The following is a 72,089-nucleotide window of genomic DNA, read 5'->3' on the forward strand; positions in this document are numbered from 1 at the left end:
GCTGTTGTAACTTGATCTGAAGACTGAATAAACAAGTCTTGAATATACAACCTGGCTCCTGGTGTCTTTCCACTAAGGACACAACAGTACTCCTCTCTAAGTTAAACAGCACCACCATGTGGCAGACTGTCATAAGTGCCGAAGTGCCAGTTTTTTCAATTAAGTGCCGGCACCGTGCACCGGAAACCATGGCACCTTTCTTCCGCCACTTTGCCCCTGTGCTGAATGGGTAGGGTGACCAGACGTCCCGGATTTTCCCGGACTACCCGGGTTTCATTGGACGAGTTTGTTAATTTTAAATAAATGTCCCGGTGTTTGGGAGAAACGTCAGGTCATCATGCAAAGCTAAACGAAACGAATGCTCTCCTTTCCACAAGAGCCTCTAAAATCTGAATTAATGTAAGTAATGTATCTGTGTCTGCCAGGCAGCACAGGAGGGTCCTTCTCCCAGCTGAGAGACAGAGCGGGGAGGAGTGGCAGGGGGAGTGCATGGTGGAGGTCCTGGCATGTCTAATGTTATGGTAACGTAGTCTTGTAAGTGTGTGTGTATGTATACATGCACACATTTACAAGATTTACAAACCCTAGCAAATTAATACATATATTTATACACACATGCACAAACGCATATATAAATATTTATCTTATATATAAATATATATATTGAGGGCCCCATTTACAAAAAAGTGCCGCAGCGCATCACCGGAAGCGCCTTGGCTGCGCCCCGCTGTAGCACTTTCAAAGCACAAGGATGCATCATATCTACAAGGATATGACGGATCCCTTTGCTCTCCCCTGCGCCGGCCATTTCTAGAGATTCTTCTCTTCTGTGTCTCTCCTTATATTCAGCCCATACCTAATCTTACTACTACGATCTCCCAATAACTTCTTTCTAGACTCTGCCCTCTTCTATCCCCCATTATCCTTTTAATCCAATTAACAGACTCGCATGTCCACCACTCAAATTAACTTAAATTTCACTATACTAATCAACCACTAATCCTTTTTGGGTTCCGGGTTACATGCTTGTCACCAAAATGCGCTTCGGCGCTTTGTCAGGGGTAGGAAGCGCTAGATAAATACAATTTTAATAATGTGAAGTTGCATTTTACCTCTTGCTTTGTAGACTTGCTATTAAAACGTTCTAAACCATGAATGCGGTTTTCCATTCTTATTGGAATCAATGGTCTTATATTGCCACCTTGTGGCAGATCCAAAATTAACATTTAAGGCACTAATATCTTCATATAAAACGAGGATTCCCAATATTGTAGTTGCTGAAAAATCTGCAGGAGGGATCTTCAATCCAGTGTATCTGAATTAGAAAGCTGCAAAATGAGCATCTGGTAGAAGCTCGAAATGTCTCAGAAGGGACTACTGAAGTTTAGAAACCAGCTAAGTGGACTGTGATCCTGAGAAATACCACAGAGTGAACTGTAGAGCTGTTCAAAGAAGCAACCTTATGGAAAACCATAAACTACATGCCTCTCTCTCACACTTCTTCATCCATCACACTGATAAGCGCTACGTCCCCTCACTGGATGACCACACCTCCGTGGTCATCAATTACAACATGGGAATACTTCCTACATAGGATCAAAACAAAACCAACACACTGAACCATACACCGGACATGGTTTAGCATGCTACTCATAGGCGAGTACTTCAGCATCCCACATAGAGGTAATAGGCACTATATAAATGTTACAATACAATATAATCTTGTGTTTAAAAGTTTCTGCCCCAAATGTTATGGATGGTAAATAAATACATGAAATAAAAAAACAGCTAGGCCAACTCTGGTCTGTTCCTAACAAGGTACTAAGAGTGAGTTTTCAGGAAGAAATGAAAAATGAAGTATTTGGACCACCAACATATTTGCTGTCAGTTATAGCTAGTTTTGAATTTCCATAGGAAATCCATTTTTTGTTTTAACAGCTTTGGGGCTGTTCGACGAATCTGAACTTTCCAAAAAAACCTTTAATCCTGTTTGGGTCCTTCATGGTACATTTTGCACAGATCCGTTGATCAGAATTCAGGAAAATGGAGCGGTCCCATAAGTTCCATTTTCCATTTTAATTGCCATAAGGTTCTTTGCTCTTCAGTACAGCAAAAAAAGCTGAACGGAATTGCATCAAACTTGTCACAAAGTTAGAATTTTACTCAAGGATTGTGCTTTTGTTGGTTTGGTGTAAATCTGATAAGTAGCTTTTGAGAAATAAGCATTTAAACAGATGTTTGAGTTGGTCTTGAAGAGGTTAGAGATAGAAATACGTTTGTCAATTGGAAAGTAGAATTTTCATTTTCCTATAACCTTTACGTTGTTTGACATATTTACACAAAATTTGCCATCCTTAGCTTGCTGTTTATATTTTTATGTTTGTGCAGATTTCTCAAGGAGGCAATTTTGAAAGTGGTTGGGGTCAAAAACAGATTAATTTGCTAATAACTAAGACTTACAAGGGTTGGTTGGCACGGCGCACTGCTTGATGGTGGGAGTTGAAGGTATCTGGAGTTTCTAGAGTTTTGTGGAAATATCTAGGTGCACCAGCAGGTAGAGTTACTGTCCTGGAACGCTGGTGATAGAATATGGGGTCATGTGCATTACCTCTCGTGTAAATGCATCCCTGCTATCTGGGCACATTAATGGTGGTTCAAGGTTGAATTAACAACCGACTCCGAATGTTGTATAACAGTTAATTCATTGTTTAATAAACAAAAAGTTTCATATTTGATAATGTCTCAAAGTTTTTTTGGATTTCCAAAGGAATACATTCAATCAGATGAAGTTTCTATAGATCAATAAGAGCTCCGATGCATTTCGGGCTGGGATCGCCCTTTCTCAAGGAGCGCTGTGGAAAGAATGCAAAATACGGGCACATCAATGTTTTAAGCGAAAAACGCATATATGAATTCAATTACGAGGTGTTAGGCAGGTGTGGGGCTGTTGGTGAACTCGGTGAGGGTGTCTAACAAGCAAGCATACATGCCGGTTTGTGGGTCTCAAACAGGGGTTGTGAGGGGTCAGGGTGGGAAAAGGCTACGGAGAGTGAAGGATTAACAATATCATGCTGTGTGTGAGTCCGCTTAGCGGAACGCGGAATGACCCGTTTATGTGACTGGGGTGCGTTAGTTAGCGCGATTAAGTCAATCTTGCGTGATTCAATGTGAGATAAAAGTGAAGTCGGAATCGGAAAAAATTGTACCCCGTGTGGAAACGGGACTTACGTATTAAGTTGAAGTCCCAGTATGCAGGAACCTAAATACAGAATGGCGACCGTTAGCGGTATAGCCTTAAAGGTGTGATGGGGATATGTGAGGAAGTGGTGGCAAACTTACGTTTGTGGAGATTAGTCTCTCATAAACACGGGCGTGTTCATATTGAAGGCTAGGGAGCAGCGGAGTCTGCGACCTTCGTGCAGGATCAACCGGAGTGCTGCAGTGAAGCTGACTTACACAAACAAAGTGTAGGTTAAAAGAAGGACTATGGGATCATGCATTAGCGTGGCGGCCATATTGGAGTGGGGTGTAGTGAATATTAAACCATAGGGGAGTGGTGCTAATAAAAGGGTTACAGCGGGGAAACATACGTTGGTCCGAACTACTTATTGGCAATGCGTATAATAAGTACCACACAGGGTACTATAAATAACAATTAAATTCGAGGCGGTCATTAAGACCGTACGGCTTCATGGCCTGAAGTCTGTAAATCCATGATGTTTCTTTTTGTAGGAGTGTCTTATTCGGATCTTTACCTTCCAGTTTGGGTACCATCTCTAGGACTAAAAACTTCAGTTGCGCAATTTTGTGGGCCGCTTCGATGAAGTGGTTAGCAATGTTCGATTTGGTGTTCTTGGTTCTGATATTGGACTTGTGTTCCGTGATGCGGGTTTTAATTTTCCTGGATGTTTTGCCTACATAAATCATGCCACATGGGCATTTCAACAGGTAGATTAGGTTGCACGAGTCGCATGTGGCGTTCACTTTTAATTTTATGTCAAAGCCCTTCATTGGGTGATTGATGGTGTTCCCTTTTATAATGTTATTGCAGTTACTGCAATGATGACACGGGCGGGTGCCAGTGTATGTCGCGTCTTCCAAGATTTTTTTAGATAAAGTTTCTTTGATGTTTTGTGCTCGGGTGTAAGCAAAAATCGGGGTTTCTTTGAATAAATCTCCAAAATCAGGTTCTGAGGCTAAGATGCGCCAATGCTTCTTGATGATTTTTTTGTATGTTTGACTTGAAGTAGAGTATTTACTGACAATTACCGTTCTGGTATGTGTTGTCTTTGGGACGCTTTGAAGAGCTTGGGAACGTGAAATTGCAGATGCCTTTGTAAGTGCCTCATCAATAATTTCTTTGGGATAACCTCTTTCGGAGAATCTGGTGGACATAGTTTCCATTTGTGTTTTGCTTGTAGCTGGGTCTGACACGATGCGTTTTATTCTCAGCATTTGGCTGTAGGGCAGATGTTTTTTCAGGGAGTTTTGGTGGAAGCTCGTGAAGTGCAAAGTATTGTTGCGGTCGGTGTTTTTCCGATACAAGTCTGTTTGCAGGCCTCGGTTGGTGGATTTGATGAGTACATCTAGGAAAGTTATTTCATCACTGCTGATGTTCCATGTGAGTTCGATACGGTTATCTTTGGAATTCAATGATTTTAATGATGTTTCTAGGTTTTCTCGTGTGTCCTTCCATACAAAGAATAGGTCATCTATGTATCGGGCATAGAATTTGAGGTTGTCCGTCCAATTGCTGTCAGAGTAGATGTAGTTGGTTTCGAATTCACCCATATAGTTGTTCGCGTAGGTGGGTGCTGCGCAATTTCCCATAGCCATCCCTGACAATTGTAGGTACCAGCTTTGTTCGTGTGAGAAGTAGCTATGGTAAAGGGTAAAAACCATAAGTTCCATGAGGAGAGTTTGGAGTGGTTCCGCGATGTCGCTGTTGAGCAAAGCTTTCTCAATGGCTTCGATGCCGCCTCCATGGGGAATGGAGGTGTAGAGACTCTTGACGTCGGCTGTGCACATAATGATGTGTTCATCTTGGTCTATGGGTGTTTGAGACAATTTGATGAGGAAGTCAGTCGTGTCTTTAATATAACTTTTCATATTAGTGACACTAGGTTGAAGATACCGATCAATAAATTTGCCAATCGGTTCATGGATTGAACCTCTGGTGGAGATGATTGGGCGGAATGGTGGGTTTGTGAGATCCTTATGTATTTTTGGTAACATCGTTATGGTGGGACATTTGGGATGTTCCACTGTCAGAAATCTTTTGGTTCTTTCATCAATGGTTTCTTCGTTGAGTGCCTTGTTGATGATGGTCATAAGGTCTGTCTTGAATTGGTTAGTGGGGTTCCACTTAACGGCATGTAGGTGTCTGGGTCATTTATGTGTTCCATGACTCTTTGGTTGTATAGGTCCGTGTTTAAAATCACAAGGGCCCCGCCTTTGTCTGCTTTCAGGCATTTAATAGAGTTGTTGTTGGCGATTTTTTTCAGGGTGGCTTTGTCCTTGGTGCTTAGGTTTTGACGACTTCTTTTACGGAAATTTATTTTGGAGATGTCTTGTTTCACCAGAGTTTCGAACGTGTCAATACTTTTGTGGCTGCATGGGGGCATGTAGGTGCTAGATGGTCGTAAGCCCATTAATAAATCTGGTTTGACTTCAGTGGATGGTTCCCACAAACAACACCAATCTTCTAGAGCTGGAAGTTAGCACATTTAAGTTAACACGCAAATTGCGTCTGAGACATTTTTTTTAAAAGGTTGTGGAACCATCCACTGAAGTCAAACCAGATTTATTAATGGGCTTACGACCATCTAGCACCTACATGCCCCCATGCAGCCACAAAAGTATTGACACGTTCGAAACTCTGGTGAAACAAGACATCTCCAAAATAAATTTCCGTAAAAGAAGTCGTCAAAACCTAAGCACCAAGGACAAAGCCACCCTGAAAAAAATCGCCAACAACAACTCTATTAAATGCCTGAAAGCAGACAAAGGCGGGGCCCTTGTGATTTTAAACACGGACCTATACAACCAAAGAGTCATGGAACACATAAATGACCCAGACACCTACATGCCGTTAAGTGGAACCCCACTAACCAATTCAAGACAGACCTTATGACCATCATCAACAAGGCACTCAACGAAGAAACCATTGATGAAAGAACCAAAAGATTTCTGACAGTGGAACATCCCAAATGTCCCACCATAACGATGTTACCAAAAATACATAAGGATCTCACAAACCCACCATTCCGCCCAATCATCTCCACCAGAGGTTCAATCCATGAACCGATTGGCAAATTTATTGATCGGTATCTTCAACCTAGTGTCACTAATATGAAAAGTTATATTAAATACACGACTGACTTCCTCATCAAATTGTCTCAAACACCCATAGACCAAGATGAACACATCATTATGTGCACAGCCGACGTCAAGAGTCTCTACACCTCCATTCCCCATGGAGGCGGCATCGAAGCCATTGAGAAAGCTTTGCTCAACAGCGACATCGCGGAACCACTCCAAACTCTCCTCATGGAACTTATGGTTTTTACCCTTTACCATAGCTACTTCTCACACGAACAAAGCTGGTACCTACAATTGTCAGGGATGGCTATGGGAAATTGCGCAGCACCCACCTACGCGAACAACTATATGGGTGAATTCGAAACCAACTACATCTACTCTGACAGCAATTGGACGGACAACCTCAAATTCTATGCCCGATACATAGATGACCTATTCTTTGTATGGAAGGACACACGAGAAAACCTAGAAACATCATTAAAATCATTGAATTCCAAAGATAACCGTATCGAACTCACATGGAACATCAGCAGTGATGAAATAACTTTCCTAGATGTACTCATCAAATCCACCAACCGAGGCCTGCAAACAGACTTGTATCGGAAAAACACCGACCGCAACAATACTTTGCACTTCACGAGCTTCCACCAAAACTCCCTGAAAAAACATCTGCCCTACAGCCAAATGCTGAGAATAAAACGCATCGTGTCAGACCCAGCTACAAGCAAAACACAAATGGAAACTATGTCCACCAGATTCTCCGAAAGAGGTTATCCCAAAGAAATTATTGATGAGGCACTTACAAAGGCATCTGCAATTTCACGTTCCCAAGCTCTTCAAAGCGTCCCAAAGACAACACATACCAGAACGGTAATTGTCAGTAAATACTCTACTTCAAGTCAAACATACAAAAAAATCATCAAGAAGCATTGGCGCATCTTAGCCTCAGAACCTGATTTTGGAGATTTATTCAAAGAAACCCCGATTTTTGCTTACACCCGAGCACAAAACATCAAAGAAACTTTATCTAAAAAAATCTTGGAAGACGCGACATACACTGGCACCCGCCCGTGTCATCATTGCAGTAACTGCAATAACATTATAAAAGGGAACACCATCAATCACCCAATGAAGGGCTTTGACATAAAATTAAAAGTGAACGCCACATGCGACTCGTGCAACCTAATCTACCTGTTGAAATGCCCATGTGGCATGATTTATGTAGGCAAAACATCCAGGAAAATTAAAACCCGCATCACGGAACACAAGTCCAATATCAGAACCAAGAACACCAAATCGAACATTGCTAACCACTTCATCGAAGCGGCCCACAAAATTGCGCAACTGAAGTTTTTAGTCCTAGAGATGGTACCCAAACTGGAAGGTAAAGATCCGAATAAGACACTCCTACAAAAAGAAACATCATGGATTTACAGACTTCAGGCCATGAAGCCGTACGGTCTTAATGACCGCCTCGAATTTAATTGTTATTTATAGTACCCTGTGTGGTACTTATTATACGCATTGCCAATAAGTAGTTCGGACCAACGTATGTTTCCCCGCTGTAACCCTTTTATTAGCACCACTCCCCTATGGTTTAATATTCACTACACCCCACTCCAATATGGCCGCCACGCTAATGCATGATCCCATAGTCCTTCTTTTAACCTACACTTTGTTTGTGTAAGTCAGCTTCACTGCAGCACTCCGGTTGATCCTGCACGAAGGTCGCAGACTCCGCTGCTCCCTAGCCTTCAATATGAACACGCCCGTGTTTATGAGAGACTAATCTCCACAAACGTAAGTTTGCCACCACTTCCTCACATATCCCCATCACACCTTTAAGGCTATACCGCTAACGGTCGCCATTCTGTATTTAGGTTCCTGCATACTGGGACTTCAACTTAATACGTAAGTCCCGTTTCCACACGGGGTACAATTTTTTCCGATTCCGACTTCACTTTTATCTCACATTGAATCACGCAAGATTGACTTAATCGCGCTAACTAACGCACCCCAGTCACATAAACGGGTCATTCCGCGTTCCGCTAAGCGGACTCACACACAGCATGATATTGTTAATCCTTCACTCTCCGTAGCCTTTTCCCACCCTGACCCCTCACAACCCCTGTTTGAGACCCACAAACCGGCATGTATGCTTGCTTGTTAGACACCCTCACCGAGTTCACCACCAGCCCCACACCTGCCTAACACCTCGTAATTGAATTCATATATGTGTTTTTCGCTTAAAACATTGATGTGCCCGTATTTTGCATTCTTTCCACAGCGCTCCTTGAGAAAGGGCGATCCCAGCCCGAAATGCATCGGAGCTCTTATTGATCTATAGAAACTTCATCTGATTGAATGTATTCCTTTGGAAATCCAAAAAAACTTTGAGACATTATCAAATATGAAACTTTTTGTTTATTAAACAATGAATTAACTGTTATACAACATTCGGAGTCGGTTGTTCATTCAACCTTGAACCACCATTAGTGTGCCCAGATAGCAGGGATGCATTTACACGAGAGGTAATGCACATGACCCCATATTCTATCACCAGCGTTCCAGGACAGTAACGCTACCTGCTGGTGCACCTAGATATTTCCACAAAACTCTAGAAACTCCAGATACCTTCAACTCCCACCATCAAGCAGTGCGCCGTGCCAACCAACCCTTGTAAGCCTACTTTCACTGCCCAATTGGCAGGCAGCACGCACCTCGAACATGCAGTACGAGGAAATATCCAAGTCCACTGAAGCACACGCCAGTGTACTAGCATTCGATAAAGATGAGACAGAACGCATCTACGCGCTCATCAATGAAGACTTAACCCAAGCCACGTCAAGCCGAACGAAAGAACAATGCGTTAAACAGCTACTTTACCTTTCTAAAAGACGTATAAACCAAAAACTTCATGCCAACACACTCATTAAATATCACAAGGTCCTGCGCATTCCCAGAGGACTAAGGATTGCATTAAAACCTTCTTTATGTAAGAATTCTTCAGCTTTTCAAGAAAGATGGAATGCCATCTTAAATAAATGCAGCTTGGACCTCATTCTTCTTATTGTGGAAGAACTGTCTGGAATTCTCTCGGAACTGTCTAAAGAAATCACAGATATTGAACACGAAATGGAAGAAGCTATTGATCCCGAAGAACTGAAACAGATTCTCGAAGACGTTAACAAGCAATTAGATAAACATGCGAAAGACATCAACGACCGGAAGATCCGCAAGTTCCGCCGGGACACCCTGGATTACAAGTTAAGAGAAGTCTATACTTGGGCGGACATCTACGCCCAACGCAGACGTAATAGACCCTTTAACCAGAACACTGACACCTCATCTTCAGGGAGTGACACCACCAATCGTCCACCAAGACGCACCACAGCGGAGAAACCTACGTCTTCGGATTTACATGATCAACCATCCAATCGCTCTACAAGCGACCCTTCCACCTCGGTGCCTTTTTTAGAATCAGGCCAAAACTCAACAAACGACCCAGGCGGGGTAAGAGAGCAGGCAAAAGATACAGAAGAGGCCCAATCATCCACAAAGACGAGACAAAAGACGAAGAAACATCGCTAGTCATCAACATCTCAGACACCCAACTAAACGACCAAGAAACAAAGGTACTTCAAAGAGGAATGTCATTTGTTCCCACAAACAACACCAATCTTCTAGAGCTGGAAGTTAGCACATTTAAGTTAACACGCAAATTGCGTCTGAGACATTTTTTTGAAAAGGTTGTGGAACCATCCACTGAAGTCAAACCAGATTTATTAATGGGCTTACGACCATCTAGCACCTACATGCCCCCATGCAGCCACAAAAGTATTGACACGTTCGAAACTCTGGTGAAACAAGACATCTCCAAAATAAATTTCCGTAAAAGAAGTCGTCAAAACCTAAGCACCAAGGACAAAGCCACCCTGAAAAAAATCGCCAACAACAACTCTATTAAATGCCTGAAAGCAGACAAAGGCGGGGCCCTTGTGATTTTAAACACGGACCTATACAACCAAAGAGTCATGGAACACATAAATGACCCAGACACCTACATGCCGTTAAGTGGAACCCCACTAACCAATTCAAGACAGACCTTATGACCATCATCAACAAGGCACTCAACGAAGAAACCATTGATGAAAGAACCAAAAGATTTCTGACAGTGGAACATCCCAAATGTCCCACCATAACGATGTTACCAAAAATACATAAGGATCTCACAAACCCACCATTCCGCCCAATCATCTCCACCAGAGGTTCAATCCATGAACCGATTGGCAAATTTATTGATCGGTATCTTCAACCTAGTGTCACTAATATGAAAAGTTATATTAAAGACACGACTGACTTCCTCATCAAATTGTCTCAAACACCCATAGACCAAGATGAACACATCATTATGTGCACAGCGGACGTCAAGAGTCTCTACACCTCCATTCCCCATGGAGGCGGCATCGAAGCCATTGAGAAAGCTTTGCTCAACAGCGACATCGCGGAACCACTCCAAACTCTCCTCATGGAACTTATGGTTTTTACCCTTTACCATAGCTACTTCTCACACGAACAAAGCTGGTACCTACAATTGTCAGGGATGGCTATGGGAAATTGCGCAGCACCCACCTACGCGAACAACTATATGGGTGAATTCGAAACCAACTACATCTACTCTGACAGCAATTGGACGGACAACCTCAAATTCTATGCCCGATACATAGATGACCTATTCTTTGTATGGAAGGACACACGAGAAAACCTAGAAACATCATTAAAATCATTGAATTCCAAAGATAACCGTATCGAACTCACATGGAACATCAGCAGTGATGAAATAACTTTCCTAGATGTACTCATCAAATCCACCAACCGAGGCCTGCAAACAGACTTGTATCGGAAAAACACCGACCGCAACAATACTTTGCACTTCACGAGCTTCCACCAAAACTCCCTGAAAAAACATCTGCCCTACAGCCAAATGCTGAGAATAAAACGCATCGTGTCAGACCCAGCTACAAGCAAAACACAAATGGAAACTATGTCCACCAGATTCTCCGAAAGAGGTTATCCCAAAGAAATTATTGATGAGGCACTTACAAAGGCATCTGCAATTTCACGTTCCCAAGCTCTTCAAAGCGTCCCAAAGACAACACATACCAGAACGGTAATTGTCAGTAAATACTCTACTTCAAGTCAAACATACAAAAAAATCATCAAGAAGCATTGGCGCATCTTAGCCTCAGAACCTGATTTTGGAGATTTATTCAAAGAAACCCCGATTTTTGCTTACACCCGAGCACAAAACATCAAAGAAACTTTATCTAAAAAAATCTTGGAAGACGCGACATACACTGGCACCCGCCCGTGTCATCATTGCAGTAACTGCAATAACATTATAAAAGGGAACACCATCAATCACCCAATGAAGGGCTTTGACATAAAATTAAAAGTGAACGCCACATGCGACTCGTGCAACCTAATCTACCTGTTGAAATGCCCATGTGGCATGATTTATGTAGGCAAAACATCCAGGAAAATTAAAACCCGCATCACGGAACACAAGTCCAATATCAGAACCAAGAACACCAAATCGAACATTGCTAACCACTTCATCGAAGCGGCCCACAAAATTGCGCAACTGAAGTTTTTAGTCCTAGAGATGGTACCCAAACTGGAAGGTAAAGATCCGAATAAGACACTCCTACAAAAAGAAACATCATGGATTTACAGACTTCAGGCCATGAAGCCGTACGGTCTTAATGACCGCCTCGAATTTAATTGTTATTTATAGTACCCTGTGTGGTACTTATTATACGCATTGCCAATAAGTAGTTCGGACCAACGTATGTTTCCCCGCTGTAACCCTTTTATTAGCACCACTCCCCTATGGTTTAATATTCACTACACCCCACTCCAATATGGCCGCCACGCTAATGCATGATCCCATAGTCCTTCTTTTAACCTACACTTTGTTTGTGTAAGTCAGCTTCACTGCAGCACTCCGGTTGATCCTGCACGAAGGTCGCAGACTCCGCTGCTCCCTAGCCTTCAATATGAACACGCCCGTGTTTATGAGAGACTAATCTCCACAAACGTAAGTTTGCCACCACTTCCTCACATATCCCCATCACACCTTTAAGGCTATACCGCTAACGGTCGCCATTCTGTATTTAGGTTCCTGCATACTGGGACTTCAACTTAATACGTAAGTCCCGTTTCCACACGGGGTACAATTTTTTCCGATTCCGACTTCACTTTTATCTCACATTGAATCACGCAAGATTGACTTAATCGCGCTAACTAACGCACCCCAGTCACATAAACGGGTCATTCCGCGTTCCGCTAAGCGGACTCACACACAGCATGATATTGTTAATCCTTCACTCTCCGTAGCCTTTTCCCACCCTGACCCCTCACAACCCCTGTTTGAGACCCACAAACCGGCATGTATGCTTGCTTGTTAGACACCCTCACCGAGTTCACCACCAGCCCCACACCTGCCTAACACCTCGTAATTGAATTCATATATGTGTTTTTCGCTTAAAACATTGATGTGCCCGTATTTTGCATTCTTTCCACAGCGCTCCTTGAGAAAGGGCGATCCCAGCCCGAAATGCATCGGAGCTCTTATTGATCTATAGAAACTTCATCTGATTGAATGTATTCCTTTGGAAATCCAAAAAAACTTTGAGACATTATCAAATATGAAACTTTTTGTTTATTAAACAATGAATTAACTGTTATACAACATTCGGAGTCGGTTGTTCATTCAACCTTGAACCACCATTAGTGTGCCCAGATAGCAGGGATGCATTTACACGAGAGGTAATGCACATGACCCCATATTCTATCACCAGCGTTCCAGGACAGTAACGCTACCTGCTGGTGCACCTAGATATTTCCACAAAACTCTAGAAACTCCAGATACCTTCAACTCCCACCATCAAGCAGTGCGCCGTGCCAACCAACCCTTGTAAGCCTACTTTCACTGCCCAATTGGCAGGCAGCACGCACCTCGAACATGCAGTACGAGGAAATATCCAAGTCCACTGAAGCACACGCCAGTGTACTAGCATTCGATAAAGATGAGACAGAACGCATCTACGCGCTCATCAATGAAGACTTAACCCAAGCCACGTCAAGCCGAACGAAAGAACAATGCGTTAAACAGCTACTTTACCTTTCTAAAAGACGTATAAACCAAAAACTTCATGCCAACACACTCATTAAATATCACAAGGTCCTGCGCATTCCCAGAGGACTAAGGATTGCATTAAAACCTTCTTTATGTAAGAATTCTTCAGCTTTTCAAGAAAGATGGAATGCCATCTTAAATAAATGCAGCTTGGACCTCATTCTTCTTATTGTGGAAGAACTGTCTGGAATTCTCTCGGAACTGTCTAAAGAAATCACAGATATTGAACACGAAATGGAAGAAGCTATTGATCCCGAAGAACTGAAACAGATTCTCGAAGACGTTAACAAGCAATTAGATAAACATGCGAAAGACATCAACGACCGGAAGATCCGCAAGTTCCGCCGGGACACCCTGGATTACAAGTTAGGAGAAGTCTATACTTGGGCGGACATCTACGCCCAACGCAGACGTAATAGACCCTTTAACCAGAACACTGACACCTCATCTTCAGGGAGTGACACCACCAATCGTCCACCAAGACGCACCACAGCGGAGAAACCTACGTCTTCGGATTTACATGATCAACCATCCAATCGCTCTACAAGCGACCCTTCCACCTCGGTGCCTTTTTTAGAATCAGGCCAAAACTCAACAAACGACCCAGGCGGGGTAAGAGAGCAGGCAAAAGATACAGAAGAGGCCCAATCATCCACAAAGACGAGACAAAAGACGAAGAAACATCGCTAGTCATCAACATCTCAGACACCCAACTAAACGACCAAGAAACAAAGGTACTTCAAAGAGGAATGTCATTTGTTCCCACAAACAACACCAATCTTCTAGAGCTGGAAGTTAGCACATTTAAGTTAACACGCAAATTGCGTCTGAGACATTTTTTTGAAAAGGTTGTGGAACCATCCACTGAAGTCAAACCAGATTTATTAATGGGCTTACGACCATCTAGCACCTACATGCCCCCATGCAGCCACAAAAGTATTGACACGTTCGAAACTCTGGTGAAACAAGACATCTCCAAAATAAATTTCCGTAAAAGAAGTCGTCAAAACCTAAGCACCAAGGACAAAGCCACCCTGAAAAAAATCGCCAACAACAACTCTATTAAATGCCTGAAAGCAGACAAAGGCGGGGCCCTTGTGATTTTAAACACGGACCTATACAACCAAAGAGTCATGGAACACATAAATGACCCAGACACCTACATGCCGTTAAGTGGGAACCCCACTAACCAATTCAAGACAGACCTTATGACCATCATCAACAAGGCACTCAACGAAGAAACCATTGATGAAAGAACCAAAAGATTTCTGACAGTGGAACATCCCAAATGTCCCACCATAACGATGTTACCAAAAATACATAAGGATCTCACAAACCCACCATTCCGCCCAATCATCTCCACCAGAGGTTCAATCCATGAACCGATTGGCAAATTTATTGATCGGTATCTTCAACCTAGTGTCACTAATATGAAAAGTTATATTAAAGACACGACTGACTTCCTCATCAAATTGTCTCAAACACCCATAGACCAAGATGAACACATCATTATGTGCACAGCCGACGTCAAGAGTCTCTACACCTCCATTCCCCATGGAGGCGGCATCGAAGCCATTGAGAAAGCTTTGCTCAACAGCGACATCGCGGAACCACTCCAAACTCTCCTCATGGAACTTATGGTTTTTACCCTTTACCATAGCTACTTCTCACACGAACAAAGCTGGTACCTACAATTGTCAGGGATGGCTATGGGAAATTGCGCAGCACCCACCTACGCGAACAACTATATGGGTGAATTCGAAACCAACTACATCTACTCTGACAGCAATTGGACGGACAACCTCAAATTCTATGCCCGATACATAGATGACCTATTCTTTGTATGGAAGGACACACGAGAAAACCTAGAAACATCATTAAAATCATTGAATTCCAAAGATAACCGTATCGAACTCACATGGAACATCAGCAGTGATGAAATAACTTTCCTAGATGTACTCATCAAATCCACCAACCGAGGCCTGCAAACAGACTTGTATCGGAAAAACACCGACCGCAACAATACTTTGCACTTCACGAGCTTCCACCAAAACTCCCTGAAAAAACATCTGCCCTACAGCCAAATGCTGAGAATAAAACGCATCGTGTCAGACCCAGCTACAAGCAAAACACAAATGGAAACTATGTCCACCAGATTCTCCGAAAGAGGTTATCCCAAAGAAATTATTGATGAGGCACTTACAAAGGCATCTGCAATTTCACGTTCCCAAGCTCTTCAAAGCGTCCCAAAGACAACACATACCAGAACGGTAATTGTCAGTAAATACTCTACTTCAAGTCAAACATACAAAAAAATCATCAAGAAGCATTGGCGCATCTTAGCCTCAGAACCTGATTTTGGAGATTTATTCAAAGAAACCACGATTTTTGCTTACACCCGAGCACAAAACATCAAAGAAACTTTATCTAAAAAAATCTTGGAAGACGCGACATACACTGGCACCCGCCCGTGTCATCATTGCAGTAACTGCAATAACATTATAAAAGGGAACACCATCAATCACCCAATGAAGGGCTTTGACATAAAATTAAAAGTGAACGCCACATGCGACTCGTGCAACCTAATCTACCTGTTGAAATGCCCATGTGGCATGATTTATGTAGGCAAAACATCCAGGAAAATTAAAACCCGCATCACGGAACACAAGTCCAATATCAGAACCAAGAACACCAAATCGAACATTGCTAACCACTTCATCGAAGCGGCCCACAAAATTGCGCAACTGAAGTTTTTAGTCCTAGAGATGGTACCCAAACTGGAAGGTAAAGATCCGAATAAGACACTCCTACAAAAAGAAACATCATGAATTTACAGACTTCAGGCCATGAAGCCGTACGGTCTTAATGACCGCCTCGAATTTAATTGTTATTTATAGTACCCTGTGTGGTACTTATTATACGCATTGCCAATAAGTAGTTCGGACCAACGTATGTTTCCCCACTGTAACCCTTTTATTAGCACCACTCCCCTATGGTTTAATATCCACTACACCCCACTCCAATATGGCCGCCACGCTAATGCATGATCCCATAGTCCTTCTTTTAACCTACACTTTGTTTGTGTAAGTCAGCTTCACTGCAGCACTCCGGTTGATCCTGCACGAAGGTCGCAGACTCCGCTGCTCCCTAGCCTTCAATATGAACACGCCCGTGTTTATGAGAGACTAATCTCCACAAACGTAAGTTTGCCACCACTTCCTCACATATCCCCATCACACCTTTAAGGCTATACCGCTAACGGTCGCCATTCTGTATTTAGGTTCCTGCATACTGGGACTTCAACTTAATACGTAAGTCCCGTTTCCACACGGGGTACAATTTTTTCCGATTCCGACTTCACTTTTATCTCACATTGAATCACGCAAGATTGACTTAATCGCGCTAACTAACGCACCCCAGTCACATAAACGGGTCATTCCGCGTTCCGCTAAGCGGACTGACACACAGCATGATATTGTTAATCCTTCACTCTCCGTAGCCTTTTCCCACCCTGACCCCTCACAACCCCTGTTTGAGACCCACAAACCGGCATGTATGCTTGCTTGTTAGACACCCTCACCGAGTTCACCACCAGCCCCACACCTGCCTAACACCTCGTAATTGAATTCATATATGCGTTTTTCGCTTAAAACATTGATGTGCCCGTATTTTGCATTCTTTCCACAGCGCTCCTTGAGAAAGGGCGATCCCAGCCCGAAATGCATCGGAGCTCTTATTGATCTATAGAAACTTCATCTGATTGAATGTATTCCTTTGGAAATCCCAAAAAACTTTGAGACATTATCAAATATGAAACTTTTTGTTTATTAAACAATGAATTAACTGTTATACAACATTCGGAGTCGGTTGTTCATTCAACCTTGAACCACCATTAGTGTGCCCAGATAGCAGGGATGCATTTACACGAGAGGTAATGCACATGACCCCATATTCTAATAACTAAGACAACATTAGTTTTGCATGAAATTTGGCAGGCTCTTAGAATACTTAAACACAAGGCAGGAATCCCAGGTTTCATGCAGATCTGAGAAGGGGCATGGGTTAAAAAATAATTTGCTAATAACTTTGGCATGGTTTTACAGATATGCACAATATTTGGAAGACAGCATGTTTAGCTTACTTGTGGTATTTAGAGTTTAATGGAAAACCGTCGGGGTGGGCGGGTAACACTTAAAGAAGTGGTAAAAAAAACAGTATTTTCCATAGGAATCTTTACTCTCTGACACACCAAGAAACCTGGAAGAGAGTTATAATCAACTTACCATAAAACTAAAACTTAACTTGGGTCAGAGCTGTTGCTCGGTTTAGGGTAAAGTAGTCTTGAAAATATTAGCATTGCAACAATGTTTCAGTGGGCTTCAAAGGGTTAAAAGTTAGAAATATCTGAGCCATTAGTATGCAGCTTCTCCTCAAACCCAGGTTTACAGACGGTCCATGGACCTACGTTGGAAAATAAAAGTCCCCATTGAACAAGAAGCCTTTAGCTCCTAATGTCTGTTTAAAATCCGCAGGATTAAAGTTTGGTCTGGTGTTCACAAATAAAATACCGTGCCATGCTACAAGCCGGAACCTATGGAAAACCTGCGCTTCGTGTTTGAAGCCCATACACAGTGGGGGGTTGGCACTCTGCGATAGGTAAGCAAATTAGAAAATGAACACTTTTTTCCCTCTAAACCCTGGAATTCTGCCCGTCTTGGCAGATTTGCAAGAAATTCCATTTACCAAGGGTAAGCTACACGTGCCAAGGTTCTGCCGAATTGCATACTGCTCCATAACACAACACAAAAGATATTAGCAAATAAAGGAATTTTTTATCCCTGCTTTAACTTTTCACCCGTTGTTGGATTTGCCGAGAACTTGAGATTCCTGCATTGGGCTCAACTTGCTAACAGTCTATCAAATAACATGCTGATTAATTTAATACTGCTAATGCTGTTTGCAAATGAAACATATTTTGAACCCCTAGTTAACACAGCCCTTCCTTGATGAATTTACATGCAACTCAGTATATCAAGGCTAAGCTAAACATTGTTTTTATACCAATTTTTATTGACACGTGAACAACCCGACATGATACAATAATAATTAGAATGACGTATGTAGACCGCAAATAGCAGGGCAAGTCCACACTCCATTGAGGCAGGGGTGAGCCGTGTGCCTTGCATTCGCCTGGGTAGCTAGGTGTCCACTTTAGCGTGTCTTTTAGACTATTGAAAATTAACTGTACACTAAAAGAAATGAAAACAACACCCCTCTACCCTCCACTCCTAGGAAACTTTCTAGGGCAACAGTTGTAAGGATTATTGCCAAGTAGAAAGAGTGTACGCAAACAGCTTTGCGGTTGAACAAAAGAAGATGGTGACAGGGTATGGGAGTCATCTCTCAGCCAGAGCAGGATATCGCAGAGGGTTGGGCCCCAGTGATCTGCTGTGATCTGTGGACTTTTTGAATTTCTGCGCGCCAGTGTAGGAAGAATTGGGGAGTGGCCGACTTCCACCATACCACTAAGGCTCTATTGGTCAGGAAGAGCGCCAGGTCTGGGAAGTGTGCCGTGGCCCTCCTGGTCTTGGGTGCGGGTATAGTCCCATTAGGCAATGTTGGGCTGTAGTCAGACGCCCCCCACCCATGGGCCTCGCTATGTAGGCAAGAGCCGTGCCCCAAAGTTGTCATAAGGGTCCATAGCACAGAACATATGTACCACACATGCCGGTTCAATTTTATATCTGAGGCATTCAGCGGTGACTGGAGGGTAAATGGTATGGAGCCAGTGTGTGGGGGTGGGTGAGGTAGACCCTGTGAAGAAAAAAAAACTACATATATTTGAGCCGAGGGTTAGGGGGGATTTTGCTAAGGTATTCTAGCACTCTCAGCCAGTCTGAATCATGGAACGGCTGTCTCTGCGAGGCTTCCCACCCAGAGTGTAAGCGTGTGTGTACTGTCATGGTGGTCTGCCTCCGGGAGAGTGTGGGTTGTATAAGCTGTCCAGTCTAGTCTTCGGTGGTGCTATAGCAGGGCAGCATGTGACTTTCTCACCTAGGCCAGCAACCCCTCGGATCCTCCCCGCCTCCAATTTATGGGGGCCCAGACTGGCAGCTAAGTGCCCGACAGGCACCCAACCAGTCTTGATACACACCCCATGGAGCACGGCCTCAAACGCGTCCCACTCCACTAGCGGAGGGAGGTTGAACCTGCATTGTGTACTAAATAGGAGGCAATAGTATCTGAAAGAAACAGGTTAGTTTTAGATTCCTTACCTTAGAATATCCCCAGGCGTCAGACTGGATCCGGAAAGTTTTGCGTAGCAGTACCCCTGCGCGTCGGTAGGTGTTGTCTGCGGCTCCGCGTCCGTCGTCTGCGTCGTTGGCGCCGGGAAGACGTCGTCGGAGTACTTAGATGCCGCCCACGCGCACTGACGTCAGTTTTTCTTTTTTCCACGCCAGCAAGCGCAGGTCCGGAAAAAGCAGTACTTCTTAGTCAATTTTTGACTAACTTTTTCGATCCTTTTTGGCTCCTTTTTCGAGTCGGTAGACTCTCGGTGCCGATAGGGATGCCAGAGCTCAGACCCTGTGCCGATTGTAACCGCCTGATGTCGGTTACCGACCCCCACCGTCGGTGCCTTTATTGCCTTGGGGCCGACCACGATGACAAGTCGTGCTGCGACTGCCGGGCCTTGACGTAGAAGGCTAGGCGGGAGTGGTCCCGTAAGTGCCTCGAGCTCCGGCAGTCGGCCCCGCGCCGTTCACGGTCCCGGTCGAGGAGGAGGTTGAAGGACCGGTCGCAGGGCCACAGTCATCACAGCTCAGCGAGTCGACACCATTCGTCGGGCTCCAAGTCCTCAGGTAAGAGGCACAAGAAGTCGAAGAGACGACATTGCTCTTCCGACTCCCCCCAACGCTCGCGCGATGCGGCCGGGGGTTCGGGCAACACCGCCCATGCGGCTCCGCCGGAGGCGCAGGGGCCGCGGTCAGCTCCATACCCGCCGGTCCCTGGGCTGAACGCGACGCCGGAGGAGATCGATGCCTTCCTCATGGCCATTAGGTCGATCTCTCCTCCGTCGGGTCTCGCTGTGGTGCCTTCGGCCCCGTCAGATCCGGCGGCGGACCAGCATCGCTCGACGCCGCATTCGACGCTGAGAGAAGAGCAATTCTTCTACGATCCGGCCCCATCCTTTGCACCTGAATATGAGGAGATGGGAGGCGAGGAGGATTGGGAGGGGTCTGAGGACCCTCTGGCACAGCAGTGCCAGTCATATCAGGACTGGGCAGTTGAGCTAGGGGAGGCCAGTGGTCTGGAGACTTCGCCCGACACCTGATTTATCTCCCCTCCTACCGTGGCTATGGAGGAGGGGGCTGCTTACAGCGTGGTGTTGACGAGGGCAGCCAAGGCCTTGTCTCTTGAGCTCTCCGTCGCGGCCATGAGGACTAACCTCCTCACCGAGGCCCTCAAACCGCAGGCATGCTCTTCAGAGCCTCTACTGCCGTTTAATGATGCCCTTACTGATGTTCTGTTGGGCACCTGGTCCAAGCCCGCTACAGGCCCCCCTGTAGATCGGAACGTGGTCAGACGCCACTGCCCGGCCCCGGGCGACCCAGCTTCCTGTCCACCCACCCCACCCCGAGAGCCTGGTTATCCAGGCCTCTAACTCCCAGACCGCATTCCCGACTGCCCCTCCTGATCGGGAATCCAAAAGGTATGACCAATTTGGTAAGAAGCTGTTCTCACTTAGTTTGGGGTTGCGGTCGGTCAACACCGCTTGCCTTTTGGGCCGTTACACCCACTCTCTGTGGGACACGGTTGCAGACGTGCTGCCAGACTGCCCAGAGGAGGCCCGGGCAAAACTCGCTCAAGCCCTTGCGGAAAGGCGAGATGCAGCACGGTACTCTATTCGATGTGGGCTGGATACCACGGACTCGCTAGGCCGGGCGATTTCCACGACGGTGGCGGTTCGCCGCCACACCTGGCTAAGGTCCACCAACTTCTCGGCTGATGTCCAGAACACACTCATGGACTTGCCGTTTGATGGCCGTCGCCTTTTTGGCGACAAGGCAGACAGTGCGCTTGAGCATTTCAAGGACTCCAGGGCTACGGCCAAGTCCTTGGGCCTGTCGGGCTAGCACCAGCAAACTTCTGCCTTTCGCTCCTTTTGTGGCCAAGGAAGGTACGCCCCCTCACGTCCTACCATCCAGCCCGGCGGCATACGTGGTAACCGCCGTGGCGGTGCCAGGGGACAGAAGCGAGGCCAGTCCACATCCACCCCCGCAGCATCCGCCTCAAAGCCTTCCTAGTCCGAGCTTTCAGGCCCATTTGACGCCAGTGGGGGGCAGGGTTCGCCATCACCTCCTCCACTTGCGCACAATCACATCGGACAGGTGGGTGCTGCAAATTGTCTGAAGGGGCTACTCCCTCCCCTTCGAGGCGACCCCTCCAGCCATGCCACAGCAGTATCACCGTGTGTCGGGGGATCACTTGCATCTTCTGCAAGAGGAAGTTATGGCCCTCTTGGCCAAGGGGGCCATCAAGCAGGTTCCTGGGCCAGAAGTAGGGTGTGGTTGTTACTCCCACTACTTTCTGGCTCCCAAGAAGGGCAAAAGGGGGCCTGCGCCCTATCTTGGACCTGCGGAACTTCAACGGCTTCCTCCAGAAGGAGAAGTTCAAAATGCTGACTTTGGCTCAGGTCTTAGCTACCCTAGACCCCGGAGACTGGATGGTAGAGTTGGACTTGCAGGACGCATATTTTTACATCCCCGTCCTGCCGGCCCACCGGCGTTACCTGCGGTTCACGGTAGGCCAAGAGCACTTTCAGTTTACCGTGCTCCCCTTCGGCCTTGCCAGCGCCCCGTGGGTGTTCACAAAAGTGAGGGCGGTGGTCGCAGCTCATCTGCGCAGATTAGGGGTTTCAGTCTTCCCCTATCTCGACGACTGGTGGTTGAAGGCGGGCTCGCCACAGACAGTCGTCAGCCACCTCCAGACTATGGCCAACCTCCTGCACCTGCTGGGGTTCTCCATTAATGTGCCGAAGTCACACCTGTGTCCCTCTCAGAAGCTCCTCTTCATCGGAGCGGTTTTGAATTCAGCGCAGTTTCGGGTTTATCCTCCCGAACAGCGAGTTCTGGATATTCAGGCTCTGATTACGATCTTTCAGCCTTTATCCCAAGTCTCGGTCAGGTCGACCCTGCGGCTTCTGGGGCTGATGGCCTCCTGCATCCTTCTGGTGCATCACGCCATGCGGATGCGGGCTCTGCAGTGGGACCTGAAGTTTCAGTGGGCCCAGCATCAGGGCAACCTGTCCGACCACTTCCTGATCTCGGAGGGCACTGCGAGACAGTTGCAGAGGTGGCTCACGGACCGTGATTGGGTCAGCGGTAGATCTCTCTCCCTACCCCAACCAGAGCACGTAGTGGTCACGGATGCATCCCTCTTGGGATGGGGGGCCACATGGGAGAGAGGGAGATCAGAGGCCTCTGGTCTCCGGTGGAGTCTCTGCTCCATATCAACCTTCTGGTGCTGCGGGCGATCCGGCTTACACTGAAAGCCTTCCTTCCCTTTGTCAGGGGATGTATAGTGCAGGTGTTCACGGACAACACCACCACCATGTGGTACTGCAACAAACAGGGCGGGGTGGGGTAGTGGACCCTTTGTCAGGAGGCTCTGCACCTCTGGCAATGGCGGGATCACCAGGGCTTGTCCCTGGTGGTTCAACACCTGGCAGGTTCCCTGAACGCCAGGGCGGAGAAACTCAGCCATCGGTGCATGATGGCTTACAAATGGCGTATCAACTCGGTCGTGGGGCAAGGTCTCTTTCAGCAGTGGGGAGAGCCTTGGTTATATCTATTCGCCACAGAAAAGAGCGCACAATGTCCTCAGTTCTGCGCATTGGAATTTCCAAGGCGGCACTCGCTCGGAGACGCTTTTCGTCTCGAGTGAGGCTGCGGTCTGTTGTACGCCTTTCTGCCTATACCACTTTTGCCCAGAGTGCTGAAGAAGATCAGGCACGACCGGGCCCAAGTCATCCTTGTGGCTCTGGACTGGGCACGATGATACTGGTATCCTGAGCTACTCAGCATGTCAGTCGATCCCCCGATTCGTCTGCCCCTTCAGGAGGACCTTCTGTTGTAGCAGCAGGGGACAGTCCTCCACCCGAACCTGTCCAGTCGTCACCTCCATGCATGGAGATTGAGCGGCGACAGTTGAGGCCATTTGACTTGCCTCCTGAAGTCTGTGATGTCATTCTGGCAGCCAGGCGTCCCTCCACAAAATCGGTATACGCCTGCAGGTGGAACAAATTTGTGGCATGGTGAACAGCAAAGGCTGTGGATCCCCTTTCTGCCCTCCTTTCAGAGGTTCTCCTCTTTCTTCTTTCTCTTGCTCAGCAGGGCTCTGCTCTGGGCACTATCAAAGGCTACCTCTCTGCCATTTCAGCTTTCTTAAGGCTCCCTGATCAGCCTTCTCTTTTTAAGTCCCCTGTTGTAAATAGATTCTTGAAGGGCATCACTCACATGTTTCCTCCTGTTCCTTTCCTGATGCCTCAGGGGGACTTGAACCTTGTTCCGACTTATTTGATGTGTGCTCCCTTCGAGACACTTAACAATTTACCTCTTCGTCTTCTTACTCTTAAGACTGCATTCCTGGTTGCCATCACCTCTGCCAGGAGAGTGAGTGAGCTCCAGGCTCTATCTTCTAAGCCTCCTTTTCTTTCTGTCCATCTGGACAAAGTTGTTTTAAGAACGCGTTCTTCTTTCCTGCCCAAGGTGGTTACAGCCTTTCACATCGGGCAGTCCATCACCTTGCCCACCTTCTTTCCGCCTCCGCATCCCTCGAAAGAGGAAGAGAGGCTCCACCGTCTGTACCCAAAACATGCGCTCTCATTCTATCTGGACCACACACGCCAGTTTCGGGTGGACGACCAGCTCTTTGTTGGTTACGTGGGCGCTAAGAAGGGAAGGGCGTTGCACAAATGAACCATTTCTCGATGGGTAGTTTTGTGCATAAAGGCATGTTATTCACTGGCTAAAAAGGAGCCTCCTGTGGGGCTGCGTGCCCATTCCACTCGAGCCACAGCGGCTACTACTGTCCTGGGTTGGGGAGTCCCCTTGCAGGACATCTGTCAGGCAGCTACGTGGGCCTTGCTGCACACTTTCGCTAGACACTACTGCCAGGACAGCCAAGTCCAGAGAGATGGCTTTTTCGGCCGTTCTGTTCTCCAGGACTTTCTGGTGTGATCATTGGTTCGCAGACCCACCACTGGGGTTGGTATTGCTGGGGTATCTATTCTAAGGTGAGGAATCTAACACTAACCTGTTTCTTTCAGATGCACAACCGCCCCACCCATCCTCCCCGTTCTGCGAACCGATATCTAGGGTTAAGGTTCTCCCCTTTGAGGGCCCTAGTTTCATGGCACCAGTGTCAGTTTTCATGGCTCTGCATTTCTGGCGCGGAAAGGCTGTGTATAAGAACTGATGTCAGCGCTCGAGGGCAGCGTCTAAGTACTCCGACGTCATCCCGGCGCCAACGACGGACGCGGAACCGCAGACGATGCCTACCGACGCGCAGGGGTACTGCTACACAAAACTTTCCGGATCCAGTCTGATGCCTGGGGATATTCTAAGGTAAGGAATCTCACACTAACTACTGTTTCTTACAGGTATATTGTTACCAAAGGTAAGTAACTTGTGCTTCATGGATGGTGGATTTAAATATTGAGTCTTCTAACAAGTGAGGTTGCAGCCTCAATGTGGGGACGGGGCTAGGCACTTCTACATAACTGGATTTATGATCAGAGGAGGTCTTGCTGCGGTAAGTCATATTTGTGATGTTTGTAGCAATGTCCATGAGGCAGAGTATATTATCGAGGTGAGCATGCAGGCATTGGGGGGAGGGATGAATACTCTCTGTCGAGTCGGTGATGTGCCCACCAGACATCCGAGGGAGTACAATGGGTCAGCCATTTGGATAGCGCCACACCAATGCGAGTAACCGGGGCATCCAGGAGGGGGATGGGACTGGTCAAGGGCAGTATTCATCACACAGTTGAAGTCTCCAACCAGAGTCAACCCATGGCGCTAGGTATGAGGAGAGGAAAGCAAGGTACTGGGGTTTATATAAGTGAGTTTACTTGAGGAATACTATATGTCCTGCAGTGTGTCTAATTTGTGAATAGAGATTATATCTTTTGGCCGCAATGCCCAGGCCCCTGCCATTCATTACATGTCTGGAGCCTGTAGGTCTCAGTCTGTGTTCATGGCGTTGTCCCTCTGTCAGGCATGTTCACTCATTAGGGAAGGTGGCAGAACCACTTCGGTATCCTTGGCTGTGACAGCATGGATAGTAAACTCCAGGCGTTTCCAACAATGGAACCATAACTTCGAGTTAACTCCAAACCAAACGGGACAGAGGCCAAAACACACTAATGAGAGCACAGGGCCACCAATTGAAGATTGCCAGAGAGGTGAGGCAAGGCCGACGAGGGGCCCTCACTAAGAGTGACTGTTGGGGGGTAAAAAGAAGGAGAAAATGAGAGTCCACTTCCTAGGGTGGATATGCTTCTTATAATAAAAGGGACAAACATTTTCAGGCCTGGGCATCGCTAGGACGTCCGGCTCCAGGTGCATCTAGTCAAGTTCATCAGCTGTCTGCAGAGTAACCTGTTGACCCTCTGGATGTAAAGACTAGAGTCCAAAAGAAAGTCTGAGGAATCACCCCCATGTGCGGAGGCGGGGCTGAGTGATGTTATCCGCCATCACTTGCAGCCGTGAGGGAAAGAGGAGGGCATATTGGAGGTCGAGCTTGCGCAGTGCACTCTTGGCCTCCCTTTAGGATGTTCTGGAGTTTTGGACTGCTAAAGTAAAATCTGGGAAAAGCATCACTCTTGAGGAGCTTACCATAATGGGTTCCACTTTTCGAGACTGACGGAGGCTGCAGCCTCGATCCCTGTAGTTGAGAATCCTGGCAACCATCAGGCGGCGCCCCCCCCTTCATATGCCGGGGCCCGGGCCAGGAACCTGCTTATCCACTCTACTTCATACATAGTTGGGTCAATCAGCCCCCAAAGCCAAGATTCTACATAGATCATAGCATCTCAGCCCTCCACTCCTTCTGAAAGTCCCACAAGACGAATGTTGTTACGGCAGGATTAGCCTTCAGCGTCTTCAGCTGGTATTCCAGGAGCTGCACACATTCCATCAGGCGGGCGAGTTGGGTCGAATTGTCATCCGAATTTAGGGTAGTGTCTTGAAGGCGGAAATATGTTGGAGGAGCTTGTCCCATAGTTTACGTTGATCTTCTCAAAGAACCCCTGGATTAAGTGGTAAGGTGTTGATTTTGTGCTCCATTGTGGAATGGGAGTAATGGATCTCGGCAGTATCAGATCAAGCTTAATGGGCGTGGAGCTGGAGGAAGAGGCAGCAGATGTAGGGGTCAGTAAAGTCTTGGGGGAGTCCTCCATCGCCATGATCTCCATGGCCGTACGGTGCTGCGTCCCGTCATGTGACGGCTTGGTCCGACAGTTTGTGAATGGCACATCACAGGTGCAGACTCCTTTTTCGTGCAGCTCTCCTCACCTATGTTCATCTCAAGGGCAGCTAGGAGGCCCACCATGCACCCCCCAGCACGGTCAGCACAAGAAGCCCCTGATCCGGATCCTCCCCTTGTCTGGGGCTCTGTCTGGGTCGTCGGAAGCCACTGCCGGACAGGGCCAGATGGAAAGGTCTATTGTCCGCTCAAGGCTCCTGTTGGGTCACTGCATGTCTTGGGGCCAGAACTTTGTCTCCACTGAAGGCAGCGCTCCCCCACACTCATGCCGCCCAAGATGTAGATATGCTGCCTGCCAGGCGGGCCTCAGGCCGGGCCGGCATGAGCAGCCTCTGGTCCCAGCACCACACTCCATTATCTGGGGTCCCTGTATGAGTCAATCAGGGCTGCCGCTGGTTGGGATCAAAGAAGGGACTACAATCCACTCGGCCCCCCTATGCAGTCAACAAATGTCTCTGTGCTGATGTTCAGGCTTCTTCGGAAGCCCAAGGAAGGTCCCCCATGTGAGTGCCCCTCTGCAGTTCTCCCCGCCAGCTCTGATGGACCTTACGTGGCATGACCCAGCTGTGGAGGCCCTCCAGCATGCCACTGTGTAGGGCCCCAGCCACAGTAGCCAAGGAGGAAGGGAGGGACCTCCCTCCACCGCGCTGCAACTTCAGGGCCTCGTGCAAGGCCACTCACTGACATGTGGCTTGGGCCCCAGCCCCTGTTCCGCAGGCAGTCCTGCCACCCCTAACAGCCTTCAGCCCTTCAATCTGGTGCAGCGAGGGAGAGGAGCAGGCTCAGTATCACCCAGTTTCAACAGCGCCCAGAAGGCCGGGGGTCACGCCCGGCTGCCACAGCCATCCCAGTCTCCCGACCCAATGAGGGCAGATCTCCTTCTTTGGGTCTCTCTGTACACGGCATCTGCCCCGGGGTTCAAGGTGGCAGGCACTGGGAAAGGTTGATGATGCAGTCCCCCTGGGTGTGTCTGGTCTATCCTGGCCCCAGGTAGGGGCCGGTTCCAGACAGAAGTTTGTTTTTCCCTAGGCCGGCAGCAGAGCTCTCCTAAGGTGCTTCAACCATCCTGCACGGCTCGCAATGCCCTCCCCAAGACTAAGCCAAACACAAGGACTTGACAAATTTCATGCAGTTCTGTCATAAGGCGCCAAAGTTATTAGCATGATCTGCTTCAAACTTGGCATACCAAGGAGAAAATAAACATGCTAAAGGATTGCCAAGTTTTACTCTGAATCGTGAAACGGTTTCTCAGTTATTATTAAATTAACCTTTTTTGTTCCCCTCTCCCCCCTGGAAATGTCCCCGCTGATGAATCAGCACAAATTTGAAAACATATTAGTGAGCTGAGCCTGCTAAATGTCTGCCACATTTTGTACAGATTCGTCAAATGGTATAATCTTGTAAGCTAGAAAAGGGGGGATTCAAAAGTGGAATTTACCATTTTAATTCCCCCAGGACAGTTTGCTATCGATATAGAAAAACTGTTGAATGGAATTAAACCAAATTTAGCATGAAGTTAGAACTTTACTCAGAGAGGGGACTTTTTTATTTGGTGTAAACACGCCCTCTAGTTTGAGAAATTAGCATTTTAAAAGGTGCCATGTGAGATTAACCTTGAGAAAAAGTTAGACATCCGGACCGTTAATTTGTGGAGGATCCACTGTACCAGTACTGTGGATCCTCCACAAATCTAAAATTGAGAAAATACTCAGGAGCTTTTTCTTCTGTCTACCATTTTGGTACAACAAATCCAAAGAAGGATCCGTAGTACCGGAGAGATCTGATTGGCTGGCCACAACATCGGGAGAAAATGTTGCAGCCACCATTACAGAGCTCGGGAACTTGCTCTGAGTCCAGAAGAAAATTGAGAAACTGTCCACAAAGTGGCAGGGTAAGCATAACCTGGCATATGTGGGCGGTGGGGTATTATTTTGTTGCTAGATTTGTGGTACTACAGCGGAACCCATTGAGGCCCCTATGTGCTCCACAAAAACTACTGCAGTACTGCTGGAGCAAGCTTCACTGCCATGGTGTTGCGGTTCTATGCAAGCTTCCATACCATAGTACTGGATCCGTCGACCCAGTTCTTGTACCACGGATATAGCACCAATGAAGGAAGCTTGCTCTAAGATCTGTAGATCCAAAAAAATGCAAAAGCCGTATTTGTTTTATTCAGCCTTGAGCAGCGGGGTTTGGCTGCCTGCAGAGCATGGTCTGTGCAGAGGCCAGACCCTCAGGCCAACCTCCACTGCAGCCAAATGCCTTGCACAGCAGGGGTGGGCATAAGGCATAGCCAGAGGTTATCCCCTGTGGTCAACCATTGATGCGCATAGCCAAAGGCTGTATACAGCAGGTGTTAGCAGCATGTGGAGTTTTGGGAGCAAGGCATTACAGGAGGCCAGGCCCTGCCACCAATAACCACTGCATACAGCCAATAACCATATACAGCAAGAATTTACCACATTTGGAGGTTTGGGAAAAGGGCCTGGTTGGAGGCCAGGCCCTGCCGCCAATCTTCAGTGCCAACGACTGAAGGCCATCCACAGTGGAGGAGGCCCTGCTGCCAATCTTCAGTGTCAATGACTGAAGGCCATCCACAGTGGAGGCTGGGCGCACCACTAACAGACATGAGGTGTAAAATAAATTCACCTTAAAATATAATCAGAAAAATAGACCCCACGACCAATCCACACTGTGCATGTTATTTTGCTGTGTGCAGTGGCGTGGGGGTTCAGAGCCTGGCCTTTTGCCTGACCAGGCCCTACAGCCAAATGCCTGCAAGCTGCCAATCACTACTGCACCTAGCCTTTTGCTGTACACAATCAGGTTTAGCTGCACAGCCTGTCCTACAACCAGGTACTGTGCCCAACCCTCCATGGGCCGTCAACCCCTAAGACATGCTACCCTTTAGCCAAGCACCGCAAGGGTTGGCCAGAGGACCTGGCTTAGCCAAACCTTCAATGGTGACCAACCCCTACTGTCCTACTATGTACAGCCTTTGGCCATGTGCTGTAGTGTAGTTCCTATATTCCCAATAGGCTCTGCGCATTGGAATAATATACCCTGTAGATTTGACGTAGGACTTATATCTACTAGGTCTCTATCGAATATATTAGACTTAATTGTGAGTGCCAGCTAGCTCAGAGGTCACTAGAAACTTTCTCAAGTTCACAAGAAGGGATTTAGTTTCTGACAACCGCATAAACATGACAACTTTGTTTCCCCATGATAAAACTGATCTTCAGAGTCGTGGAAAGAATAGATAGATATTTCACTCAGTCAATTGTGCATGCTTCGTTTCATCAGAGGTGCAGCGAAATAGAGAGACGGGCGTTTTCAATAAAAGTATTTATTGAACAGTCTTCTTTCTCAAGCATAAGAAATGAACTGTTACAATCGTAAGACTGGTTGCAAAATATAATGCATACAGTAAAAAGAGTAGAATAAAATAATACTGTAAGAGCATTGTATGGTTCCTAAACCATAGATAAATACATACATAAATAACAATGGCTAAAAAGTACTCAACTGGTGCTTCTAACATATGCCTATCCCGATGTACCTAAACTAAGCTTAGTATGAGGGAAGAAGTAAGTGAGGTGTAGCATAAATTTAGTAATCTTTACCAATAATCTCTCCAAGATTTCTCTTAGGGTCTAATTAGCTCCGTACCTTGATTTGGAATGAAGGTCAGGCTCACGACTCGATTTCCCAACAACCCGCAAGGGTAGCTTGGAAACACTGGAGCTGGATTTCTCGGCAGGAGAAAAGACAGCGTCTCTCTCAGTGCGTCTACTGGAGGGTCGGCTTCCTTCGGCACTTGCAGTAGCAGGGCGTGTCGGGCAAGTAGATAGTCGAACTGCTCCAAACCACTGTGTGTTTGCTATGGCAAGTGTGGGCATATTTATACCTTGAAGCTACCGAGTTTGACGTAAAGGTGGACTGAATAACGTCATCAAGGAGTCTCAATTCTTTGAAAACTCCATGAGTTCTTGGACAAGTCAGTTTTCGAGCAAGGGAAATCCCTAGCTGCTGAAGCTGAGTTTTCCAAGAAATCGTTGTAGATTTTCAGAACTAGTGGAAATAGCCCTGCCGTATTTGGACTGCATGAGCTATGTCTAAATATGGTTATGATTCTTATGCCTATATAAGGATATGGTGATTTATACCTATATAAGGGCATGAATCGGGAAAATTACAATAGGGTCCTAAAATGTTATACAACAGTGCTAAGGGGTGGGCCGCAGGGTCTGACCTATGCAATACCCGCTGTGCACAACCTTCGGTTGTGTGCAGTTCTGGTTGGTCACAGGGCCTGCCCTTCTGCCAGGACCTGCATTGGAATGTTTGTGAGTGGCCAATCTGTGCTGCACATGTCCTTCAGCCCTGCACAGCAGGTAAGTTGAAGAGCTTCACCAATGGGCCAACCCTTAGCCAGCTAACCCCTGTTGTACATGGTCTTTTGATGTGTACAGCAGAGTTTGTCCACAGGTACTGGCCATAAGCCAAGTCTTGCAGAAGCCCGTTCTTAAGGGAGGAGAGGCTAAGCCCCCCACCACCACCTTTTGGCCGACATGAAGAGTGTCTGTCAGGCTGAGCAAAGATCAGCCTGACAGATATTCTTAATGTTCAAGTCAGGCAGCCAGGTGCTAGACATGCTCTAAATGCGCAGACGCCTGACTTCCTGAGCTGAACTTTGCCAGGCTGAAGATGTCACAGCGCTATGGGCGTGACCTCTTAAGCCTGGGAAGGTGCTTTGAAGACCTCCCGCTCATGACGAGGAGGAGCGTCAGTGATAGCCTCAGACACGGGCGCTTCAGTGTTAAGCCCTGCAGTGCTCAGGGCCAAGTATGTATAATTGACACCTCTCACAGAGGAGGGTGGAGTCACCAAGTCTGTGACAACATCCCACTTTGTGATGAGGTAGAGACTTCCGCCTGCTCGTTGGCTGATCGAAGGTCAGCCAATGAGAGGAGGTGGCAGTCTGTCCCAATCTTGCAGGAACCTCGAGGCCTAGATCTCTGATGGTGCTGGTAAGTTATTTTTAGGTCGCGCCTGGGCAGCGCATGCGCTGCTCTGCAAGGCATGTGGTATTCATGTATGGAGATGAAGCTCCGCTCCCTCTCCACTCATATTTTTCATTGGTTTGTGTCATTGTCTGTTGTAAACTGTGGCTTTTTTTAATTTTTATTTTTTAAAGTTTTTATTGAAAAGAAACAGACATACAGATAAACAAACCAAACCTCACAAGGCAGAGACATAATAATACATTGTCATGGGACCGTGCAGGCAAAGCTCAAAGGCTAGATGAATACAATGCAATCAGATAGAACGGGGGTAGGGGCGGACAAGGAAACAAGCGGAACCATTAACCATAGATGACGAGTGAATGCCAATTAGGGGGACGAAAACACATCAATGGTCACATCCTGTGGGGGGGTACATATATTACCACGATAAGCATTCCACTAGGACCAGATTCTACCCCATTTCCTGGGCCGTCCCCGGGAAAGGTACACAGTCTTCTCCCGGAACATGCACCAGTCCATGTTTTCTTTCCACTTGGATAGGGTAGGTGGTCCATGTGAACCCCAGAGCTGGTCAATGTCCCTCTTCGCGACCATATTTCCAAGGGTCGCCCATATAATCTGTGCTGAGCTGTAGTCATTAGGCTCCCAAACATTCAACAAACAACGCCTGGCCTCGGGCAGCAGGGACACACCCGTGACACTTTTCATGACATCATGCACTCGGGACCAGAACCTGACCATCTCCGGGCATTCCCACAATATGTGGAGAAAGGAACCAGACATCCCACAGCCACGCTTACATAACCCATCCAAGGAAAAACCCATTCGAACCAGACAAGGCCCAGTGACATACACTCGATGGAGAATCTGAAGTTGGATGAACCTCAAGCGAGCAGGAATGGTGACCTCCCTGGGCGAGGACAAAGCAGATTGCCAGTCCTCATCGTCCAATTCAAGTCCGTCTGCACACCACGCAGCCCGGAGGCGGACCAGGAAGTCAGCTCTGTTATTGATGAGTTTCTTATAAATCAAGGAGATCGTGCTGTCGGGCACATGGCCATCCAAAATGCGGTCTCCAGAGGGGAAGACTCAGGAATATCAGCACCCGCAGCAAACACAGACAACAGAGCGTGACGGATCTGGGCGTACCTAAAGAATTCATTGTCACTAAGCTCATACTCCACTCGCAGCACATCAAAGAACTTGACAGTACCCTTCGACCACAAATCGCCCACTCTGCTGATACCAATCATGCCCCATTTATCAAAGCCTTTCGTTTTCCACAGATGGCCCAAGCATTCCGAATCGATAATTGAAAAAGCTTTATTCGAATTATGCACTCATAAAAGCACACACATATAAAATTGCACATTTGAACAACACTACACATACATTAACACTAGATTTCTAATTAAAATACACAGTATAAACACATAAAATATTCACCAAAAAGTTAATATAAGCTTTCTCATAGGGTACATGAGCTAAATGCAAAGTAAAAAGCCGAATCGCCCACAATGTGGATCAAAACCAAAATTGAACAATCAAAACTTGTTACGTACATTTAGCAACATATTATAGCTAAAAATCATAGTTATCTCACACAAATACTTAGCATTGCTATTCATACGAGCATATAGGCAAGAAAACAAAATAACAAGATTCAAAACCTATTCAGGGATAGGAACCTCCGCCTTATGGACCAGGCCCACCCCAGGTATTTTGCCGTTCCTATTACTATAGGCAATTCGGTTGAGGAACAAATAATTCTCAGCCCCTCAACACCACTAAAGACACCAAGGTTCCTACAAACAGGTGCCAGCCACATTTTCCTTGGATTTACATAAGCCTCACACAGGAATAGAAAATGTGCTATACTTTCATTGGGGGCGCCACATGTCGGGCAACAAGAACTACTATTAGATCCCCAGTTAGACATCAATGACCTCAAGGGGAGTGAACCTGCCCTTAGCTGGAAAAATAATTTCCTGTCTAGTGGTACAGTTAAAGTGTCCCAATACAATTCTAGTACAGGTCTTGTTTTAATTTCCATAAACCTACCCGCCATAGATTCTGGGGTCGCATTCCTCCACAACTTCTGGTCAATGTGATCCCAATATATAGCTTTTATAGTTGTTTTACTAGGGAATACTTCCCCAGAGGGATTTTCCCACAGTTTGGATAGACCAAGCTCGGCAAGAACGTTCCTGAGCTTTTTTAGCCATGCAATTTTATGGAAAACATCAGATTTAGCTAGGGCAGAAAACCCCTCGGCATAGTGTCTAATTTCTGGGGTCGTCCACAGCCGTCTCCAGTAAAGGATGGGCCTTAGGCGGGCACGATCGCTGAGCGATCTTCTTCCTAAATCCAGGCCAAGTGGTATTAACGGGGTACTTTGAGGGAGACTAGTTATCCCTCTCAAAAACCTGTTCTCCGATCTTTGAAGCGTATCAAACCTCTCAAAGCCCCAGACCTCAGCTCCATAAAGGGCTGCGCCTAAGGCTTTGGCGTCGTATACCATGAGAACAGGTTTAATGGGCCTGATTTTAGATTTTGATTGTTCCACTCGAAGCGCTCCCGAGATCTGCTGATGTTTCAGAACTGCCTTCTCAATGTGTCTTGTCCAACCAAGTTTACTTGATATCTCCACCCCTAGGTAAGTAAAGACATTTACTACCTCTAGTCTGATACCGTTCAGAGATACCCTGGGTCGGACTTGGCGCTTTTGCCCAAAGACCATCAGCTTAGTTTTGTTTACATTGACTTCGAGACCCCGTTCCTTACAAAACATATCGAATATATTCAAGGCTCTCTGCAGTCCTACCGGGGTTTTGGACACAATCAGGGTATCGTCGGCGAACATCAGGATCGGAACCCTGATGCCCGCCAGCGAAGGTGCGTCGACCCTCGCATCCAACATCCTATCGACAATGCCATTGATGAACAAGGAGAACAACAGGGGTGCCATGGCACAACCCTGCCGTACCCCCCGCTCAACGGGGAAATTGATGGAAGATTCCCCGTTCCGAATCATACAAAGGGGTGGCCCGAGTAAACCTGCCACACCAACCCAAGGCCGCATTCGCATCACGCCACACTCTCACTGCAATCTTAGTGGGACCGGTCAGTGTTCCACGGAGACTATAAGAATACAACGCTCTGCTGAAGGTCCCCCCAGGCAAAATAAATCTCTCCATGGAGAACGCCGGGGCAGGGCCCGGTGCGTAGGTCGCATGATTAATCGCACTTAACTGGGAAGCCCAATAGTAACGTCTGATGTCCGGGAGGGCTATACCGCCATCATACCATGGAAGCGTGAGTTTAGAAAGAGCAATACGGGCACGCCCATCCCTGACCAGTTGTCTCTGTAGGCTCTCCACTTCACGAAAATAGCCCGAGGCAATCATCTTGAAAAGCGCCGCTCTACCGAGGGGTGACAGCGGCAACCTACGCCAGCGAGCCACATCAAGCTTGAGCCGCTGAAGAGGGGGCAATAAATTAAGCTCATAACGCCTGGAGGGGTCCAAGGAAACATAAATCCCCAAGTACTTAAACCCGGTCTCCGTCACGTGAATCGGAAATCTACGCGGCAGTGGAGGGAGATCTCCAGCCAAAACGTAGACGCAGGATTTAGCCCAATTGATAACAAGACCAGAGTTCTTACCGAAAGAAGTAAGAACATCGAAAAGCACATTAAGGGACTTTTTAGGGGAGGTGAGATATAGGAGGATATCGTCCGCGTATAACGAGACTCGATCCTCAAAATCAGGAGACCATCGGATAACCCGCATAGAAGATTCCCAACGGAGCCACTCCGCCAGAGGTTCGAGAGCGAGAGCAAAAAGCAAAGGGGACAGCGGACAGCCCTGTCGGGTACCCCGTCCAAGCGTAAAAACGCAAGACACTCTTCGATTATCAACTACCTGGGCCAGGGGATTTTCATAAAGAAGTTTCACCCAGGCTATGAAGCCCGGCCCAAACCCGAATTTCGAGAGGGCCGCCTAAAGGTAGGGCCATTCGATAGTGTCGAAGGCCATGGTGGCGTCAAGAGAAGCCAAAATGGCCGGTTCAGTAAGCGTCTCGGCTCTCGCGAGAACCCCGTGGAGTCTGCGCAGATTCAAAGCAGTGTTGCGGTGCGGGATAAAACCGGATTGATCTGGATGGATCAAGTCCCCGATCACAGTTACTAAGCGATTGGCCAACAGTTTAGCCAAAATTTTGGGTTCGGCATTGAGTAAAGAGATGGGTCTGTATGAAGTACAACAATCCCAAGGCTTACCCTCCTTGGGAATGACGACGATGGTAGCGAGTCGTTGGTCCAAGGGGAGGGAGCCAGACTCCAGGGCCTCGAGGAACATGTCTCGTAAATAGGGCGCCATTTTGTCGGGTCGCAGCTTGTACAATTCAATGGGCAAACCATTGGGGTCCATCGCCTTACCCGAGCGGAGGGAACGAATAGCAACCGCGATTTCATCTACTGTAAGCGGAGCATCCATGAGGTCTCTGTCAGAGTCAGAGAGGCGAGGCAAAGCAATGTCCCGCAACAGCAAACGGGAGTCTTCCTCATCCCTGTCACAAACGGAGGTGTACACTGTCTCAAAGTGATCCGCGAAACACTAAACGATCCCAGCAGGGTCAGTGACACACTCACCATCAAGCCTCGCAATCACGGGGACCACACGATTCACTCTCTCCGTCTTGTCCAACCACGCTAGCAATTTACCCGCTTTATCGAATGTATGACGTTACAACGCATACTATTACAACGCATACTTTTACAACACATTTTTAACAACGCAAGTACCATTACAACGAATGTTTTTACAACGCACACCATTATAACGCAAGTGTATTAAATTATAAGAAAGTGCTATTACAACGCATTACATTACTCCGCATACCATTACAACGCATATATATATATATAAAATTATATAAATATAATTATTTTGTAACCTAAAACCTGGCACGGGATGCAGGGAAAATAGGGGTTTTGGGTGGGGAAGTGTATTAAAACGGTAAAATGATTTTAACGTTATTTTTGTAATATAACAACGCTATTTCTATAAAATAAATACTCGAGTACTCAAATTAATACTCGAGTATTAAAATTAATACTCGGGTATATATATATATAATTTTTTTCTCTATTAAACCTATTCCAATTTTTCGGAACATTTGGATATTCACAACAAAAATACCGAAAACAATTCCATTCAGAGTAAACAAACGTGAATAAAGGTAGCCACCATTTTAGAAACTTAACAATACCACAGTCCTACAACAGTTTCCATTACACTACATGGAAATCAAAGCAAACAAAATGGATGCGAATTGTCGAACCAAAACAGATTAAACACATATTTTAAAACAATAAATTAAAATATACATCGACACATCTATTAAAACTAAATAAAATTGTCAAACAAACGATTATTTTATAACATTTTATAATGAGACACAATAAAAACTATAAATACAGGTGACCCACCATTTTGAACTCAGTGGTCGGATGACTACGAGCGAGAGCAGACGCATTTTACGCTACTGCTAACGTGACTGACACAGAAGTTCTATCAGAGCAGTTACAGTACAATTTAAAGTAAGTAAGATATTAATTATTTAAAGTATAAGGTATTAAAATCTGCTTATAAAAAATATTAATATAAAGGTATAATTTTTACAGTTTGAAATTGTCATCAAAACGAATTACTTGGAAGAAAAATGAGTATACATCAAACCATTAAAACCAGTAAGCAGGAATTATTATTAAAATGTCTTCTAAATAGTAATAATGTGCAAAAATACCGTATTAATATGTGATAGAAATAAATGTGTTCAATATTTAATATTTATATTAATTTGAAGCCTACATTTCCAATTAAAATAATTTGTGTTAAAAATACTGTCATACAGTAATCTATTTTTAAATAATGTGTAGAAATGTACAAGTAATAGATATCTTATTTCACATATAAATTAAAGGTCCAAACTTAATGCTTCAAAAGAAGACTTAAAGAACTGCTTCCCAAAAAATCACAAACTACTGAAAAACATCGATAAGTTAAATTAGTCGGTAAGTCCAATTTTAATTATTTCTAAATTTTTTTATCAAACTGATTTTTTCACAGAGATAACTATTATCTTCGAAATGTGTTTTTTAAATAATATGAAAGTATTCATGTGGCTGTATAGTGAAAATCTGTATTAAATGAAAATAATAAAGCAAACTAACTTTTCTAACATGTTTATGTTCAAAATACATAGGGAAACTAAAATGTAGAAATAAACATCTCTTTTTTTTTTACTCAGAATGAGAAAACTGCTCTAATCTTCAAACAGAACACCTAAAGAAGAATATCTCATTTTCGACAACAAAAATTATTACTACAAAGGGTAAGTTACCACATAAAACCATATATTTATTAAATTGTCAAATCAAATCATTGTATATATTTAGCGATTTATAGGTTGTAATGTCATACATTCATCACAATGAATTCCTAGACTAGCTAAATATTTTTATTTAAAAATTTCATTGCAAATAACCTATTAAAAATAATATTTCAATCCCATTAAAATAGGGTATTGTAAATCAAATTTTTAACAACATATATTTTTGGATTTCATTCTACAGAACAACTTTTGAGAAATAAAAAGCCAAACCAGACAAAGAACAGGACTTACAGACCAAACCCAATCGAATCAATTCGAAAACAACACACTTCAAAAAGACAACTAACCACAAACAAGGTAAATTTCTTCAAAAAGTTTTTTCTGATGCTAAATGTACGCTAAAAAGAGCTAGTAAATAAACATAAACCACAAACATTTTCAACAATTTTTGTTTACATTTTTTTCGTTTCAGATCATGTCTCAAGATAAAGCAGCAAAATATATTCAAAGCACAAAAGGAAACAGCCTACTACAATATTCAGGTTATATTTACTGCAAGGAAAGAATAAGTGAACCAAGGAGACATTGGAGGTGCGTGGAATATTACTCATCCCATTGCAAAGGCAGAGCGGTTACTCTTGGAGACATCGTTGAAAAAACAACTGAGCATAATCACTCTGCCTCTGCAATGGAGATTGAAGTAAGAGAAACCATCAATGAATTAAAAAATATTGTAAGCACCTCCAATGACTCCTCTGGTTCAATTTTAAGGGAGGTAGCTCAACATGTTCCAGATCACATTGCTAGTAGTATGCCTATAATACCTAATTTGAGACGTATAATTCAACGTAAAAAACAGGCAAGTAACCCTCAAAGAGTTACACCCCAAACATTCAGTGACATTGTAATTCCACCTGAAATCTCTCTTTCTATTTCTAATGAAACATTTATCCTGCATGATAACCAAAACACTCAAAAACAAATAATTATTTTTAGCACACCCCGTAACCTTGTTAAGTTGGAAAATAGTGATATTTGGATGATGGATGGGACGTTTAAAAGCACACCCCATCCTTTCACCCAAATATACACTATACATGCTAAAATTAATCATACAGTAGTACCCTTAGTATACAGTTTGCTGCCTGATAAACAATCCACAACATACACTGAATTGTTAACAGTGGTTAAATCTAAAACATCCAATAAAAGTCCTAGGAAGATTATAATTGATTTTGAATTTGCCATGATAAATGTTATTTCCAAAATGTACACGGATACCCAAATTCAGGGATGTTTTTTCCATTTCTCCCAGGCATTTTGGCGTAAAATACAAAAATCATCCCTAGTTGTGGATTACATATCAGACAGCAAACTGCAATTTGAACTAAAAAAAACTAACTGCACTTTGTTTTGTCCCTCCTACAAGTGTAGACGAGTACTACACCGCAATTACCGAATCTGAGTTTTTTACTACAAACGAAGACAAATTGGCACCCCTGCTAAATTATTTTGAAGACACATGGATTGGTCATCTAAGCAGGTCGGGTCGCAGGAGGAAGCCACGTTTCCATGTGGAGTGGTGGAACTGCTACACGACCTGCTTAGGAGAGCCAAAAACAAACAATGCCATTGAGGGATGGCACAACTCCTTCAACCACACAATTGGCAAAGCTCACCCAAATTTCTATCATTTCTTGGAAATTTTGAGGAAGGAGCAAAGTTTTCAAGAAATGAGAATGTCACAATCATTAACAGGTAGCCTGAATCCACGCATCTCTAAAAGAACAAAAGAAATGTCTGAACGACTATTGGCAGTTTTACAACAATTTTCGTTGTGTGGGGCTTCAGACTACCTAGATAATGTTGCACATATACTACACTACTAATAATTCCTTCTCTTTTACTTTCCTGTTTTGCCCTAAATTACAATATAACAGATTTAATTTGTTTTTTTAATTGGCTTTTTAAAAAAAAAAATTGAAACAAATTTAAAGTCGGGTCACCTTACCTTTGAAGTCTTCTTTTTTCTATTTTCTTTGCCTTTAATGCAATCCAAAATAATCCAAATCCATGCTTGTTTTTTATTCTATTTTTCCAAACCCATAATAAATTCCAATTTTGAAGATCGATTTACAACACAATTGTAAATTTCAAAACGTTCTTTTCTCCAATTAAAAGAAATCTCCAACGCCAAAACAATCGAAAATATATCCATCTTCTTTCGGTTGTTGAAATCCAAACTCTTTAAAACCCCAAAGATAGATCCATCTTCTTGCTTTTCTCCAAAGAAGCTCTTCTTCAAATCCCTTTTCCAGAAAATGTATATCCATCGAAATTCAAACCCAAAAAAAAAAATCCAATGATGTGTACCATAACTCCTTAAATCCCACGCGATTATCGATCCATTTTCTCCACTGGAAATCTAAACTTCGTAAATCGATCTTCTTCCGATGGAATCTCAAACGAAAAAAAAGCACAAAGATATAGTTAAATACTTTGTTTAACTACTTTATTTAATTGTTACTGCATACATTGCAAAAAAGTTAAACACACACATGACCCGACATAGGCTTACTCTTTCAAAACGATCTTGAACATGCTGATTAGAACCTAAACATCTTTTTGAAATATTCTACACCTCCCTATTCTTTCCTTGCAATAAATATAATCCGCTACATTATAAAATATAAATAAATTGTTTAATAAGTTTCCTACCTGAGCGCAGATCTCCATACATCAGCTCTCTCCAGCGACGCTCCACAATATGGCTACCTGCGCATTTGACGTTAATGCGTATACGTCATCAAAAACTGTAAAAAAAGAAAAAGGACTATTTTTTTATTTCACTTCATTTAATAATAAACATTTTTTTATTACATTACTTCCTTGTAATAAAGTTTAAAAAATTTGAAAAAATGTCTTGAAATTTACTCTTTTTGAAAATAAATAAATATTTATTTTTTCAAAAAATAAATTGCTCTTTACATAATTTTGTCTTATTTATTTTAAACATAAACATTTTGTAATTACTTCTATTGAATATGTATAAAAATATTATATTACTCTTACCTTATCCACGCACTCCATTCAAAGTTTTACGAACCCAGTCACTCTTCAGCCTGCTTCACAATCAAGGTACGCGATGTCTACAAAGAGACCTATGGAAATAAATGTAGGACAATTCCTTCCATTGCAATCAATGATAAAGCGTGTGAACTTTTTTTTAAATAGATGTAGCATCCTTTATCTTTTTTTATTAAATCATTTTTATGTCATTAAATAAAAAATAAAATATTTTAATATTAAAATTTAATATTTTTAATTTGACAAATTACAAATATTAATAAAAATATGTATTTAAATATTTCCAACTTCTTAGTGTATGAGTTAATAATACTATTCTAACTTCAGTTAAAATTACTATACTAACTCCAGGGGAGTGTAATACTAGGGTAAGTGCTGGATAGTGTTCAGGTTAAAATTACTATTCTAACTCCAGGAGGTTGTAAAACTAGGGTAAGTGCAGGATAGTGTTCGGGTTTAAATTACTATTCTAACTCCAGGGGGGTGTAATACTAGGGTAAGTGCTGAATATTGTACAGGTTAAAATTACTATTCTAACTCCAGAAGGGGTGTAATACTAGGGTAAGTGCTGGATAGTGTTCAGGTTTAAATTACTATTCTAACTCCAGGGGGGTGTAATACTAGGGTAAGTGCTGGATAGTGTACAGTTTAAATTACTATTCTAACTCCAAGGGGGTGTAATACTAAAGTAAATGCTGGATAGTCTACAGGTTAAAATTACTATTCTAACTCCAAGGGGGTGTAATACTAGGGAAAGGGCTGGATAGTGTACAGGTTAAAATTACTATTCTAACTCCAGGGGGGTGTAATACTAGAGTAAGTGCTGGATAGTGTTCAGATTTAAATTACTATTCTAACTCCATGGGTGTGTAATACTAGAGTAAGTGCTGGATAGTGTACAGGTTAAAATAACTATTCTAACTCCAGGGGGGTGTAATACTACAGTAAGTGCTGGATAGTGTACAGGTTAAAATAACTATTCTAACTCCAGGGGGGTGTAATACTAGAGTAATTGCTGGATAGTGTTCAGGTTTAAATTACTATTCTAACTCCAAGGGTGTGTAATACTAGGGAAAGTGCTGGATAGTGTACATGTTAAAATTACTATTCTAACTCCAGGGGGGTGTAATACTAGAGTAAGTGCTGGATAGTGTACAGGTTAAAATAACTATTCTAACTCCAGGGGGGTGTAATACTAGAGTAATTGCTTGATAGTGTTAAGGTTTAAATTACTATTCTAACTCCAAGGGTGTGTAATACTAGGGTAAGTGCTGGATAGTGTACAGGTTAAAATTACTATTCTAACTCCAAGGGGGTGTAATACTAGGGAAAGTGCTGGATAGTGTACATGTTAAAATTATTATTCTAACTCCAGGGGGGTGTAATACTAGAGTAAGTGCTGGATAGTGTACAGGTTAAAATAACTATTCTAACTCCAGGGGGTTGTAATACTAGAGTAATTGCTGGATAGTGTTCAGGTTAAAATTACTATTCTAACTCCAGGGGGGTGTAATACTAAAGTAAGTGCTGGATAGTGTACAGGTTAAATTTACTATTCTAACTCCGGGGGGGTGTAATACTAGGGTAAGTGCTGGATAGTGTACAGGTTAAAATTACTATTCTAACTCCAGGGGGGTGTAATACTAGGGTAATTGCAGGATAGTGTACAGGTTAAAATTACTATTCTAACTCCAGGAGGGTGTAAAACTAGGGTTAGTGCAGGATAGTTTACAGTTTAAAATTACTATTCTAACTCCAGGAGGGTGTAAAACTAGGGTAAGTGCAGGATACTATACAGGTTAAAATTACTATTCTAACTCCAATGGGGTATAATACTAGGGTAAGTGCAGGATACTGTATAGGTTAAAATTAATTAATCAATTTAAGTGTCAAAGTAGAAACAATACTAGAGTATATTTTTAATACTACAGTATTATACTTTTTTAACTAGGGTAATAATTTTTATAATAAATAAATGTTACTATAAGATAATATATTAATAATTATTTATAATATTTTTATACTGTAAGGTATCATAGTAAAAAAAATTACTAGAGTATTTTTTTCCACACTACAGTATAATTTTTTATATTATATTTTTAAACTAGAGTAATAATTTTTATAATAAATAAATGTTACTATAATATAATATATTAATAATTATTTATAATATTTTTATACTGTAAAGTATCATAGTAAAAAAATACTAGAGTATTTTTTTCACACTACAGTATAATTTTTTATATTATATTTTTAAACTAGAGTAATAATTTTTATAATAAATAAATGTTACTATAATATAATATATTAATAATTATTTATAATATTTTTATACTGTAAGGTATCATAGTAAAAAAAATACTAGTCTTTTTTTCACACTACAGTATAATTTTTTATACTATAGTAATATTTTAAAAAATTCACAATAAAACATAAATATATTATATTAATAAATAAATTATATTTTTTATACTTACCCAAACATGCGTTGTATAAGTATGCGTTGTAATGGCATCTGCGTTGTATAAGTATGCGTTGTAATGACATGCGTTGTAAAAGATCCTGCGTTGTAAAAGTTGCGTTGTAAAAGAATTGCTGTTGTAATGGTTGTAAACCGCTTTATCACCCACATCATACAGTCGTCCCTGCTGCTCCCTATACATCACTTTCGCAGCATCCGTTACAAGAGCCTTGTAGTCAGCTTGTTTCAAAGCAAGGGAGTGCAACTTGGTACTGGAGACGCCCAACCGAAGATCATCTTCCAAAGCGGCTATCTCGGATTCGATGCGCACAACCTCCACATTTGCAGCCTTTTTAGCAGCGACAATCAAGGATAAAGACTGACCACGTATAACAGTTTTAAATGCTTCCCATAACGAAACAGCAGAAAAAACAGACCCCACATTGTCTTCAAAATAATGCTCAATAGCTTTCACAAGGTCCGGGCGGGTCTTGGGGTTATGAAAGTACCACGGGTTAATAGGAGCTACTCTACCCTCATCGCCTGCCCCTACCTCATATTGGAGCCACAAGGGGGAGTGATCGGAAATACCCCTAGGGAGCTGACGAATTTCTCTGATGGAGGAGGACTGGACCGCCGGCATTAAGAAATAGTCCAATCTAGAAAGGCTGCTGTGTGCCCCAAAGTGGAAAGTGTACTGCAACTGTGTAGGGTGTAGTAGCCTCCAGGCGTCTACAAGCCTGAAGGTCTCTAGCAAATCACTCAACCACCTTTGCGCCCGGGGTAGATCCCTGGGAGGATGACGATCAGAGGTGCCAGAGACAACCGATTTTAAATCTCCACCCAGGATCAGAAGCCCTCAGGAAGGTCCAAAAGGACTCGACACAGATCAGCATAGGTTAAAGCCTGCAGACCCGGGGGACATAGACTGACAGTATGGACAATGTCTTCCCCTCCCACCTGCCAGTGAGCACAGCATAGCGCCCCCTGTCGTCAAGTCTCACCTCGTCAACTGCGAAAGGGAGAGAGGACCGAATGAGAATACCAGCCCCCCTGGACCCAGAAGTAAACCCCGAGTGGGCCACCAACCGATAACCGCGCCTATTCATTGCCTGACAAGCGTTGCCTATTAAATGCGTGTCCTCTAGGAGGACAATATCGGGGGAATGACGCCTAAGGAATCGCAAAACAATACTTCGCTTACTTCTGTCCCCTAATCCATTGACATTCCAGGATAACAGTCTCAACTCGCCGCCCCCATCCCCAAAAAGTAGAAAGAGCAGGACCCACAAAGAACCCCACGATCAATACAGATGAGAAAAACAATACGATGCCTTGCGAGTAAACAGAAACACACACACACACCCCCACCACCCCCCAACTTGACCCCGTTACTCCCCCCACCCTGCACCCCTGCGTAAGACTAATAAGCCACCCCAACTTGCAGTGTGCCTGTCGCCCCATTACTAAACTAAGCTACGCAAAGAACCCAGGAGGAGGAAGAGTCCCCATTTACCCCCGCCATCCCCAGGCTGATCTAGGCCTAACAAAAGACCCAAGTCCAGACTCAGCTGAAACAGCATAAAAGTTCAGACGCCGGGATCCACAGGTGAAGTCCTCATTCAGCCACACCTCCGTCGGCGCCTCCGGGGTACCCAGTATGTTCACTTCTTATAGGCAGGGAGTCGAGCCAGTCACTGACATTTTCAGGGCGATCAAAAAAGAATACACGTTCCCGATATTCAATCCGGAGCCTGGTAGGGAACAATAAGGAGTACTTGAGACCCAAGTCTCGCAATCGCTTCTTAACTCCCTAAAATCCAAGTCGTTGTTTTTGGACAAGCGGCGAAAAGTCAGGATAAAAGGAAACGGAGGCATCTTCAAAGTTCACTGGGCCCTTGTCCCGTGAGGCCTGTAGAACAGCGTCCCGGTCTCTGAAGTGAAACAACCGGGCAATAATGGGCCTCGGGTGTGCGCCCGGCTTAGCCTTCCCGCCGGGAACACGATGAGCGCGCTCAACCGCAAAGAACTTGCTGAGTCCAGCGGGAGAAAGATAGTTGGCAATCAAGTCCTCCACCAAGAGGTCGACCCCCATAATCTCGGGATTCTCCGGGACACCAATAAGGCGCACATTGTTACGACGGGCCCTATATTTGTAGTCCTCGAGACGACGAGCCATTTGGTCATGTGAGGAACGCAGATTGCCGATCTCAGCCTGGGCGTCTGTGACATCCGCAGTAAGACTAGAAGTCTTCAAGCCCAATGACTAAACTGTGGCTTTTCATTGGTCAGTAGGCTTAGTAGTCCCACCTTAGTACGGCCTATTCCCATTTTGTAACCTTCCATGGGACACCCCCTGTTACGTGTGTTGTTGCTCGCTAGGCTTTAATTACAGCCTCTAAGCACTATTTTCTCAAAGGAAAAAACAGGACACTCTCCCTCTCAACGCATTTGCAATGCCATAGGTCTCGCATTTGCTAAGGTTTAAGCTATTGGCATTGTAAATGGCAATGCTTTTCATGTAACTATTTTAAAAAATCACATAAATAAAAGGCATTGTCATTTACAATGCCATTAGCTCAAACTCACGTAAATGCGAGACCTATTGCATTGCAAATGCTTGTTATTTTACTGTTTGATGTGTGCATGCATATGTATTTGCATGAGTATATGTGTATTTGTGAGTGTGTGATGTGAAATGGGTGTATGTGCATTTGGATCAATGTATGCACGCTTGTGAGTGTGTGTGTGTGTGTGTGTGTGTGTGTGTGTGTGTCTCTGTGTCTGTGTCTCGCCCTCCTGCATGAAATACGGGGAAAATCGTTTACAACGCAGGAATTACAACGAAAGTCGTTGCAACGACTTTCGCTGGAGGGCGCTGTTGGATAGGGAATAGTTTAATTTTCTATCCAACACTTTCCCTACTATCCACGGGGGCTGGAGTTGGAATAGAAAATTTAACTATTCCACTATCCAGCGCCCCCCAACGCAAGTCGTTGTAACGACTTGCGTTGTAAAGGCATGCATGGTAAAAGCATGTGTTGAAACGTCATACATCCTGAAATACTGGCCACCACAGTCTTGCACCCATTCCTCCACAGTCAACTCCTGCAGCATATGGCCATAGGCCTATTTTTTAGGTCTCGCCAGTTATATCCCGCAGGGATAAATAGGCGAGATTATAGTAAGCGGAAAATAAAAGTCTACCTAGCCTGGGGATCGCGTACAGTTCATGTGAGCTATACGCGCGCACAGAGCCAGCCACATCACACACCACCATTTGTCTGTGCCTCGGCATCAGATTTCAAAGAGTGCCGCTCCCCCGCCCCCCACTTGCACATCGCACACCACCATTTGTCTGAGCCTTGGCATCAGACTTCAAAGGAATGCGCTCCCCCGCCCCTCCCCGCCACAGCAATGCTGAGAGCTTGGGGTTTTTTTGCATCCATTTTGCGGGGAAGCCGTGTTTTGTTCGGCGTTCTCTGCACCTTTCTCGTTTTTTTTTTCTGGACAAAAGTGAAAGCCTACCGTGCTTGTTTACAGTAGCCTTGCTCCTCAAATGCTGTTGCTGTGTTGCCATCTCTCTAGGGACACTCAGCTTGAAAACATTCGACTTGCTAGCTGCAATGCTACATCCGCTATGCTTTGCCTCTAGACTCGGTGATCCCTCGCAGACTATGCTGACTCTGCCCCTCCTGATTCTGAAACTGACCAATGCAGTCACCACGCAGTCTCTTCTCTCTGTCTTATGATGTCTGCCCTGCCACCATTTACTTCAGACCCTCACCCTCACACCTCCTCACCCTCACACACCCTCACACACCCTCACTCACCCTCACACACCCTCACACACCCTCACACACCCTCACTCACCCTCACACAACCTCACTCACCCTCACTCTCACCCCCTCACACCCCCTCACCCCCTCACACCCTTTCACCCCACCTCACCCTCACCCCCTCACACCCCCACACCCCCTCACCTTCACACACACCCCCTCACTCTCACACCCCCTCACTCTCACCCTCACACACCCTCACCCACACTCACCCTCTCACCCTCACACATCCTCTCACCCTCACACATCCTCTCACCCTCACACACCCTTTCACACTCACACCCCCTCACCCTCACACCCCTCACCCTCACACCCACACACCCTCACTCACCCTCTCACCCTGACACACCCTCTCACCCTGACACACCCTCTCACCCTCACACACCCTCTCACCCTCACACACCCTCTCACCCTCACACACCCTCTCACCATCACACACCCTCACACTCACACCCCCTCACCCTCACACACCCTCTAACCCTCACACACGGTCACCCTCACACCCCCTCACCCTCACACCCGCTCACCCTCACATACCCCCACCCCGACACCTTCACCCCTTAACCCTCACCCCCTCACCTTCAAACCCTCATCCTCACAATCCCACACCCTCACCCTCACAACTACACACCCTCACCTTCACACCCCTCACCCTCACACCCCCACACCCTCGCACCCCTCACCCTCACACACCCCCTCACCCTCACACACCCTCACACAACCTCACAACCCCTCACCCTCACACACCTTCACCCTCACACACCCTCACCTCACACACCCTCACCCTCACACCCCCTCACCCCCTCAACCCCCTCTCCCTCACACACCCTCACCCTCACTCACCCTCACACACCCTCACACACCCTCACTCACACCCCCTCACCCTCTCACCCTCACACCCCCTCACCCTCACACACCCTCACCCCCTCACCTTCACACACCCTCACCCCCTCACCCTCACACCCTCACACCCCCTCACCCTCACACCCTCTCACCTTCACACCCCCTCACACCCCCACACCCACCCTCACTCACACACCCTCACCCCCACACCCCCTCACCCTCTCACCCTCACACCCCCTCACCCTCACACACCCTCACCCCCTCACCTTCACACACCCTCACCCCCTCTCACCCTCTCACCCTCACACCCTCACACCCCCTCACCCTCACACCCTCTCACCTTCACACCCCCTCACACCCACCCTCACTCACACACCCTCACCCTCACACCCCCTCACCCTCATACACCCTCACCCTCATACCCCCTCACTCACCCTCACACACACTCACACCCCCTCACCAGCATAGCATAACAAAACATAGCATAGCATAACAAAACAAAGCATAGGATAGCAAACCAAAACATAGCATAACAAAACAAAACATAGCATAGCATAACACAACAAAGCATAGCATAGCATAACAAAACAAAACATAGCATAGCATAACAAAATATAGCATAACAAAACAAAGCATAGCATAACATAACAAAGCATAGCAAAACAAAACATAGCATATTAGAACAAAACATAGCATAGCATAATAAAACACAACAAAACATAGCATAACAAAACATAGCATAACATAAAATAAAACAAAGCATAGCATAACAAAACATCGCATAACAAAACATAGTAAAACACAACAAAACATAGCATAGCATAACAAAACACAACAAAACATAGCGTACATAACAAAACATAGCATTGCAAAGCATAGCAAAACATAGAGCATAACAAAACGCAAAACAATATAGCATAGCATAACAAAACAAAGTTTAGCATAGCATAACAAAATATAGAATAACAAAGCATAGCATAGCATAACAAAACATAGCATAACAAAACATAGCATAGCATAACAAAGCATAGCATAGCAAAACACAACAAAACATAGCATAGCATAACAAAACACAACAAAACATAGCATAGCATAACAAAAAGCATTGGATAGCAAAACTAAAAATAGCATAGCATAACAAAACAAAGCATAGGATAGCAAAACAAAACGTAGCATAGCATAACAAAACATAGCATAACATAACAAAACATAGCATAACAAAACACAACACATAGCATAACAAAACATAGCAAAACACAACAAAACATAGCACAGCTTAACAAAACACAACAAAACATAGCATAGCAAAACAAAACATATAATAGCATATCAAAACATAGCATACCAAACACAACAAAACATAGCATAGCAAAACAAAGAATAGCATAATAAAACACACCAAAACATAGCATACCATAACAAGGCATAGCATAGCATAACAAAGCATAGCATAGCAAAACATAGCATAGCATAACAAAACATAGCATAGCATAACAAAACACAGCATAGCATAACATAACAAACCAAAGAATAGGATAGCAAAGCATAGCATAACAAAACAAAACGTAGGATAGCAAAACAAAACATAGCATAGCATACAGCATCACTCCGCACTACCACAGCATCACTCAGGGCCACCACAACATCACAATGTGCTACCACAGCATCACTGGATGCCACAGCATCACTCGTTCGCCATCACAGCATCACTCAGCGCCACCACAGCATCAATCTGTGCAACCATTCAACAACACATGGTTCAAATATGTTCTCTCAATGTTTCAAGCTTGATTACAAATGTAACAAAAAGAAGTTAATATTTCACTTCTGTTCTTGGATTTACGTCACAATAAAATACACTGAACATAATCTTCACAAAAGTGATTTACAAAACTTTAAGCTATTCCCATTATAAATTACAATAACTTTTATTTAAGTATTCATTATTGAAATTTTTTTTAAAAGCCATTGTTTTTTTGTTTTTTTATATATATTTTTATTAATTATAACACAAGAGTAGAAATGTACACTTCGGGTATCATTGGTATAACATATTACAGTGGCGAACGGGCAGATGAAATAAAGAAATACAATCCAATTGTAGGCCTCTGGAAAGCATCAATACCAGCCGAAGCTGGGTCAAAACAATACAAGACAAATAATCATAAGCAAACATTATCAGAATCTGCCCACCAAGGATACAGGATATAAAATTAGACACTCGACACCCGAATATGCATAACAACAGGCTCAGGAGAATATGCCACATCTCTTGTGGAGAGGGGAAAAGGGAAAAGATAGGTCATAGAACAAAAGAAAGGAAAAAAAAAAAAAAAACACAACCCCCCACCCTGCACCCCTGCGGATGGCTACGACCTAACCCCACTAGCAGTGTGCCTGTCGCCCCCTAAACTACACCCCAAGGAAGGGAAAAGACGGAGGAGGAATATCTTACGACCCAATGCGGGCTCCCGGACTCCCCTCCCCCCGCCGCGAACAGATGTTCCCCACCATGGTACTAAGAGAGGTAAAGCAGACTTATAAGCAAACTGATGGAGAAATCACCAGGAGAGAAAATACCATCCCGCCCAGCCCCAGACATAACAGAGGCAGCAAATCCCATTGTCGAACACAGTCAGTACACCAAAGCCAAAAAAGAAGAATCCCATATGGCCCTCACTCCCACCGATACCACCCAGCAGTGTCAAAGGAAGTCTCTGTACAGAATTAAAACAGTCAAGTTCAACCCTGGCCTCTACGATCCATCACACAAACCCTCTCCAATAGGACCAGCACAATAGCAAAGGAGTCAGAACGTTGTAGAAAGGGGAGAAGATCTATATAGCATGAAAGGGTCAGAAGAGTCAATTCTCGAAGTCTATCAGGGATACGAAAGTCAATCCAATGAATATCGATGGAGGTCCCCAGAAACGAAGAAAGAAAAAAGTCCTGTGAGGGCGATGACTTTGCCGAGTTTGCTGGCTGGTTAGGGGCTCCAGTCGCGGGCCGCTGTAGTTGCGCAGATATAATAGGCGTCAGATTAGAACGATGCTCGGGGTTCTCCTCCCGGATAAAATCAAACTTTGCGGGGGTCACCATATGGTGCGGGTCTGACTCTGGGCTAGGGTCCGGTCTCGAACAAACAGTCTCGATGCGTACGGTTAGGTTGTGGAGAGCAGCCTCCATTTGCCAGTGAAGAGCCCCGATGGCGGCCATGACGGTCCCCAGCGTCGGTCTACACGCCGTCCGATCCATCTCCGCTTAATCGATGACAAAGCAGGTCATCAACCCCGGAGGTCGGCTACTCCGGGGAAACCAACTGGAGTGGGGTGGGCGAAGTCGACTGGCGACTGTCAGGCTGTGCGCTCGTTACACCGCCGCCAAGAGCGGGGGGCCCCCCCGCGGACCCCGAGGGCTGCAGCAGGGTCCCAGGAACCGGACCCCCACTCACCACGGCATCCACGTCTCGTCGCTGTCTAGCGAATATACGCAGGGACTCGAGACAACCACCAGGATCGAGAATTTGTGTCACTCCAATGAGACCGGACCCTGCCAGGTACCCGCGGCCGATGTTGTTCAACTGAAACCCGGCTGGGTCAGTACTCGAGGCCCCGGCTTACAGTCTGGAGAAGGCCCGAAAATGACAGACGGTGTAACTTCGTCAAAAAAGGTGATAAAGACTCCGGGATTGCGTTCCTGGACTCAGTGACGATTCGGACACACGGGAGTCTGGCGGGAGGTCAGGATTAAGTTCAGGATATATCCACCAGCGACGGAGGTCGACGGAGCCGGGAGCTTATGCGGCCATCTTGGTTGCTAGCGTAGCTCCTCCCCCTTAAAAGCCATTGTTATTTGTAATATCAATACATGTAAGTCACGTAAATACAACACATATTGCATTACAAATGCTATAGGTGTCACATTTGCGAAAGTTATAACTATTGGCATTGTAAATGACAATGCTATTAATTTCGCTATTTTAAAGAACAAAACATAAATAAAAAATGTGTCATTTACAATACCAATAGCTCAAACTTTCCTAATGCGAGACCTATTGCATTGCAAATGCTTGTCCTATTTACTCCTGGTTGGAACCGTTGGCAGCCAATCAGATTGCAGGCACGAGATCGGGAAGGTTCGTGGATCCTCTGCGGCCATATTTGTATATTTGAGAAATGTTTAAATTTCTCAGGAACTACTGAACGGATGTACACGGTTTAACAAAATGAGTGCTTTCTGGACCAAGAGCTACCTTTTTACAAATTTGGTGTAATTCCGTTCAGCAGTTCGTGCTTATGCCGTGTCTAGAGTTTCAAATGGAAATTAACATGGGGAAAATGCGATTTGGGACCCCCCCTTTTTCTCAGCCCCGCTCGATTAATCACCCCGAAATTTTCAAAACAGGAGCTGACCTGACCTTCCCATTAGTTTTGAAAATGTTACGAAGATTCGTCACACGGCGCCAAAGATATTGGCAAAAGAAAAAACGTTTTTTGAATAGAAACAAGGTACTAACTATAACTACCTACTGGCAACCTCCAGTAGGTAAAACAAATATTGACATAGCGACACCGCCACCATTGTCTCTAGTAACATCTTAGCAGCAAATTGTCATCCGGTGCAGCAGTACTTGTGCAGTAATGTGATGACACGGCTGTCCTCACCTGCACTGTCATGTTGCCTCATGCTTTGCTCTGCAACGAAGATAGTGCATTGAGTCTTCACTGCCACTGTGTGACTAGCCATCTGTGCAGACCAGAAACTCATATCCGAATATTAATGCTGTCTTCCTGTGGAATGTTGTAGCACAGAAAAAACGCTGAGGTGGTTAAGGTAGAATCTGAACATCTTATCATTATGGTTCAAAACTTGGAAGGAATCTATGTTACATGTATGGAATATATCTGCTTTAAACTCCTATTAACTTTGGGAGCTACCTACTTTTTTACATCTTTGAAAAAAAAAATGCATCTCCAATGGGGTTTAAGTAGACCCATCTGTGAGTATTTGGGATTAGGAGCCGTTTTCACTTCCAACTATTACTCCAGGGTCACTTATTGAGAGTATAGTCACTACTTCTGTTTTAGTTTGTTGTGATACTTTTTTGACATTTAAAGGATCATACCGCGACACATGTCATTCGTCATTACTTTACATTATGTCTAGCACACTCTGTATCCCATTCTTCATACTTACACCAGGTCAACCACCAATAGAGTGGAATGTATTGTATGAAGTGCTCCTAATTTATGTGGAAGTTTTAGAGGGAGACCAGGGCACACACCAGAGAAATCATTCCCTAATAAAGAACTGCTTGTGTGTGAGGCCGCACAAGATTCTGAACTGCTGCTTGCCTCAGAAAAGGCCTCACACTTGAATGCCTGTGAGACCGTGCCGTCAGAGAGCTCCTCAAAGATAAGACTGGAAAGTGACACCCTTATGGAATGCTTTAAGTTCTGTTCTAGGAAGCAAGGTTGCTATGAGTCAATCATAACATATGTTGCTACTCCAAGAACGTCACCAGATTATTGTGGCTTCAAGAATAATAATAAGCAAGTTCTTCGGGAGCAAATACCTATGAAAACTCACAGCAAAAAATATATTGAAAAGACATGGCAGGGTCTGACTTCATTATAAAAACAGGAATTGCATTGCCAAACAGTAGTGTTCAAGTGGAAATTTTTGGGGAGGAATGTAGAGGCTCTCGGAAAACTAAAGTTAAGGGAATTGGTAAGAGAAATAGTGGGCAAAGGTTTAGGAAGAAACATGATACTAACCCGAACCCTGAGCGACAGAACGATTTAACAGGCTATAGATGTGAGAGCACCAGCTGGTAACTCATACACGTGTCCCGCCTTTGAAGGATACCGCAAGAAATGTAGGAAGAACTTGTTAGCAGCGAGTGTACTGGCCGAAAAGGCAACATGATTTCTGACGTTTCTGAGGGAAATAAGGAAGATAACAGAGGCTTGAATCTCAGCGTTGTCAGTGTGGATATGGGAGGAAATTGCAAGGGTTTACCGAGATGGAAGTTTCTGATTAATGAGGCTGTTAGGCTGAGGGTCACCTTAGGTGGGCTCCTGTGCATGTTTTATGGAAAAATAAGAATCTGTTGCTCACTGATATGTGCCCAGAAGGGTACACTGGGAATAAAATAAGATCTTTGGAAATATTTAAAGACATGATCTTTGAGAAGTAAAGACTTATGGCAAAATATATATGTTGGAAAAGGGGTACCCCATCTCAGGCTGGCCACATCTGAAGGACATGAGAAGCAGATTAGATCATAGGACAAAACCTTCTGTGTAAGTTATTGACTCTAAGAATATTTGTGATCACACTGATAATGATAAGTATATTACTAGAGGAATAACTGGATCATATTTGATGGATCACTGTGAAATATCAAATGCAGAATATCCCATTATCGTACAGAAGCAAACATAATGCGATCCTAAATGATCTTTGAGCTAAAACATTATTAATAGGAAACAAAAGAATGGGTCCCTAGCTCCCATGTTACAGAGAAATAAATGTGTGCGAGCTGAACCCCAATATTCATCTGAACCTCAAAATGTAATCACCCCAATATTTTACCAAAATATTTAGTCTCCAGTTTCTCTAGCTGATCTAGAGGTAAGAAACTACATTCATCAGGAATGCACGATTTAGCAGAGTTAAACAGAATAAACTGTAGTACGCATAAATGACTGAGTTCTAGATTTAAAAAAAAAGCGACAAATGAATTTATTACAGAATAGTCAAAATGTGGTAGAGAGAAAATGCATGAAATGCCATGAAGGCTCAATTACAGAAGTATAGATAATGCAAAATCATAAAACTTAAAAATCCCTAGTTAGGCAGAACTTAATCAAAAATTCTATGTGTCACACTCATAAAGAGCATTGACAGTATCCCAATAGAAAGTTTAACCCCTTTGGTGCTCGGGACGGCCCCCAGCCATCATGCGTCACGGTGGGCATGTGCACACTACGGCTGGGGGCCGTCCGAATCCCGTCCTCTGTTTAAAACTCCTGCACAGCGTGAAAATTTGTGCCGCCTGCAAGGGGTTAAATCAAAGAGGAGCAGGGTAAGTCACTCATGAAACGAAAAAGAGTCCCAAAAGACAAAACCGAAAGGTTTTATAGACAAATCACAAAAGCTATTGATAGATTCTGCAAATTCAGCATGGTATGATCATGTTTAGAGTTGCACTGGTAAATCAGAAACAATAACTTAATTTTCTAAATCATTAGCAATAACCCATTTCTTAAGGTAAGACAAGTCTTCCATTTGCTTCAGCATCAATTGTATAGCACAAATTAAAATATTTTTTAAACAATGGCTCATAGAATTAGCATTACTACACTAACACTTCCAGCGGAAGTCTTAAAAATTATACTTTGAGCCCACGATGGAATCTCCATTCGCAATACATGTTTTCATACAATGTTGTATATCACTATTACATTGATGTAATTCACTTGATGCGCCGCAGAAACAAGGGGAGAGATGGTTTTCAATGGGACACTGATTGGGAGGGGGAATGAGCAGTAATAGGTTGAGTAGAACACCAGAAACTACATCTATTAAATAAATATTTGCAGATTACATGAGAATGTGTCATAACTATCCATAGCATTATTCACACTTCTAATTTACCATGGTAACGTGCTTCAATTACAATATCATTAGTGCATCCGTTATGAATCTATGCATCATTAAAAACACTAATTATCAAAAATAATTTCCACACGGCATTTGCAAATTTTTGCATATTTCGAAAAGTCTTCAGTACTTTTATAGTGAATATTCAAAGTTATCACAATATCCATAAAAGCACTCATGAATAAAGGCATTCGTCTTTCTTAACTATAACTTTTTTAGAGAACAAACGTACATTTTAAACATGCATATCTTGAAAAAGACTGATTTTCTATTTGTGAACAAAGAACCACCACCTTTGAAACGCTTGTGAATGCTTGGTGTGAAGTGTGGTTTATATATAGAGTAAGCTATAATGATTCTATTAAATTAGTCTTCCACCTGGCCACAGGTTGACATGTTTTTTTGCGCATGACAAGAGGGCAAGGAGGAGAAATATTGCTTTGTTGCTCAGTTCTTAATGCTCCCTTATTGTGACGTGTCATCCAGAGGAGGAGGAAGAAGAGGTGGTAAATCCGTGTGCCATATAGGTGGATTCTTCTAGCGTTATATATAGCACCCGTTGTGTCTTAATATTTCTTGGACCAATTGAAATCTGCCATTGATGCGATCTGGCCCATATTATTGGTGGGTGGGTCTCCTCAAGATGGGGGTATGGTATGGACTTTCATGCTGTGGTTGTCCTATGTAAGCAAAAGAAAGAAACAGGGGTTTTTGCTACACCGTCAATGTAGTGCTTTATTATGTGGCAACCACAGGCAAGTCTGTACCTTAAATGTGGAGAAATTGAACATGGACATGGTCAGGAATTAATGGGTAAACAGGGAATGAGACATGTTGCATTAATAATGTTGGTAGCTCTGAAAAAGATGTTTTGTGATTTTATGTTAAGTTCATGAAATCCTTTTACTTGGGAAGTATGAATGGTAAACAATCTGAAAAGGGATCCTGTGGAACACAATTTAAGGAAACAGAGAAGCATAAATGTCAGCCAGCATTTCAATATAAGGGCGTTTTTGGTTGGATGGTGCACCTGGATAATTCCTGAAGGAGCCACGTCCTATCCTTTTTTATTGACGAGAGCGAGAAGTGGGCACACACCATTGAATCGGCGTGTGCTTGACCGGCAGCATAGCTTCCTGCTGTTGCCTGTCATGGAGGCATGGATAGTCAGCCTGTATTACCATCTCAGTGTGTCGGATTCATTCTTTGTCCTTTCAGTGTGCCATTTAGAGCTCTCAGTCGATGCACATGGGAGTGGTCATGTGTCTACCTCTGCCAGATATGTTGGTACGGTGCACAAGGGAATTGTAGTCATTCTGGCAATAAGATGTTGAAGTTGCTTAGTGTGACCTATTTAAAAAAAAAATAGATTTTTGGTTTCAAGGAGTAGTTACATGAATATCTCCGCCGCTAGTGGTGGCACCGTGCTCATAGGGATTGAAACAAGGATTGAGAATTATGAGGAGAGGTGACATCACTGATTCTGCCGAATATAGCATTACAGTGCTCATAGGAACTGTAGTCAATCTATAAAAATGGAGTCTCATTTACCAAATGTGACCTGATTAGAAAATGTGTGTTGTGGAAGAAATGGTTTTGAAGGAATCTCTGCAGAATGTTGCATTTTTATCATAATGTGTTAAGATCTATTGGGAAGTGTGATCGTTAAATCTGTTTGCATGTTGCCACTGGAGTGCTTCTTGTCTTATGGGGCATGATGTTCAGGTAGTGTTATTTACTTAGTGGGAGGCTAAAATGTAAGAAATATGGTAACGCAAAATGAATCATGATATTATTGCATGTTACAATCAAGGTCTCCCTAAAACCTCAGGGTAATGTGAATCAGCAGGTCAGGTATGCAAGTGCTGAAATGGCTCACATCATATTCGTAAATGTAAGAAGACTGCACAAGCATCAGTAGATATTAAATTCAATCCAATATGGAGGCATGTGTTTGTGGTACAGGTGGAGGAGCAGAGGTAGAAACATCAACCTTAATGATTCAAATATTTTGTCTTTTTTTTTTTAAAAATTGGTCATGTTTCATTTAAAGGATCACCTCACTTTTAAGTGACAGGTCATCCAGATTTTCTCCTCTTGGTCCTGTCTTAACGTCTTCAAGAACCTTCCAGTTTAGTTGCTCCTCAAGGTGTTTTTCTTGTAGACAGTGTTTGACTAACGGAGCTGTCATCATCTTACACCGGATTCTAGACTTGTGTTGGCTGATCCCTTTTCAGACCTCTGGACTAGTTGTTCCAATGTAGAGTCTTTGTCATGGGCATATGTTCCTGTACATAACATTCTTATATTTACACTTCTAAATGTGTTATGTATGGCCTATTTATTTTTTGTTTTAGCAGAACCTGTTACCCTCATGGTTTGTTGTCAAACAGAGCAGCTTCTGCATGGCAGGAAACTCACGTAAAGTTCTCTGATGAACAGGTTCTGGTCCTCTGTATGCTCGAACTGGAAGATTATTCAAGCTGCTCTTTTTGTAAAGCCAAAAGTCGATGTTTCAGGTGCATTTCAATGTAGGTTGGAAATGCCAATTTTGAGTGATCTTCTAGAATATATTCATACTGGGACTGTATGTATGTAGTTGTGCATGTCAATGTTAGCTTTGTCTTTATTTTTCTTCTTCAAAAGAACCTCCCTTGGAGTGAATCATGCCTCTGCAAAAGTGTTGTATCAGATTTTTTCGTAACCTCGATCCATACTTTTTTTGGATAGATCGTCTGAATGTTTGAAATAGCTTTATTTGTTATACCAATCTGCCTGATTTTCAGGCATTACACATATGGAAGGGTGCCCCCTTAGGCTTCTTTGAAGGAAGCGGTCATATCTTAAAAGACTGTTCCTTTTAGTGTATTTGTATACAGGGAGGTTATCAACAACTTGTATTGTTTTTTCATCCAAAACGTCTAAAAAACACAAATTCATGTGAATTATGTGCTATAAAGAATCTCTCCTGAGGCGGAAGCCGGGAGAAGGAGCTATCATGCTGCACTTTTTAAAATTGAACTGTCACCTGTTTATTTGTGTTTTTAAAACTGAGCACACCGCCTGAAGCACTTTTGGGGCAGATGCCCGAACTCCACTCTGACGCACAGTCGATATAAACGCTGTTGCAAATCCGAAGGAAAACAAACCCGAGCTGCCGCCATCGCAGGCGTGCACCCTGGCCACGCCCCTTCGAGGCCACGCCCCCTACCCTTTTCAATAAAATGTGCATCGGCCGGAAGCGCAGCGGGAGCGCCGTTTGCGCGCCGAAGGCGCGCCTAAGGCAAGCCCGTCTGCACCCGTCTGCGCCTGCCCCTCGCCTAGCACCTGTCCCCCTGCCCCTTGCTCCCAACCCATCACCTGGACCAGGAACAAACTTCTTACTCTTAGACAAGGCGCTTGCACACCCACGGTCTGCTGCTGCACTTTGGATTTGGAAAAATCCTCTTTTAACTGCGCTCAGTGTAACTATTCTATTCCCATGATGCGGAAACGGGATCCGCAAGCTCGGTTACCTGCTAAACCGAGGCCTTCGTCTAGTCTAAAGGCAGCTCTAGTAAATTGTCGCTCCCTACCCGCGCACTCAGCGGACATATGGCTCTTGCTAGATACACATAAATGGGACGTACTTTTTCTTACAGAAACGTGGCTTAAAGATTCCTCAAAACCAGATATATACTTGGCCATCCCCACTGGCTATCACCTATTGGGAGTTAATCGTGCCAATTCCAAACCTGGAGGAGGCCTTGCTGTTATTGCTAAATCCCACTTTACCATTAATATAAAAAAATACCTAACCTGGGGCTCATTGAAGCTATGTATCTCACAATAATGGACTCCGCCTCCACAATCTTTGCTGGCATCCTGGTTTACAACCCTCCCTCCGCTTCTTCCGCATCCCTTAGCGCCCTGCTACATTCAATTGCAGATTTTTCCCTTAAGCACTCGTATTTTACAGTGCTGGGAGACTTCAATCTTCACGTTGACAATCCCGCCTGTACCCAAGCCTCATTTCTGCTCGAAACTTTACAGGGCTTGACCCTGTCTCAGCTTATTAAGGGTCCGACCCATAAAGCAGGTCACACGCTTGATCTTATTTTTTCCAACCACCCTGGCATCTCTTCTTCCCCCCCCTTACCCCTCACGTGGTCAGACCACTTCCTCCTCCCTTTTGAATTCAGCACCCCCTCCATGCCCCCCCCTCCTCCATGAACAGAGATATAGGACGCAAATGGTCCAAAGTTACCAGTGAGGCCATTAAGCCCTGTTTGGATTATCATTTTAATCCTTTGGAAGACCTGGACAAGGAAACAGCGAGATTTAACTCTGCCCTCTCTTCTGCACTAGATATTATTTCCCCCCTGGCCCCTATGACTTCCTTCAGATCTCGCCCATCTGCTCCTTGGTTCTCCCCCACACTGAGAGAAGAAAAAAGCAGATGCAAACAGCTGGAACGAAAGTGGCGCAAGTCTTACGACCCTACCAGCAAATCAGCCTACAAAACGGCATTAAATAAATTTCAAAAACTTAAGAGGTCCATAATGAGAGCTTACTTCTCAAAACTTATCCAACAGGCGGAGAATTCCTCAAAAACTCTCTTCACAATCGTTAAGGATTTTGTGAAACCGACTGCATTGAAAGCCCATTGTATTCCCACTCAAGGTCTCTGTAACGGACTATCCGATTTTTTTCCAGGAAAAAATCATCAAACTCTCGTCTTCCTTTGAGCCCGTACCTTCCAGTCTCCAGCCAGGGCCATCAGACACCCAGCTCTGTTCATTTAATTCCTTTGCTGAGCTGACCTCTGATTCAGCCCTGTCACTTTTAAACCAGGTGAAGACTGGATCTCCTCTGGACCCAGTTCCGGCGAAAATGATGGTCAATCTGGCCCCTGTTTTAATCAACCCTCTCCTCGCTATATGGAACTCTTCTCTGAATCATGGCCATTTCCCTTCAGTTTGGAAACATGCCAGGCTGCTCCCTGTCTTAAAAAAACCAGATGCAGAACCCCTCCCAATTCAACAATTACCGTCCCATCTCCCTTCTGCCTAAACCTGCCAAAATTCTGGAGAAAGTGGTCCAGAAACAACTGGCCCTCTATCTAGAAACTAACCAGCTGCTGCATGATTCACAGTCCGGTTTTAGAACTGGATACAGTACTGAGACTGCTCTGCTAGAGGTATCGGAGACGATTAGGGAATCGGTGGACAGGGGCGAGGAGGCCATGCTGGTCCTCCTAGACCTGTCCGCTGCATTCGATACTGTGTCTCATGATATCCTGGTGACTAGGTTGCAGCAGTTGGGGATTGGAGGCACAGCCCTGGCCTGGATCAAGTCATTTCTCTCAGGGAGATCTCAAAGGGTACTCCTCCGTCCTTTTGAGTCAGAAGACAAACCCCTTCTTTGTGGGGTGCCTCAGGGCTCTGCCTTGAGCCCTCTTTTGTTTAACGCGTATGTGGGCCCTCTTGCCAGGGTAGTCGAATCGTGGGGAGTCAAGGTGGTCTCTTATGCTGATGATACCCAGCTCGTTTTTTCTTTTAGAGACCATTCTGACTCACATTTTTCCAACTTTCGTAACTGCCTTGGCAACATCTGCACCTGGATGGCTTCTAGTCATCTGGCCCTAAATACAGACAAAACCGAGGTGCTTTTCTTTAGTCAGAAACCCACCCCCCCAGCCAACCTGTGGTGGCCTACTGTGCTGAACCCCCCTCCCAATCCAGTAGAGTCAGCCCGTAATCTCGGCTTCCTTTTTGATAACACCTTGTCCTGCAAAGCCCAGGTTAACAAAGTCACCGCAGCTTGCTTTGGCAAAATGCGCATGATCAGGAAGATCTTCCCTTACCTTCCCCAGACTTCCCGCAAAACAATCGTCCACGCTCTCATTACGGCACATCTGGACTACGCCAACAGCCTATATGCTGGAGCCCCCCTCTATCTCATTGACCGATTGCAAATCGTTCAAAATGCGGCTGCTAGGCTTATTGGAAACATCCCTGCCCGCAACTCAGTCAAAGCTTATCGTAAAGATTTACACTGGCTCCCTATTGCTCGCAGAGTTCAGTATAAAATCCTTACCCTTGCCTTTCGAGCCATTCATGGAATTGGCCCATCCTACCTGAGCCAAAGACTCAAACTATCTAAGTTTGAAAGAAACCTAAGGTCCAATAACCTACGCTTACTGGTTGTTCCCAGATTCAGGCTAGCCCGGAGTGGTGGCAGAACGTTCGGTGTGACGGCGGCTAAATTCTGGAACGACCTCCCTTTGAACCTTAGGCTCATCGAGTCTGAGCAGATTTTCAGACGCAAATTAAAAACCTGGCTGTTCACCCAACCTTGAGTGGGAGGGCTTCTGCTACAATGGGCTGGAAGGCAGGACCCTGGTATACTCCTCTGGTGATATTCTTGCTCTCTCAGCGCCGGGACACCCCCGACGGGGGTAGCTGCGCGCTTTATAATCTTCTTAAATAAATAATAATAATATATTGAACTTGATGTCTGGATATTTTGTGTTTAACCAAAATAAAAATTGGTTCAGTTCTTTAATAGTTGCATAGCGGATGCAAAAAACATAGTCAATTCTCAACAATATGAAGATCATTTCAAAGTATGGGTTATTATTGAAGATGCATTTCTCTATTTGCTTTCGGACATTAAAAGAATAGCTACTTCTGGGGTGAATGAGCCGCCCTTTGCAATTTCTTTCGTTTACAAGAAGAATTCACCATTTGCGAGAAACTGAGTTGTTGGTTGATTGGGGTATGAGCCCTGGTCAAGCAACAGCCACAATCCTTTGCAGTGTGAACCACAAACAGTCACTAAATTAACCAATGCTTAAAACTGGGTAGCTTGGCACACAAGCAGTCAGGCTTAACTTAGAGGCAATGTGTAAAGTATTTATGCAGCACCCAAACAGTAATAAAGTGACAACACATGCAAGAAAAATCCCAAACCAAGGGGCCGATTATGATGACGGACGGACCTGAGTCCGTCCGCCACCATAGAGTAGGAGGGACCATCCGCAGGGGCTGCGGCGGTCCCTCCGTGCAGATTAGGATGTGACTGCCAGGGTGGCGGTCACATCCTCAATCTTTAACATTGCGGCGGGTGCAGCTTCAAGCTGCACCCGCCGCAATGTTAAAAATGCATACATTGCATTTGTATGCAGCAAGCGGCAGGCACCGCGCGGTGCCTGCCGATTACTGCATACAAATGCAGGGTGGTACCATAGGTACCCCCCATGTGCACCCCCCACCCCCCTTCACCCAGGGGGCCCGCAACGGGCCCCCGCAGTGAAGCTCCGTATGCTTTTCCATGGCGTAAAACCCGCCGTGGAAAAGCATTTCTTTTCGGGCATCCTAATTTGGTTGACGGTGTCCAAGAGACACCGTCACCATATTAGTGCTTTTCCGCCGCGGTTGTAAGCCAACCGCGGCGGAAAAGCTGCGGACGGAAACCAGGACCCACCAGCCATCCTAATGTGGCGGTGGGTCTTTGGTGGGTCCGCAGAGGATTTTCCGCATCCTCCGGGCCGGCGGTGGCTTCCGCCGGCCCGGAGGATGCGGAAAATCCTCCATCATAATCGGCCCCCAAGTTAGAAAAATAGGTTACAAATTTAATAAAGTATTTGAGACCAAAATGACAAAAATCCAATCAGTAAAACAGAGGTATTTATTTTTAAGTTATCAAAGAAAAATAGCTCCAAAAAGCAATACTTACCAACAAAAGCTATCTGGTCGCGTTGGTCTGGTAGAAAGTCAAAGTTCAAACTGACTGCGATGCAGCGCCGGCCAGCTGCAGTGACCAGACTGGGCCCGCTGTGTAAATGTACCTTAGTCCGGGTTGCATCGAGGATCCTGTTGATGAGGATGATGTGAAGCAAAGAGAGGGCGATGTAATGGTCCTGATCATGGAGTAGTGGCGATGCGTCAGCTTCGGCTGAGGGTGTTGATGCGATGTGTAGTTTTAATGTCATCGTCGAGCATATCATCGACGGAGATGTGAAGACTTTGTTTAGTAGAGCATTGTGCAGTGGTTGTTGCGAAGGTGGAGCGGTGTCTATAAGTCATGCAGCAGCAGCAATGCACTGGTTCTGGTCAACGCAACTGGGGAAATGCAACGGTTTCGGTTTGCGCATTGATGGCGATGTGTAAGGTGCTGACCCACACAGTGATGACGATGCAGAGGTTCTGTTCTCCTCATTGGTGGTAATGCATTGGTTCTGCTGAGTAAGCACCATAGGCCCATTTTCAAGGGTCCAGGACTGGGGTGGCACGACTTGGCAGGGTAGACTTACAGATGGCAGAGTCCAGGTGCAGAATCAGGGTAGTTGGATGTCTTTTATGTCCTTGAGACTTAAAATCAGGAGGCCAGTCCACTAGCCCTTGGAGTCAGTATGAGTTCTGTGGGTCAAGTGATGCTGGTACAAACCTTCTCACCCTGTCTAGGAGGGCTGCAGGTCAACACAGTAAAAAAAGCAGTTCTTCCAATAGTTCACTCGGGCCCTGGCATACCCGCAGCACAACCCTTTGTATACCAACCAATAGAAATGGGATGGCGACATCGGACGGGCCCTAACGCAAAAGGAATGGGAAAGGGTCTTAGCGTATCCATGCAAACTCTCCCGGAATGCCAAATTCCAATACACTCAGCATAACATTCTACATAGGGCATATCTCACTCTGGCGCGCTTACATTGCATCTATGGTACTACCTCAAACTGCCCAAGATGTGGAACACATGACACTGATATGGCTCATGTTCTGGAACTGCCAGGTGGTGGCGACGGTGTGGCGGGACGTCACAGACACATTGACAGATATTATGAGGTGGGAGGGGATGTGCTCTATAAAAAGTGGAATACTGGGACTTTTCAAACATAGAGCATTGGGAAGCCAACCAATCATTTTCTAGACTTAGCTCTGCTGCTCGTATGGAGATTTATTGCGATGCATTGGAAGACTAGCAGTCTACCAGGGTTGCAGTACTGGCGTGCAGCCACTTTCAAATGGGGAAAGGCTGAATTTGTGGCCCTCCAGGGAGAGAAAGCCTGTGGCTTTTGCAGAATCGTCTTTGCAATTGAATGAGACACAATTCTACACTGTTTGCAAATACTTGCTGAAGAGTCACAGTCAGAATAACCCCTCGGCTGTCTAGTCAATTATTGTGCGCACTTGCTATTCCGCCTGTATCCAGAACTACCTCCCCCTATACATGAATTGATACACGTGGTACATCAAGACTGAAAGTAAATCTGTTGTACATCTCCATTCTGTAAAATGTATTTCAGGGTTTGGGGTTCACCCCATTTGCCTACAAAGTAATTGCATCCTAGTAGCTTCTTTTATGACCTGGCAGTTCATGTAGTTCTTTTACTTACACACTGTTTGAACGAATGCCTCCTGTTGTACCAAGCAGCAGCCCAGCAGAGTGGCAGTCCTTCAGCAGGACAGCAGTCCGTCTTCCTGGCAGAGTACCCACAGGTCCAGAAGTGTACTGATGTGGTAGGATCTGAGGTCCAGTTCTTATACCCAATGGTGCCTTTGAAGTGGGGGAGACCTTTAAGAAGGGAATGTGACGTGCACAGTGGTCCTCCCTTTCTGCCCTGGGTCTAGACTCACAACAGGGGGGTATGCAGTCCTTTATGTGGGGGCAGGACACAGCCTATTCAGGTGTAAGAGTGAGGCAGTGACCAGCTCCTCCCTCCCATTTTCCCAGGATGGCACTCCAGGCCAAGCTCCTATTGTATGTGTCTGTCTAGGGGGACAGCACAAAGTCCATCTGTCACTCTCTCAAAACGTGTATCAGAGACAGGCTGCAGGTACACAGGGCTAAGAGCAGGAAAATGCCAACTTTCTAAAAGTACATAAAGACCATGTTCCTGGAGGAGTTATTTAAAGAATACTTATCAGTTCGTAGGTCAATGTATCACAGTACTGTAATTAAAATCAAAAGTACAATTTTCAACGTGCAACCAAACAATACCTGCATTAACAATAATTGAAACTTCAGGCGTGCTAGCAAGAAAAGTTGTATTTTCTTATATTCTTATTTTACAGTATCATAAACAATCACTTTACAATGTACAGTGTAAAGCATACAGCTTGGACACATCAATATAACAACACTGTCCCTCTCCACGTGGTCTGATAACACACTTTATAAACATATTCTCAAAAAGATCATAGGGGAGTGATATATCCTTCTAACTATGTATGTTCACAGATCTAAAGTCCAGTTGGAGTTATTCCTTTCTATTTAAAATTTTCAAAAGGACTAGTATCCATAACAGCACTATAAATGGCGTTAGAGTGGAGGGATTGTCGACGTTTCAGTCTCTTATGGCCAACAGGTGCCAGACTCTTATGGCCAACAGGTGCCAGAGATCATCATCAGGGCACAGTATTGAACTACCCAACAGCGGGACACACCCCTGAACAACCTCTTGTTAGAAAATCAATGCCAATTACACCATTGAGCTTCGTAATATCAAACCAATATCTCGAGCCGTATAACTTAATCAAGAACTTGTTTCAAAATGCATTTGCCATAGTCCAAATCGCGGCACACATTCATTCCAATTCTACGGTGTAATTGGGGTTCGCCATAGAGACCAAAATGTCAAAGATCCCTCCTCTCTAATACCCTTTGTGCCTTTTCTCTTTTTCAGAACTAGAGATTGGTAACTTATAATGCTTTGTCTTGGGGTAAGTTTGTATAGAGCGAAACAACACCTAATGAAACAAGCATTTATGTAGACAAGTCCAAACGGGTGCTTTCAATCTTCTTGATAAAGCCAAAAGATTGAGCCAGTTGTATCATTTCCTTGGGTCACCGTATTGGTTATTTCTCTACAGATCTCAGGAAATGTACATCTCGCTATTGACCTATAAAAAAGAATCCCATTTGGATATCCACTTCCAACTATGCATGAAATGTTGTCAACTTTGCTAGAAGTAGCAGTGTTCTCTAAACTGAACCTCATGAGTGCCTAAGATCAAAGTTTACTGGAGGATGAATCAAAACATAGTAGAGCATTTGTACTGCAGCTTGCCATTACAAGGGCATGCTTCTTGAGTTTGCAAGCACTGCGTCTGTCTTTCAGCAGTAATGGAGGAAATACTAGAGGGAGTGGATAGCGCTGCTGCCTTCCCAAATGATGTTTCCATGTGTAGCTTCCGACCTCCTCTCCCTGGTAGCATGTAAATGAATCACGCCACACACGGAGCTTGGTATTACACGTCTTTATTCTCTAGAGTGTAACTGTTAACTGCCACATTCTGCATCATTAATGTTATTGACCACACCCACTCACTTCTGTCACTAAACTACGTAGTACGTTAGGAAGCAGAGGGGTCCCAGGCTCTATAATGCACAAGGCACTACACCGTGTTTGGCAAGGATTGAGGATAACTTTGAAATAGTACTACCGACTCTGTCAGACATGGTCTAGCACTGAAACTTGAGAAGTGTTAATTTGAATATGATACGGTTGAATATTTGGACCATGCTATCTCCAAAGATGGGAGAAGGCATAGGAGGAGCCACGTAGAAGCAATTATTGATACTTAAAGCAGTGTATCCACAGAACGGTTAATTTCCTTTTTTGGGGATTCACAGAGATTTAATCTAAGTTTATCCCGTCCTTCTGCTAACATTGAACACTTGATGCTGCTCTTACACAGATGTTAAATTTGAGCAGGAGATGGGGCAAGGGAAAGCTTTCAGATTACAAAAAGAAGAAATTGTAAGTGCATCCTGTTTCAAAGCATTTGTTATGGATAGGCAATGTATTGTGGCGGTCAGTGCCAGCAACTGTGTTTTTTGTGTCCATTTTACAACAACGTGATAGAGAGAGTGGACTGTGGCATATGGAACAAGAATAAAATGGGCAGGGCTGGACTAAGGAGCCATCGGTAGGCCTGGCAAAAATACTCCAACCAGCCCCACGTCCTTCCTCTCCTCAGGCAACCTCTCTATTCCCATCACTCCATTCTCTTCCTTCTTCTCTCCTCTCTGATTGCTTTCTCTCTGCCTTCCCCTCCCTCTCTTTCTTGAATCCTCCCCATGTCTACTGTAATTAACATCAGAGAGCTGTGGAAAGTAACAGAGGCCCCAGGAAGCAGCCCTCGTCTTTCAAAAACTGCCTTCAAGGAAGGGCTCCAGCCCACCAGGGAATGCCCAGTGGAATAAAGACAATACTCTGTAATCTTCATGAGCAATTGAACATTTACAGTTGTTTTTCTCTAGGAAAATGTATACTTAGTTAGGATTAGTGATTTAGGGTTGCCTGGTGGATGTTTGGTGGGGATGTCATTAATGATCAGGACTGGGATCGTGCTTGGAATGGAAATCCTGTTTTTCGAAGAGTCAAAGAGCACACTACTATGGAGTGACCAAAGAAAATGAATCTGCAGGATGAACTAAATTCCTCAGTCAAGATTCAAGAAGAATTGGTATTGGGATAGTGTACTCTTACGAGGAGGTAGAAGGTAGTTGTGCTAACATTTCTAAGAAATTACATCATTAAAATGAGGAATGCAGCACATCTATGCATGGTATTAAATGGGAAATATGTGAATACATGTTTTAGGGTTGGACCACATGGTCAATAAGTGGGTAAAATAGTACAGACTTTGTGACAGAAGCTATACGTCTGCCAAAGTTTGTGTAGTACATGCCAAGCCTCTGTGTATTTTGGTGAGGCCATGGAAGAAATTGGAATTGGACGTATGTGACCCATTCCACATTCCCTTAAGGAGAAGTTCTTATGTCATGGTCCTGTTGAACTCATATTCCGAGTGGGCAGAATGAAAAATTCTGAAGAAATTGACCTCTGAGTTAGCCATCGTTTCATGATGTCAAGCTTTTGTGCAGAGGGACTTCCAAAATACTTGGTATCTTGTAATGGGCCACAGTTTAACAGTGCTACCTTTGTTTTAAGTGTTAAGCCAGAACAGGTATTCAGCACAAAATAATAGTTTGGTGCCACCCATAAGTAAATGAGCAGGTGGAATGATTGAATCAAATGATCAAGGAAGCAATTTAATTAGCGGTTAATGGAGGAATCAATTGGAGTAAGGTGCTAAAAGCAACGCTACTTTGTTGTAGAATCTCACCAATCTTGGTTCAACCCATTTGAGCTTTTCAGGTGACACAACTCTCGATCCTTACTGCTCCCTGGTGGTTGAAAGACTAGTTTGGAATTTTGCTGTATCTGTGTGACTCTAAGGCAGAGGTCTTCAAACTTTATTGCTTTGAGCCCGCTTACGCAAGATGTTTTGAAGTCGGGCCCCCCTACAAACTTTTATGAGAAGGATTGGGGGAGCAGTAGAACAGGGCTGAGCACAGGGGGCAAGACGTATGAAATCCTTTCAGTGGTACTTTTTCTGTAGCTCATAGTCCTCAATGAATATGAGCTTTATAAAACAGTAAATACATTGAACAAAACCAGCAAATGACCCAAAAATACTGCTCCCTATAATTGGGGTGTTGTGAGCCCCTCGCACTCCTGGGCCGCAGTTCAAAGGCACCTGCTGCACCAATGATAACTGAGGCCCTGAGTAGCAGGCTATCACCTCTGCCGCTTTCACATCTTCCCCACATTGCGTGACCATCATGCCAACCTTGCAACAGGCTCTCAGTCCATTTCAAGAAAAAAAGGAGCTCCCACATGATATTCCTCTTTTTTCTGCAAGGGTGCCCTAATTCTAAATATGACAATAAGTCCTCATGACCCCTTTTCAAAGTGTCAGCACCGTGGACTGCTGCACCTGCTTCACTAATGATAGCCCGCTTTTCATGGCTGAAGCTATATCTGTTGACATTTGGTAAAACATGGCTCCCATCTTTCCACATACCCTCCCTGCCATCTCTCTGATGGTAAACTAAGGTGCCTCCTCTGTTTCAATTTCCCCCTCCCTTGAGCCATTGCTCAGAGGCTGAAAGCAGCACTGACATAGCAAGTGTGCATTGGACCTTAATGCACCCCAAGAAGGGTGGTAAAACTGCCATGATTGGGGTTTACTTGGTTCCTAATGCCAGAGGGCCCTCGTGCCTCTCTACCTGCAGCTCCAATAATACTTTCTGCCCTCGAGTGTTAATAAAAGCAGGAAGGGTGACTCTGGCTCTAATGCTTGCAAGGACCATGGGCCCCACAGCACCTTTTTTTATTTTTTTATTTTATTTATTGGTGTAAGATGTTCTTTGCACTTTTCATCACACACAGAAGAAGGAGAAGCATAAACAGTGCATCCGCCTACATCCGCAAAGGGCCGGCTACATGCATACAAAATTAAGACCATCAGTATTAGTAGTACACGGCCCATCAGCCGACATCCAGCGGACCGGCGGCGTGTTGTCTGATAGCACCCATTTATATATCAGTGCTGTACTCGCTCACTTACACAGCAGTAATCTTACATTTTCAATTTTTTGCTTAACCGAAACAAACTGAACAGTATATTCCCCAACTTATAGTTCTCCCCCTGCTATAGTCTCTCTGCATCACAGCATCCTCCCTCCTCAGTACCATCATTACATAAATTGTTCGCTCCGAGTAGTCAGCGTCAGACGTACATGTCACTCAATCTCCGCCTCTGATTCAGACTCACCATGTGCTAGTAAATACTCCAGTAAGTACCCCCAATAGTCTTTGGATCTAGAGCTGCCTGGCAGCTCTTCCTCATATGTGGTGAGCGTGTCTCGACAATAGACCATATCCTGTATCCAGCTCTTTACATCAGGGGCCCTCCTGCTGTTCCAGTGCATAGACACCCTTCTCTTAGCCAACAGTAGCGCAATAGCACAAAATTTGCGTTTCAATGCTCTAAGTTGCGGAACAATGCCCAACAGACAGATCTTCGCGTCGCACAGCATGGTAGTCCCAAGCATAGTGTACAATATTTGTACGACTTGTTCCCAATATCCCGCCACCTTACGACAGTGCCGCGTTAGATGCATGAAGTCCGCATCTTCTTGTTTACACCTGCAACATTTTGAATCTTCCCTCAAGCCATATTTATACAATCTCTGAGGCGTGTGATACACCTGATGCAAATACTTATAATGTATGATTTTCAAGTTCCCGTTTGATGTCAGCATACCCGTGAGCACACAGGAGGAATCCCATTCTACATCTGTGAGGGGTTCTGCCAGCCCAGCGCTCCATTTGTCCCTAGCCTTGTGTGTATCCGCCCCCACTGCCTCTTGTACATTCGCATATAGTTTGGAGACTAGGTGAGACGCTGTGGGTGTAGTGAGGAGTAGTTGAAGGGGTGCAAGGGTAGGAGGTTCCTCCGGATGTGTCGGGTAGTGTTCCCGAAGTGCTCTTTGTAGCCTATAGTAGTTGAAACTGAAAAGTGGAGACGGGTTCGTGATGTATTGTAGCTTGTCTAGCGTCAGGAATACCCCACCATCGTACAGGTCCCCAAGCGTGTCTATTCCCGCTCGTTTGAACAGATCCATGCCGACCTGCTCCTGCGTTACCGAAAGAGCCGGGTGATGTGCCAGTGGAAGTGATGGTGCATATAGCGGTAGGCTGTTTGTTGCTTTGCCTATCAGCCGCCATGCCTCCGAAGTAGTATTAACTGGATTAATGTCACGGACATGTTGTTTAGTGCGTTTGTGTGTCAGTATATTGGCCAGTGGGATTGGGTCTGTGTCGGCTGCTTCCACGGCCACATGTGTCAAGAAGG

The sequence above is a fragment of the Lissotriton helveticus genome, chromosome 7 (assembly GCF_964261635.1).
Source record: "Lissotriton helveticus chromosome 7, aLisHel1.1, whole genome shotgun sequence".
In the NCBI taxonomy this organism is placed as follows: Eukaryota; Metazoa; Chordata; class Amphibia; order Caudata; family Salamandridae; genus Lissotriton; species Lissotriton helveticus.